The 65346-nt window shown below is 45.4% G+C and overlaps 2 protein-coding genes and 1 pseudogene across 2 annotated transcripts; 1 reads left to right on the plus strand and 2 right to left on the minus strand.

Annotated features, from left to right (window-relative positions):
* Positions 1-996: 996 nt before the first annotated feature.
* On the minus strand, positions 997-22410 carry LOC136465909 (wall-associated receptor kinase 5-like). The gene is made up of 5 exons (XM_066464463.1): positions 22387-22410; positions 3472-4273; positions 2859-3374; positions 2320-2472; positions 997-2237 (listed from the first exon to the last, which is right to left on the minus strand). Exons 1-5 carry the CDS (start codon positions 22408-22410, stop codon positions 997-999), a joined length of 2736 nt encoding a protein of 911 aa, XP_066320560.1.
* A 2332-nt stretch (positions 22411-24742) lies between these two features.
* LOC136465910 (cyclin-D2-2-like) lies at positions 24743-26815 on the plus strand. Its single transcript, XM_066464464.1, has 6 exons — positions 24743-24858; positions 25674-25755; positions 25861-25959; positions 26051-26252; positions 26384-26508; positions 26603-26815. The coding sequence occupies exons 1-6, from the start codon at positions 24758-24760 to the stop codon at positions 26813-26815; spliced, it is 822 nt and encodes a 273-aa protein (XP_066320561.1). The 5' UTR covers positions 24743-24757.
* A 29135-nt stretch (positions 26816-55950) lies between these two features.
* On the minus strand, positions 55951-59159 carry LOC136463888 (wall-associated receptor kinase 5-like; annotated as a pseudogene).
* Between the last annotated feature and the right edge of the window lie 6187 nt (positions 59160-65346).

Here is a 65346-nt window from a genome sequence, read left to right on the forward strand (position 1 = left end):
GTTCATAGGTCGCCGTAGGGTCAGTACTCGCCAGTCACTAGAGCAAGCGGAACAGCCTGAGCGGGGCATGCTTCACTGCTCCCCTCGGGCTCGGGATCCCATCCTCTCTCCTCCAAGGCTCGTAGCACAAGAAGACGGTTGAGGCGTTTTCTCCGTGGCCTTGGCTACTGTTGTCTCCTTGAATTGGTAGGCTCCCTTGCGCCATGGTCATTTTCAGTGGAATTTATTGCTTCATGTATGTAATACCGATAGTTGGTACAAAATATTCAAAATATAGGTACTGATGATCCACGCGCGCTCGCACTTATAGAAGTTTTATAAGTCTAATATGCGACAAGCTAATTCAGATTTTCCATATGCAGATCAGTTGCATCTGTAGGGTAGACTTGTACATACTTTCATATCTGCAAATGCGACTTTGAAGTTCTGTGTTGAATACACGTGATGGCCGTGCTATTGATAATGTCATGAAAGGACAACGAAGTTGGTACTGTCATGCAAGGACATTGAAGGGAAGAGTGAGTTTGCCATATCTTTCTATTCTCATATATGAGTGTCAATTCACATTAGTCTGATGCCTACTGGAATCATGTGCTAGCCTGATTATGACAAAAAGTGCAGCAACATGTTGTGGTTGAAATCATGTATTAGTCTGATGCCTACCGGAGCCACTGATTGAGCCATTGGCAATTGATATCAAATTATCAATAGACTTGTCGACAACCACAACTATGTTCTTATAGAACCTTATCTTTAATACAGGGACCTGATGCTATACCCTATATGCATCTATAGAAAATATAGAAGGGATACAAGCCATCATATAGAAGGATACAAGCCATCTGGTCTACAATACATTGTGCATATTACACATAAAATGAATCTGTGTGAAACAATCTCATCCAAAGATACGAAATTAAATGTAACTTCTAAATATATGATATCTCAGATGCAGCAGTATATAAGCAAACCCTCTATAATCTTAGCATAATGTAGTTAGCGTCGCCTAAACGAAGATACAAATTCTTGTTCCAAACTGTAGCATCTCGAGGTCTCTTGAGGTGGTGTATGTGCAACATTAATAAGATCGATATGTTTAAGTGAGTTCTTAGATTTTCCACATAGCAAAGGCTCAACATCTCCATCTTTTTCGGGTAAATGATGTCTTTTTCTCATCCTCATTGTTCTTAAGAATTGCAACCTCATCTCCACTTCTTTCATAGACGGTCGCTCTCCTCCTTTTACCCTTAAGCATGCTTCTGCAAGTGAGGCAATTTCACTAATCTCTTCCTGGTCTGCTTCTTCCACAACTTGAGTATCCATTATTTCAATAAGAGACCATTGGTGAAGTCCTTCAATGAAGAAATGGGACAAACTTTGCTTTGCACCTAAATCATTAATAAAAATTGGCTTCTTTCTTGTCAAGAGTTCCACAAGTATTACTCCAAAACTGTATACATCACTCTTCTCTGTTAGTTGACCGGTATGATAATACTCTGGATCCAAGTAACCAAATGTTCCTTGAACATTTGTCACCACATGGGTCTCATCAAGTGAAAGAGATCTTGAAGCACCAAAATCTGAAACCTTTGTGGTGAAGTTGTCATCCAAGAGTATATTTGAAGACTTCACATCTCTGTGAAAAATTGGTATTGTAGCTGCTGAGTGTAGATAAGCCAGAGCCCCTGCTGCTTCTGTTGCAATCCTAATGCGATCATCCCATGAAAGCAAGCATTTTAATGTAGTATCAGTGTGAAGAAGTTCATACAGAGTTCCATTTGAAATGAATTCATATACAAGCAAGGGCACCATATCTTCTAGGCAGCAACCAAACAGTTTCACCACATTACGATGACTGATTTGAGACAAAATGACAACCTCATTGATAAATTGGTCTATCTCTATTTGCTCCACTATTTTGGATTTTTTTATAGCCACCACACGTTGGTATGATAGAATCCCTTTATAAACTGTTCCATGCCCTCCACGACCAAGAACACGAGTAGCATCAAAGTTGTTAGTCGCCTCCTCTAGTTCCTCCAATGAGAATATCTTTGTTTTGCTTGTAGCGCTTTCATCTGAGATCAGTTGCTTTAAAAATAGCAAACCTTGATTTTTCTTGAAGTATGCTCGTCGGATTCTCTTTTGGATGCCTTTCTTCCACTTATTGACAAGTAGAATTGCACACAATGCAATAAATATGGAGCCAAGGCCACAACCAATTCCAATTGCAATACCTATATGCATTTGCTGTGGTTATAAGACCATGTTAATGTTACAAAATGTAATTGCAAGGGGATTTTGTTTGCTATGACTTACCCAAAAGAAGGTTCCGTTGCTTAGTCGATATGACACACTGCCCCTTAATAGAATCAAATGCTTTACTGTGAGGGCATGGCGTGCATTTATAGCTTCCAGGGATATTTTCACATGTACCATTGCGGTAGTTTGGCAGCGAGCATTCATCAATATCTGTAGACATCTAATTTGTTATTCAATATTTATATTGACCGTTACAAATATACTCTCCCCGTTACAAATTATAAGATGTTTTAGCTTTTCTGGATACATTAAATTTACTATGTATCTAGACATTAGTGTATAAGTAAGTACATAGGAAAGTCTATATATCTAGAAAAACCAAAATGTCTTGTAATTTGGAATTGTGAGAGTATCATATATTCTTGTATTATACTATGCTGAAAACAAATCCAATGTTTATATAATTTGATCCGATTGAACTTCGAATTACAGCTCTGTTAGAGCATGTGATCCGACTAATATGCATTCCATCTTGGGTATGAGTGATGTAATGCTCTGTAGACGTACTGAACTACTGATCGATGAGAGGGATGTACTTTTGCAGCCGCCCTGTATGTACGGATTTCCTTGGAAGCCGGAAGAATAATTGCAACGATACCCCATAAATATGACCCCATGGGTTACGTGTAGACAAGAACTGTTTGTGCTACGGCATGCATAGTTGCTATTATTCTGCTTAGCTTGCTGACAAGTTGAATTGGTTATTGCCCATCTTATAACAATGTCATATTCCATAGAAAAATCAAATTGATCTTCGACAGGGCCCTCGAAGTCAGTATTTCCTTGCTCGTTGGTATTAACCATTACCGTTTCTTTCATGGAGCTTGCATTGTTGTTTAGTGTATTGCTGACAATCAGAGTCCCATCTTCTACTGACACGTTAATCACGTGATATTGTGCACTTCCTGAGCTGAAAAGTGTAGTGTTACCTGCTGTACAATTAAGCTCGAACCTTTTGTTTCCATAACAATCTTCTTCGAGGCCGAAAGGGAAGGGAATGGTCATGTTTCCACATGACCTCCGGCAATGCTCTTTAGGCTTCGGGTTGTAATCTGCACCATAATAAATTGACAAGGAGTAAGAACAAGATGATTGAAATGATATGTTTGTGATATTTTCATTTTTTAGATAAAAGCAAGCAAGTAGAACCTTGTTTCAGCATGCATCCATCTGAAAGGTAAGCATTGGACGTGTAAAAATCATTGGAGCAGTCGCAGGTGTAACCTCCATTGTATGCATTTCTACAAATGCTGTCGGTGCCACCACAAGCATAGCTTGCCTTGTTCATCTGCGCGATTTCGCAGCTTGGTTGGTCCATGATGGCAACCTCAAGTGCAGCGCCAACAATCTTGCTTGCATTTGTCCAACTTGAGAAAAGATGAGTCGCATTTTCCCTGTAATAATCTCTAATCGACATGAAAGCCATGATGCCAGGGTGCAGAGGATCTGACTGTGCTGCCATATTACCAGCCCGAAAAATTGTTCCTTGAAAGCCTGAGATGTCGTTTTGTGGACGGATGGAACAGCAACCAAACCCATTGCAAGGCCCTTGATTTGGCAATACCTTGTCGTGGCACCTGCTCATGCAGGAGCCGATTGGGTTTCTCACAGAGTCAAACAAGTCAACATCAAAATCGCAGCCAAGGAAGAAGAAAGTGTTATAATAACTGGAGATAGTAATACCCTTGGCGGGGGAATTCCAAGATATATTGTGGGTGTTCATACCAGATTCTTCCAAGCTACTGTCGAAGAACATAGCTGGGATGAGTACCGCGGAACCATACATGCCAGTAATCTGAATTGTGCTGTTACCGAGAAACAACTTTGGAGGTTGGGTGGTGTGGTTGCAGGTAAGCTCGAAGCCTTGTCGGAAGCAGGCGGGCCCTATGCCGAAGGGGCAGTGATGAGCTAAGGAGGCAGCGGACGGGATTCTGGGTTTACGGGACTCGGACTACGCATATTTAAAGGCCACCGATACTCCTGTCCGGAGCAAAGATTGTAACGCGCGGTCATGGTTCACGCGCGGTCGCTAGCGTCTAGACTACGTATGACTGTCTGGTCTGGTAGACTTTGAATTGGCACACAGTATGGTCAGCACTCAGCAGAGTTTTTTTTTTTTTTTTTTTTTTTTTTTTTTTTTTTTTTTTTTTGCCTATCCGACTCTCTAGTACGCGTCACTGCTCCCCAACAGCAACTTAAGAGTTGGTTTGGGACTCTCTCTGCGGTCCAGACCTACTGGACACTTCTGGCCCCTATTCCATGGACTTCACAGTTCACAGGTCCACACGTTGAGTACGTGACTCCGAGTCGTGATCTGCACGTTCCAGGTCCCACCACACTGACACGAAACGATCTTCCTATTAAGAAACTTCCTAGAGCATTCCATCCTCTCCCAAATCGAAAGGCAAGGATCCAAGGTGAAGAGCTGTACTTGGAGCTGAACTCTCAACTCGGAGGGCAGCGCCAAATGAGCTCATCAACCACCCCTTGCCCCAAGTTTACTTCTGTTAGTCGATCCCAGAGCTTTAGTATGTACCAGCGCCTGGACTGAGACGCCTCCAGTGATCTCTCAAATCCACTGCCCGTTTGCAAGGGCTTGCGCAACCGATTGCGTTTTCTGCTTACACTTGCAGACCAGCTGCGAGAGGGCTGAGGCTACCTCCGAATCTGTCGGGTTTTGAAAGTTAAAAGGCTATTATGTTACCGGTATTCGAGTTTTAGAGTGTTTTTTAAAATTCAGTGAGAAATTCAGGAAAGCTTTGTGTTACACTCAACCGGCGTACATACGCTGGACGCTGGCGCAACGCCGAGACCAGGACAGACAGCTAGCCTTTGACAACGCGAACCTACATGTTTGTGCAGGTGGCTGAGTGGCTCCGTAACAAGCAGCTGTTCGTACTTGATAGGTTGGGCCATCTAGTTTTGCTTCATCTAGAACGAATTCGATTTCTACACCTGAAGACACTAATGCCTTTACATTAACAAGATATAACCTATCTAGCCTTTCACTTCGTTGTGCTGTAAATCCTCTGTTCTATTCCACGTGCCAAGATCTCTGGTTTGTACTAGAACAACTACAGGTTAATATGAAGTGTTACTTTGTCTGAATATATGCAGGTTTGAGTTCAAGCTGGCCAGCACGCGAGGACACTCGTCCGAGCATGAAATGGCAGGCATGTCAAAATCTCATTGCAGTGCAACTTCAAAGTACGTTTCTTTGTGTCTTTGCAATTGTATATCCGGTCAGACTCCGACCGTCGAATTCACTCTTATTCTATCCCGATTCCCAAGTCAATTTTAAAGTTCGGCATGGTTAGCGTCCAGATGTCCGGACAGAGGCCTATGTCCAGACGCCAACGCCTCTTGCTACATTTCACGCGCGTCTGGCGCATGTGGGAACCTCCGTGCCTCCCCGTCCGGATGCCCGCGCCCCTTCTGGTTCCTGCGCCCGCATGCACACGGGCCATGCACCCCTGCCTCCATCCCCCCTTCACTTCACACGTTCGTGACCCCGCACCCCTGCCTCTATTCCCCTCCGCTTCCTACGCGCATGCACGGCACCCCACCACCTACAGCAGGCGGGTCCCGTTGCAACATGTGCAACATAAGATCACTTCTGCAGCCGAAACACTTGCAACATATGTCTGAAACACTTGCAAAACACCTAAAAACACTTGAAAAACACGTGTGTAGCCATTGCAAAACATATGTAACATCTAGATGAAACACTTACAACATACGTATAAAACACCTGAAACACTTGAAACATACTCTTACAACATGCATGTATATGCAACACCCATATCTATTTTGCTACATCTAGATCAAACACTTGAAACATACGTCTAAAACACCTAAAATATTTGAAAATATACGCTTAACATGTGTATATTATCATTGCAACATATGCAACATCTCAGATATACTTTTACAACATCCAGATCAAACACTTGAAACATAAGTCTAGAACGCCTGAAACACTTGAAACATGACGTCGCCGCGCTGCCACGTCCTACCTAGTGGGGAGACGTCAGCCTAGTGTACACCTTAGCTGCAGGACGTCGGCCCGTCGCTCCTCCTATAGATTCTCTCGAGCCTACTCGTGGCCCAGGCTCATGCCCGTCGGTGCAGTCCGCTGCTGCTTCTCCAGCATCGATGTTGCTCGGTCATAGTCGTCCAAAGACGTCCGCTCGCGGGGGACGGGGCACGGCGCGACCGGCGATGGGGCACGGCGCGGTGTGGGACAGGTGCGCTGTTGGGGACGGGGGCGCGGCGGGGCGAAGTGCGGCGGGCGTATGTTTGGTGACACCGCGACACCAATGTGAGTGCGAGTGTGGAAATTTTCGGAGATGGAAAAGACGTAGAGGTGTTGTCGGTGTTTCGAGTTGCCACCGACTAGTAAATTTTTAATATTGCGCGTCTGGCTCGAATGGTGTGCTAAGAGGACACGAGGTTTATACCGGTTCAGGCAGAATGTCCCTACGTCCAGTTCGTTGCTGCTGCTCGTGTTACTAGCACTGAAAGTTCATAGTAGGGGTTACAAACGGTCGTGAGAGGGACGGGTCCCAAGTCCCTGATGAGAGGAGCGAACGGGTGCAGAGAGCTCGGTCGCTTCCTAGCTGTGTGCTTGTGTGTTTTGATCGGTTCGGGGTTCGATGGATTCGAGTCCCAATTGATGCGATGTGTTGCGATGCTTTGTGATGCCCTTTATAGGACACCCTGCTTTCCCTTTTACAGGACAAAGGAAAGCACGAGTTATAGTGGAGGGAAAAGAGGAGGATGAGAAGGAGAAGTCCTCCAGGATCGCTGGGCCCTTCTTTTCCTTCATGTGGGTCCCGCCGACCCTATAGACGTCAACAGGGATAGCTCCACGTCGTAGCCTTGTCCGTCACTGGAGCCATGTGCAGGCGTCGTCTCTCGGTCGTGGCGCTCCACTCCGTCCTGGCGGACGTCGTGGTGGGCTGACGCGCCTGTCAATGCTCGTACGAGGGTTAGGCAGAACAGCACTGGTACGCCCGATGCTGTTCCTGATGTGAATCCCTAGGTATGGCCCGTCACAACCACGGGTTATATCGGGGCATCCCGGTCACCTCCCTGGTGTCAGAGCTTTGACCCAGGCCCATTCGCATGGACCTGGAGTGGTTGGCGGCGGTATGGATCTTAGTCGGGCGAGACGGATCCTCCGACCTCAGGGTCGGTCGGGGCGGAGCCCGCCCCTAGAGACCAGGCGAGGCAGAGCTAGCCCTCAGAGGGTCAGGCAAGGTGGAGCCCCTGGCTTCGGTGTCGGGCGAGGCGGAGCCAACCCTCAGAGGCTGGGCGAGGCATAGCCACCCCTCAGAGGTCGAGCGAGGCGGAGCCTATGGCCTCGGTGTCGGGTGAGGCGGAGCCCGCCCTCAAAGGTCTGGCGAGGCGGAGCTAGCCCTCAGAGGCTGGGCGAGGCGGAGCTAGCCCTTAGAGGTCGGGCGAGGCGGAGCCTGCGGCCTCGGCGTCGAGCGAGGCGGAGCCCGTCCGCAGAGGCCGGGCGAGTCGTAGCCCACCCTCATAGGCCGGGCGAGGAGGAGCCACCCCTCAGAGGTCGGGCGAGGCGGATGAAAGCTCTAGTTTGGTTTTGGTGAATTGATGAAACCCTAAGTGCTAACCTAGTTTATCAAGTGATCATGAGATAGGTAGCACATTCCTAGTGGTGAAGCAAATGAAGATCATGACATGATGATGGTGATGCCATGGCGATGATCAAGTGCTTGGACTTGAAAATAAGAAAGAGAAAAACAAAAGGCTCAAGGCAAATGTATAAATGGTAGGAGCCATCTTGTTTTGGTGATCAAGACACTTAGCGAGTGTGATCACATTTAGGATCGATAGCCGTACTATTAAGAGGGGTGAAACTCGTATCAGAATGCAGTTATCAAAGTGCCACTAGATGCTCTAACTCATTGCATATGCATTTAGGATCTAGTGGAGTGCTAACACCCTTAAAAATGTTTGTGAAAATATGCTAACATATGTACACATGGTGATACACTTGGTGGTTGGCACATTTGAGCAAGGGTAAGAGATTTCACCAGCGGAGTGTCCGCCCATAGAGTGTGGATAGTCCGACGGTGCCACCGGTGCCCTAGATAAAAAAGACGGAGGTCACTGTAAGTGATCGGATGCTGGTCTCGGTAGGACCGGCGCGTCCGGTCAAGTGGAGCATGAAGACGCTGGCGTCGGTCTTCGACCAGACGCTGGGTGACTAAGCGACCGGACGCTGACAGGGTGCGTCTGGTCCAACTGACATGGCAGCGCACAGGAGAGTCGTCGTGTGACCGGACGCTGGGTGTGTTCGATCGTGAAAAGTCGTCTCTGGATGCTTACTGGAAATGACTGGATGCTGGGGTTCAGCATCCAGTCACTTTGAGCTGCTACGTCCGGTCATCACTTGACCGTTGAGATCGGGCGATCAACATTTGAAGAGAGGGGACACGTGGCAGGCATCGCGTGAACCGGACGCTGTGGTCCAGCGTCCGGTCAATATGACCGGAGCGTCCAGTCACCCCATGTTGTGCCCAGTGAAGGGGTACAACGGCTCTATTTTGTGGGGGCTTCTATTTAAGCCCCATGGCCGGCTCAAGCTCACTCTTTTGGCCATTTGCATTGACATAGCAACCTTGTGAGCTTAGCCAAAGCCCTCCCACTCATCTCCATCATTGATTCATCATCTTTGTGAGATTAAGAGTGAATCCAAGTGCATTGCTTGAGTGTTTGCATTTAGAGGCACTTGGTGTTCGTGTTTCACTGCGGGATTCGCTTGTTACTCTTGGTGGTTGCCGCCACCTAGACGGCTTAGAGCAGCGAGGATCGTCGTGCGGAGGTTGGTGATTGTGAGGGGTTCTTGACCTTTCCTCGGCGGATAGCCAAAAGGTACTCTAGTAAATTGCTCGTGGCTTGTGTGATCATCATCTTGTGTTGGTTGTGCGGCACCCTATTGAGGGTTTGGCGTGTGATGCCAATTAGCGCGTGAACCTCCAAGTGAGTGTATCGCCACAACGAGGAGTAGCTTGTCGGCAAGCAAGTGATCCTCGGTAAAAATCATTGTGTCATCATTTGATTCTGAGGTGATTGATCTACATTGGTATTCATCCTTGTGATTGATTGGTTCACTTCTCGACATGACGTGTTGTTGTAGAAATTCTTAATAGGCTATTCACCCCATCTAACCATTAGGACCTTTCAAGTGGTATCGGAGCGGAGGTCACCGTGATTTGAGGCTTAACAACCTTCGGTGTAAAAATAGCTCAAATCAACAATATCAAGAAGCCACCCCAATTTGATGGCACAAATTATCCGTATTGGAAATCAAAGATGACCACACATATGAAGTCAATCAATAGGAAAGTGTGGAAGGTGGTAGAACCCAAAATTGAGATTGGTGATCCGGAGAATCCCACCGCGGCCGAAGAAGTGCTTCTCCAAAACAATGACATTGCTCTAAGTGTCATTCATGATGCAATTGATGAGAGAACATTTGAGCAAATAAGAATATTCTTTCTGCTGCCCATAGGAAGCACCGATGCGACTGGGCTCCCCAAAATAATAGCCCTCCTAATATGTAAATAAGAGCCTAATTAAACTTCTTTCTGCTGCCCATAGGAAGCACCGATGCGACTGCATCGGTCGCAACCTTCCGACTTCTGACACCATCAGCACCTACACACTGCATCCGCAAGTCCGCGACTAGCCGACTACGATCTTGGCATCGGCTATGGCCTACGGAAGGAACAGATGAAGCGACCTTCTCCTGGCTGCTGCGGTGCTTCTGGTCGGTCGGCAGGTGAGTCCTTCCTTGCTCCTGCTAGCGTATGCTACTCTCCTTGTTAATTTAATTCTACATGCGTAGTACTATTAAAATCCTACAAGCTTAGTACTTGACACAAGAAAGGCTCAATGGAGTAGCGACAAGGGCAATTGAAAATGATATTCTGAAGAGGGTTCAATATGAAGATATAAATTATTTTTAGTTTGCACTCTGGAATTGGAAGTAGTGTTAATGCCTTAAAAATGTAGCTGAAGACTGAACTATTTCTCCCACATTGGTCAGCTCGCTCGCTGCAACAGTCGGAGGTGTTCAATGGAATAAATTGCTATAGTCCTGTACCTATAACTCCTAAATTTTAGGACAATTGTAGTTAAATGGTTACCACTTGCTAATTGCCTTTAATAATTGCTTTGGACATAGGCTATTGCTTACTATTAGCAACTTGCAGTTACTACCCTTCTTTATATTTTTCTATTTTTGTGATTTGTGATCTGGATAGATACCATTCTGATGGTGAGTTTAATGGGGATGTGTCTTTTGTCTATATCTGAGCGTGCATACTATTTACCACAAGCATGATCTGTCCTGCATCTGAACTTTTTGCACAGGCGGCCCTGGCAGTGGCAAGGGAACTTGGTGTTCCAAGATTTATACTGAAGTTTTGTTGCCTAGTGGCTAAATTAGAACCCTGTAATTTCAGTCAATTAGAACTCGGTTATTTTAAACAAATAACTTCTTTGTATTAGGGCAAGATGGGCAAGCAATCTATTGTGCAGGAGTTTTGTCATTGTTAGGCAGCTGGTCCTTCTCTATTAGTAGGATGAAAAACAAAGCTTAAAACATGGTTGTACACTATGCTGAACCTTGTATGTTTTTAGGAACTTCTAGTTCTGGTTGAGGCCATTGACAATGCTAGTTATCGCTCTGCATATCAACCAAAATATGATAGGGCTACAGGTTGCTGACATATTGTAGCCACTGTTTTAGGCTTGCATTTGTAGTACATAGTAGGCCACCTGTAATATTGCTTATTTATCTTCGACCCTTTTTCTATATACAGTGGTGTTGATAAGTGGATCTTTAATCCATATTGTCTATAAAGCAGGCCACCTGTAGACAACTGCTGTTAACACATTAGTCTTTTTTAATTTAGTCATGGTGTTGATAATTGGGTCTTAATTCCATGCTCATGAGATGTGAATGTGGATTTTAGAACAATGTCTACACTGCTTCCTGAATCTGCATGCCTGTATTTTTATTGGTCATTCTTCTAATTTCCTATATTTTATAAATGAACTTCTATTACCACATTAGTTGAATACATAACATTTTTTTTCTTCTCTTCTCTTCGTAGGAGATGATCATGATCAGGGGATTCGCTTGTCCGTTGGTTTGAGGGATGATGAGCCAATTGAAACATGCAAACGTGATAAGGTTAGTTTCGGTCAGTCTGTCACATACTTAATGGCCTAGTCTCTTTGTAGCACATTCTTATATGTGGATGCCTTCATTTTAATGTTTGGCTGATAGATGCCAGTAGCACATCTCTGTTCCATTTATTTCCTATTTTAGGAGTAAGCATACATGCCATGTATTCACATGGAGCTAATCATATATGCTCAACTCAGATGAAAATGAAGTGCTCAAACCCATTAGAAATTATTTAACTGGGTGCTCCACTACACTTTATAAGCAAAGCCCATACTACAGCTAGATAGGAGTACAATCAGAATACAACTAAGATCATGCAGGAAAATGAGTCGGTCACACTTAATTCCAATTGTTACTCTGCATTTTAGCATATTTGGCATCAGCATGGTGTCATCAGAACCTTGATATCACTCAGTGAAACTAAAGTTCTCTTGTTTTTAACTGGATCACCTGTCCTGATTTTGACTCAACCTGGCACTCCGTCTTTTAATTAGCCGATGTTTCTGATTTTCCATTCTACTGTTTGTTTTTTTGGCCCTGCTGTGTTCCATAACCTTCATGTGATTGAAAGTCTGGCTGTGTTCTTGTTGCAGCTGTGGAACTCAGAAAGAAGTCATTATATTTAGAAAGATCCAATGGGTAGCTCTATTCCATAACCAGTTACTTGCCCTTACTGTGCATTATATTTAGAAAGACTCAATGGGTAGCTAACAGAAATTTTTATTTCTGCAGAAGTGGGCACAACTCTAGTGCTCTCGATGATGATGGCTTGCTAGACATTGATGGGACGGTCAACGCCAAGCCAACCTTTGCTGCCATGGTAGACATAGCTCATTAAATTTTGATGAGTAGAAACAAGTGTGTGTCAGATACCTTATGTGTTTGAGCAATGCTTGTGTCTAAGCCGAGTTTGACGTTGAATGGTTTCATTGATGATATGTACAGACAAATAATATTTTGGTTTAATGCCTTTGTCTAAATGATTTATTGACCATATATTGTTGTTATGAAAATTAATGGCGTGTCAATATTGTTGATGCTAGTAAACAAAGTGTTGCAATATGGACTATTGGCATCATTTGGTGTGGCAATATATGCAACCACAGAGATAGTGTGGCAATAGAGGGTCCATCTATTGCAATGCTATTGATGCATAGCAATAAGGTCTATTGCAACACCCATTGTTGTTGCTAGTGCACCTATTGCTACTTTTTGGGTATGTGGCAACATGTATCTTTGGCAACACTGGGTGTGTTGCAATAGTTACACAGTGGTTGCTTTATACTATGGCTTGCAACACTACATGATGTTGCAATAGGAGAAACCAAAATGAACCGTGGCGTAAACTTTAGACCACGGTTACTGTGGCAACGCCTCCCAACCAATTTTTTCTATTAAAATTTTGTCTATTGCAACCATTTTTGGCATATTGTAACACTTTTAGGACATTGCATCGGGGGTAAAACCTTGTAGTGAGTGTTACTAGAACTTAAAAAGTGTTACATCAGACAATCACTGTAACACTAGGCAAATGTTCTGATAGATAAATAAATGTGTTACAAACTATGCATTCTACAATAATGTGAAGTGTTACTAGAGCAAAAAAAAAGTGTTACAGCAAAAATTATTGTAACACGAGACAAATGTTCCTGTAGACAAGTAAACGTGTTACAACAAACCAGTCTATAGTAACATGGCCAATTGGAACACAACAAAAAATGTGTTACTAAGAGAGCTAGTAACACTTTTTTCAACCTATTGTAATACAAGTTGGTGTTACTATATCCCTGCATTGTAGTAGTGAATATTGAGATGGCTCATGAGGCTTGGAAGAAGGTGGAAGAATCATTTGTGGGCATTCAAGCCGTGAAGGGTGCAAAGGCATATATTCTCAAAGAGAAGTTTGCAAGCTTTAAGATGAAGGAGGATGAGAGTGTGCCGGAGATGTTCCATAGGCTTCAAGTGCTTGTCAATGATCTCAAAGCACTTGGAGAAGAGGTGAAGGACAAGGACTTCTCCCACAAGTTCTTGAGATGCTTACCTTCAAGATTTGGCACATTGGTCACTATTCTAGTGAGAAGTGGTTTGGACACCATGACACCAAACCAAGTGTTGGGAGATATAATGACCGATGATAAATATAGAAATGATGATGAGAAGGAAGAAAAGAAGGAGAAGAAAGATGAGAAGAAAGATGAGAAGAAGAAGAGTGTGGCATTCAAGGCCACATCATCCAAGGGCAAGGCAAAGCAAGAAACATCAAGTGAAGATGATGGTTCATGGGATGGTGATGATGATGAGAAGATGGCTCTTTTTGTCAAGAAATTTGGTAAATTCATGATGAAGAAAGGGTACCGTGCTAGAAGAAAGAAATCTTCATCCAAGAACAAGGAAGAGTCAAGAAGGTGCTTCAAATGTGGAGGCAAAGATCATCTTGTTGCTCAATGTCCATACAATAGCGACAATGATGATGACAACAAGAAGAACAAGAAGAAGGAGAAGAGGGAAAAGAAAGAGAAGAAGGACACGATGACCTTCAAGAAGAAGAAGGGTGGTTCATATGTAGTCACTTGGGATAGTGATGCTTCCTCAAGTGATGATGATGATAGTGATGATGAAAAGACCACCAAGAAGAAGGCACTTGCAAGCATTGCTATCAATGAGAAGTCTTCTCTCTTCGACACTCCATCATGCTTCATGGCTAAGGCCACTAAGGTACAAACTTGTGATGATGGAAGTGATGAGGAACATGAAAATGAAAATGATAGTGATAGTGATGATGATGAACCTACTAAAGATGAATTATTTGACATGCTAGAAGATGCTAAAGAACACTTTGACATCAAGAGAAGGGAATACAAAAGCTTGCATAAGAAACTAAAAGCCCTTAAGCAAGCCTTTGATGAGCTCAATGCATCTCATGAGAGGCTAGAGGATGCCCATGAGAAGCTTAGCAAGGCTCACAAGAAGCTTGAAAAAGCTCATTCCTCTTTGCTTGATGAGCAAAATAAAAAGAAGCATGTTGAGACTAGTGATGTAGGCTTAACTTGTGATATAATTGATGAATCATTATCTATGCCTATCATTGTTGCTCCCGCTAACCCTTCTTGTAGCATTTCTACTTCCACCTCATCTAGTAGTGATGGTTTCACTTGTGATACCTCACTAATGGTTGAGAATGAGAACCTCAAGAAGGAGGTCAACAAGCTCACTCACACCTTGGCTAAGGCCTATAGAGGTGAGGACCGCATGCTTATGTGCTTGGGTAGCCAAAGAGCTTCTCTCTACAAAGAGGGATTGGGCTATACCGCCAAGAAAGGCAAGATGGCCTTTGCTCCTCACAAGACTAGTTTTGTGAAGAACAATGGTTAGCTTTGCACTAGTTGCAAGCAAGTTGGTCATGTAGAGCAAAAGTGCATGAACAAGAAGTCACAAGCTAATGTATCCTCCATTAAGTTTAATTCTTTCTATGTGCTTACCAAGGGTGCAAATGGTGTAATGGCTAAGTTCATTGGTAAACCATGGATGGGCTCAAAGAAGAAAGCCATTTGGGTACCAAAGAGCTTAGTGACTAACCTTCAAGGACCCAAGCAAGTTTGGGTACCTAAAAGGAATTGATCTTCTTTTATAGGTCAATTACAAAGCCAGAGGAAGGCATTGGGTTCTTGATAGTGGGTGCACTCAACACATGACCGGTGATGCAAGAATGTTCAACTCAATCAACACCAATGGCAATGATGGTTATGATAGTATCACATTTGGTGACAATGGCAAAGGCAAGGTTAAAGGGCTTGGTAAGATTGCAATATCCAATGACATGAGCATATCCAATGTGTTGCTAGTAGAGAGCTTGAACTTCAATTTGCTATCCGTGGCTCAATTGTGTGATCTTGGATTCAAATGCATATTTGGGGTAGATGATGTAGAGATCATCAGTGTAGATGGCTCTAACTTGATCTTCAAAGGCTTTAGATATGAGAATCTATACTTGGTTGATTTCAATGCTAGTGAAGCTAAATTATCTACATGCTTGTTCACTAAGTCTAGCATGGGTTGGTTATGGCATAGAAGGCTTGGTCATGTTGGAATGAAACAATTAAATAGATTGGTTAAGCATGACTTGGTTAGAGGTTTGAAAGATGTTGTGTTTGAGAAAGATAAGCTTTGTAGCTCTTGTCAAACCAGAAAACAAGTTGAAAACACCCATCCTAAGAAAAGCATGATGAGCACTAGTAAAGCATTTGAGTTGTTGCACATGGATTTGTTTGGGCCAACACAATACAATAGCATTGGTGGTAACAAATATGGCTTTGTGATAGTGGATGATTATACTAGATACACTTGGGTATTCTTTCTAGTGGACAAAAGTGATGTGTTTGCAACATTCAAATCATTTGTTAAAGGCATTCACAATGAGTTTGAAACAACCATCAAGAGAGTTAGAAGTGGCAAGGGTAGTGTGTTCAAGAATACTAGAATTGATGAGTTGTGTGATGAATTTAGAATTAGACATCAATTCTCGGCCAAGTACACTCCACAATCAAATGGCCTTGTTGAGAGGAAGAATAGAACACTCATTGATATGGCAAGGTCTATGCTTAGTGAGTACAATGTGAGTCAATCCTTTTGGGCCGAAGCTATCAATATGGCGTGCTATTGTAGCAACCACCTCTATTGTCACCCATTGAAAGAGAAGACACCATATGAGCTCTTGAATAGTAAAAAGCCCAACATTGCATATTTTTGGGTCTTTGGTTGCAAATGCTATATCTTGAAGAAAGGAACTAGATTGGGCAAGTTTGACAAGAAATGTGATGAAGGATTCCTACTTGGATATTCAACTACAAGCAAAGCATATAGAGTTTGGAATTTGGATAGTGGTACTCTTGAGGAAGTTCATGATGTTGAATTTGATGAAACCAAGAGTTCACAAGAAGAGAATGAGAACTTGGAAGATGTTAGAGGCATTCAATTTTCAAATAACATGAAGAACATGGATGTTGGTGAATTAAGGCCTAGGCAAGTGAATGATGATGAAGATGAGCAAGTGCAAGTGCTCTCTAACTCAAATGTGGAAGATAATACAAATCAATCTAGTACAAGTGGCTCTCATGACAGTGAACAAAATCAAGTGGCTAGTACATCATCTCAACCCAATAATCAAGCAAGTGCAAGCAATCAAGTTCCAATCCTCCAACCAACAAATATTGCAAGGGATCATCCATTGGACACTATCATTGGTGATATTTCAAGAGGTGTGCAAATTAGATCAAGATTGGCTTCATTTTGCGAGCATTTCTCATTTGTGTCATCCATTGAACCAAAGAAAATAGATGAAGCATTGAAGGATGTTGATTGGGTGAATGCTATGCATGAAGAATTGAATAACTTCACAAGAAATCAAGTATGTGAATTAGTAGAGAGACCAAAGGGACACAATGTGATTGGAACCAAATGGGTCTTTAGAAACAAGCAAGATCAAGATGGGATAGTAGTAAGGAACAAAGCAAGATTGGTAGCACAAGGATATACACAAGTTGAAGGTCTTGACTTTGGAGAAACATATGCCCCGGTTGCTAGATTGGAAGCAATTAGAATCTTGCTAGCCTATGCTTGTGCCCACAACATCAAGCTCTACCAAATGGATGTTAAGAGTGCATTTCTCAATGGTTACATCAATGAAGAAGTATATGTTGAGCAACCTCCCGGTTTTGAAGATGACAAGAAGCCCGACCATGTGTACAAGTTGAAGAAGGCATTGTATGGCTTGAAGCAAGCACCTAGAGCATGGTATGAGAGATTGAGGGACTTCCTACTCTCTAAGGGGTTCATGATGGGCAAGGTTGACACCACTCTTTTCATCAAGAAGATTGGCGAAGACTTGTTTGTGTTGCAAATCTATGTAGATGACATCATATTTGGTTGAACCAATCAAGACTTTTGTGATGAGTTTGGAAAAATGATGGCTAATGAGTTTGAAATGTCCATGATTGGAGAGTTTGAGTTACTTCCTTGGTCTTCAAATCAAGCAATTGAAAAATGGTACATTTATGAGTCAAGGCAAGTATATCAAGGACATGATCAAGAAGTTTGGCATGAGTGATAGCAAAGTCATTAGTACACCGATGGGAACAAATGGCAACTTGGATAGTGATGCAAGTGGCAATATGGTGGATCAAAAATTGTATTGGTCTATGATTGGAAGCCTACTCTATGTGACCGCATCAAGGCCGGATGTCATGTTTAGTGTATGCATGTGTGCAAGATTTCAAGCCTCACCAAGAGAAAGCCATTTGAAGGCTACAAAGAGAATATTGAGGTACTTGAAGCATACACAAAATGTTGGTTTGTGGTATACCAAAGGAGCAAAGTTTGAGCTAGTTGGTTACTCCGACTCGGATTATGCGGGATGCAAGGTTCAAAGGAAGAGCACCTCGGGCACATGTCAATTGTTGGGAAGATCACTTGTTTCATGGTCATCAAAGAAGCAAAATAGTGTTGCATTATCAACCGCCGAAGCCGAATACATATCCGCTGGTAGTTGTTGTGCACAAATACTTTAGATGAAGGCCACTTTGATTTATTTTGGAATCAAGTTCAAAAAGTGCCATTGCTATGTGACAATGAGAGTGCAATTAAGTTAACAAACAATCCAATTCAACATGCAAGAACAAAGCACATTGATGTCCGCCACCATTTCATAAGAGATCACCAACAAAAAGGGGACATTTGCATTGAGAGTGTGGGCACCGAAGATCAACTTGCCGATATATTCACCAAGCCATTGGATGAGAAAAGGTTTTGCAAGCTAGGGAATGAGTTGAACATATTGGATTTCTCAAATATGTGTTGATGTACCCCCCACTTATATGACATGCCTCTCCTTCAAGCAATCAAAGGTAAAAGTTGATTGGCATGGCATACATCCTTGCTAAGGACTTGTTTAGTGCATTTAGACATCTTTCACATTTAATAGGCTCATTCAAGAAAATCAAATGAATTTGATGATTATATGGTACCACTATTGCTTCTATGCTTCATTTGGTCTAGTGGTAGCATATGACATGTTTATGGGCTTGTAAACCTAGTGTTTGATCTAGAAAATGAGCTCTAAGTGTTTAACTCAACATGGTACAAGATAACCCTTATTTGGAGGTGTGAAGAAGCTTGTGCTTGGACCAAACCGAGTTAAATGTCTTTGGCAAGTATTCTAGATTGAACCAAATTTGGGAAAATGATCCTCACCCCATTGATTGACATTGATAATCTCAACCTATCTACATTTTGAACCTTTGTGGTCATTGATGACAAAGGAGGAGAAAAACAAAGATATTAGTACATGGGGAGAAAAGCAAAGATATTAGTGTACTAAGATAGTGAAAAGACAACAAAGGGGGAAGAAATAAAGATATAAGTGATAGAGGGATAATTTGACATAGGGGGAGAGATATGACAAAGGAAGGGGATCAATTAAAATTTTGAGCACACAAGTAGGGGGAGCAAGCTCATGAACTTGTATGATGCATTTGAATGTGCATTTCATATGTTTGCTTGCATGGCACAAGTTTTAAATTTCAATATTCATGCTTGTGTGGTGTATGCTAGTTATAGGTTTGAATGATGAAATGAAAATCTAGCATGCATATGTTATCTAGTGATTTCACTTCCAAAGTGTTTCCAAGTGGTATAGAGCTAACCATGATGCTAAGGATGGTATATTGGTGCACTCCGATTGGTATCACGCTTCAAAGGTCCATCTTTTATACCTTAGCATCATTTGGTAGACATTGTCTCCAATATTTCCTATCTAAGCATATGTGCAAGCTTCAATCCAAACTCTTAGCACATATGTAGGGGGAGCAATTGCTACCATATGGGATTCATGAAACTTGTCCATATCCTTTACACATGGTAAATATGCTTGGGCAAGCAACATGGATTCAATTAAAATTCAATTCATATCTTTGTATAAGGGTTGTCATCAATTACCAAAAAGGGGGAGACTTAAAGCTCTAGTTTGGTTTTGGTGAATTGATGAAACCCTAAGTGCTAACCTAGTTTATCAAGTGATCATGAGATAGGTAGCACATTCTTAGTGGTGGAGCAAATGAAGATCATGACATGATGATGGTGATGCCATGGTGATGATCAAGTGCTTGGACTTGAAAATAAGAAAGAGAAAAGCAAAAGGCTCAAGGCAAAGGTATAAATGGTAGGAGCCATCTTGTTTTGGTGATCAAGACACTTAGCAAGTGTGATCACATTTAGGATCGATAGACGTACTATTAAGAGGGGTGAAACTTGTATCGGAATGCGGTTATCAAAGTGCCACTAGATGCTCTAACTCATTGCATATGCATTTAGGATCCAGTGGAGTGCTAACACCCTTGAAAATGTTTGTGAAAATATGCTAACACATGTGCACAAGGTGATACACTTGGTGGTTGGCACATTTGAGCAAGGGTAAGAGATTTCACCAGCGGAGTGTCCGCCCATAGAGTGCGGACAGTCCGACGGTGCCTCCGGTGCCCTAGATAGAAAAGACGGAGGTCACTGTAAGTGACCGGACGCTGGTCTCGGTAGGACCGGCGCGTCCGGTCAAGTGGAGCATGAAGACGCTGGCGTCGGTCTTCGACCGGACGCTGGGTCACTAAGCGACCAGACGCTGACAGGGTGCGTCTGGTCCAACTGACGTGGCAGCGCACAGGGGAGTCATCGTGTGACCAGACGCTGGGTGTGTCTGGTCGAACATGACCGGACGCGTCCGGTCGTGAAAAGTTGTTTCTGGATGCTTACTGGAAATGACCGGATGCTGGGGTTCAGCGTCCGGTCACTTTGAGCTGCTGCGTCCGGTCATCACTTGACCGTTGAGATCGGGCGATCAACATTTGAAGAGAGGGGACACGTGGCAGGCATCGTGTGACCAGACGCTGAGGTCCAGCGTCCGGTCAATATGATCGGAGCGTCCAGTCACCCCATGTTGTGCCCAGTGAAGGGGTACAACGGCTCTATTTCGTGGGAGCTTCTATTTAAGCCCCATGGCCGGCTCAAGCTCACTCTCTTGGCCATTTGCATTGACATAGCAACCTTGTGAGCTTAGCCAAAGCCCTCCCACTCATCTCCATCATTGATTCATCATCTTTGTGAGATTGGGAGTGAATCCAAGTGCATTGCTTGAGTGTTTGCATTTAGAGGCACTTGGTGTTCGTGTTTCGCTGCGGGGTTCGCTTGTTACTCTTGGTGGTTGCTGCCACCTAGATGGCTTGGAGCAGCGAGGATCATCGAGCGGAGGATGGTGATTGTGAGGGGTTCTTGACCTTTCCTCGGCGGAGTAGCTTGGGGGCAAGCAAGTGAACCTCGGTAAAAATCATTGTGTTATCATTTGATTCCAAGGTGATTGGTCTACATTGGTATGCATCCTTGTGATTGATTGGTTCCCTTCTCGACACGACGTGTTGTTGTAGAAATTCATAATAGGCTATTCACCCCCCTCTAGCCATTAGGACCTTTCAGCGGAGCCCGCGGCCTTGGTGTCGGGCGAGGAAGAGCCTGCGGCCTCGGTGTCGGGCGAGGCAGAGCCCACTCTCAAAGGTCGGGTGAGGTGGAGCCAGCCCTCGGAGGCCGGGCGAGACGGAGCCAGCCCTCAGAGGTCGGGCGAGGCGAAGCCCACGGCCTCGGTGTCGGGCGAGGCGTAGCCCGCCCTCAGAGGTCGGGTGAGGCGGAGCTAGCCCTCAGAGGTCGGGCGAGGCGGAGCTCGCCCCTAGAGGCCGGGCGAGGCAGAGCTTATACACCTGGGGTTGGCTAGAGCTGTAGTCACGCTCTTGACTACTCGAATGAATCAATATTGATGGTTATTAGCTCCTCCTCTTTGAGTACCCTAGTATTGGTCCCCGACAGTAGCCCCCGAGCCTACAGAGGAGTAGAATACTCCTTCGGAGGTTTTCCGATTAGGAGGACTATGAAGGCCTCAGCCTTCTTTTGTTGCCCACAGCGTGACTTGGGGGTGGTGATTCACGCACTGCCCATGCCGAAGAGATCGAGCAAGAACAAGAAAATGAGATACCGGGAGAGAAAGAACTGCAAAACGTGAATCAAAACACAAACTCAAATCTTGAAGCCACGAGGACAACCGGAGGTTAAGGCATCCATTCCCACTTAGATCAGGTTCAGAATTTGATTTACACAGATGAACGATTTGCTAAATCATCTGTGTATCACTAAAGAAGTCTAGAGGAAGAAGCCCTAATTAACAAGGATGAAAGAGAGACTGTCTAAAGAGATGAGGCTGATTGGGACAACCCTACTTTTATTATAGAGGCTATTACACATTTCTAATATACCCCTCGGTAATTAGAGCAAACCACCTAGCCCGAAAGGTATTATGGCCCAACTCAGAGATCCGCTGATTCGATGGCCACGCCCCTTCATGACTTAGCTTCGCCTTGAGGCAAGCTCGTGATGACACCACATGTCGCCACCGATTCTTGCCGGAACCACACCCAGGTTTGAGGCCAAAACCCGAAAATCGTCCACCGGTGGTTTTGAGGCCCAAACCAACAAACCACTCGCGGGTAGCGTACTCCATACGCTTGCCCCACGAACTCGACATGTGTCACCATTGTCCTTGACCACCCGGCCGTCAAGTCCTCCTGCGCCTCCGCTTGACTTGCCCGACCATCATCTTGACTTGGTCAACATGGGCCACTTCCCATGTACTCTTGCACTTGTCGATGACCCTAAGTGTTAGCCACCACGGTCAGTCACCCGGCTTCTTTGGTCCCTCGATCTAAGCCCCGACATCCGTCCTTCACCGCTCCTAGTCCATCGGCACGAACCTGCTTGACCTTCACCTTCGCCATTGACCATCGTCTTCGAGCTCCACACCTACGCATCACAAGCCAAGAGACATGTTGCACAACCCAAACTCATGCCTTGGTTAGTTTAACAACTTAACCCAAAGCGCTACTCATGTTGAAAATCACTCATCACAAATCGAACCACATGGGTACATTGACTATGTGTTCGCATGTTGCTTTATTGCATTGTTCAATCTAGATTTTTTAATATAATCGGCAACTCTTCTGCTTATTCGTTTTCAAAAGGTGATGCATCAAGAGACTATTCCTCAAATTTAGTGGAATGACTCCATTCCTTACACTAGTATTAATTATTAGCTTGTAAGGAATGAGGTGATGATACGTCAACTCATTTCATTCTACAAACCAAACAAAAAAATGAGGAGTAAGATGATGATGGACTAACCCATTCTTCAAACTAAATACCCTAGTAATTAGTTTATTTTTCACTCTAATCTATATGGATGGGAGAGATTGAGTATCCAAACAATAATGAGGATTCTTAACCTCTTTGGTGATGCTATTTTGAATTTAATCTTTGTTAATTAGTTTGTCAGACTTTTAACATAATTATTTATTCGGAGAGGCTAGCGCTCGGACGTCTGGACGGACGCCCATGCCTGCTCTGCCTCGTCTGCTCGGATTCACGCACTGCCCATGCCGACACCATTTCGCGCGTGCATGCAGGACCGCTCCACACCACTCGGATGACTCGCCTCCACCCCCTACTCAATCCCTGTGTAGACATGTCGTGCGTCGTTCACCTCTATGGCCTCAGACTCCTCTGCTGAGGAATCGCACGCCTCTTCCACACTGGCGCCGTGCGGTCTACGCCTCCTCGAGTCGGTGGCCACGGCCTGGCCCTGCCGCCCTCGTCAACACCAGTGCCGGTGGTTTGCACTTGCTAATGATTGAAAAAGATGAAACATTTGGAATATACGCCTGCAACATGTGTATAGCCACTGCAACATATGCAACATCCAGATAAAACACTTGCAACATACGTCTGAAATAGATGAAACATCGAATAGACAATTACGACATACCTCTGAAACACTTGCAACATCCCGATCTACTTTTGCAATATCCATATGAAACACTTGCAATATATCTTTAAAACATCTGAAACCCTTGAAACATACATTTGCAACATAAGATTTCAGCACAACATCTCCTTGCCGTCGCGCGTCGCGGTGGCCACAACCTTCTGGTGGGGAACTGTAGTAGCGGAAACACAGAGTGGGCGCAGCGGGGGATGGGGTGCGGCGTAGGATGGGGCAGCCGTGCGGCGCGCGATGAGGCGCGCGGCGGGGGAAGGTGGCCGCAGCGAGGTGGAGTGGGACGGGCGGCGTCAGGTGGATGGACGCTGGCTTTCTAGCATTACCGTTATTTATTGTACTAACGAGTTATTGTCACTACGTGAAAAATAGTTTGTAGCAAAGGGACAAATTTTTTTTAGGTGCGGCTGGTGATGGAGCCGCCCCTACAGTGACGTGATCGGGATCCACAAGACCAGCCGCCCCTACAAATGGAACAGCAGGGGCGGCTGGTGATACGAGCCGCCCCTACAAATGGGTAGGATTTGTAGGGGCGGCTCACTCACCAGCCGCCTCTGGTGTTTCTATTTGTAGGGGCGGCTGGTGATTGAGCCGCCCCTATAGATGCCCCACGTACAGTAACTAAGTCGCCCATCCAAAATATCTACTGCCATCCCTCCTCTCTCTCTCTCTCTCCGTCTCGATGTCCGCCAGCCCCTCCCTCTCCTCGCCCGCCCGCGCGGCACACCCTCCCTCCCTCTCCCCGCGCCGCACCCTCCCTCTCCTCCAAGCCCCTCCGTCTCTCCCCCACGCCGCCCCTCCCTCTCCCCCACGCGGTGACGGGACCTCCCTCTCCAGCGGAGGCGCACGACGTCGCACCCCCCTCTTCTCCGCGCGGCGGCACTCGGCGGCGCACCCTAGGGTGGCGGGGGTTCTGGGGCGCGGCCTCCCGGCGGTCGCGTGGGGCTCGGTGCCCTCCTCCAGCGTCGGCAGTCACGCGGGGGCCCGTCCCCCTCCTCCTGCCCCAGCAGCGCGTGGGACCCTGTGGTGGCGGCCACCACCAGATCCGGCGAGGATGAGCTCGATCCGGCGAGGACCAGCCCAGATCCGAGTGGCCACCACCAGATCCGGCGAGGAGAAGCCTGATCCGGCGAGGACGAGCCTGGATCTGGCAAGCGGGTGCGGCGGCGAGGATCAGCTGCTGCGATGAGCTGCTGGAGGTGGGGAGCGGCCTTGATGGCTTGGACTCCGCCGCTGGCGCCGTGTTCCCCGTTGACACCGATGAGGCCGTGTCAGCGTGGGTGGAGAAGGAGATGGACCACCAACCTCAAGAGGGCTATGCGGAGAGGCTGGAGCGAGGCGGATTGGAGTCCTCTTGGAGGAGAGACGTCATGGATTGGATTTGCAAGGTGAAATAAAAAAAATCTCTTGAATTTATTGGTTCTTGCATTTCATTCCTTTTTTCTAGTGGACAAAATCGAGTTATTTTAGGAAGGTAGTTGCATTTCATTGATTTTACGGCTGTGCTCTCTAAACTTAGTACAATTGGTTCTTGCATTTCATTGATTTTACGGCTGTGCTCTCTAAACTTAGTACACTGGCGTATAGGTATTTGCAGCTTCAAAGCTGTGTTATATTTGCAACAAGTTTAGTAGGCCGTGAATTTTGTTGCTCCATTCTTTCAACGGACACGGTCTTGCTGCGAAGTTCGATAACAAGCTAAAGTTATGTGTTGTCTTCAGGGTAATTAATATAGAGGTGAATCGGTTTGATGCACTTCTTGAGTACGTATTTCATGAAGTTATCTGGTCCCATGTTCATGGTTGAAGGCAAAGGAGAAGCAAAAAGCAGTGTACGACAAATATGGAAACTCAAGTTCTAACAACTACCAACTTAGTCAAAGTTCCCATTTAATGGTTCAGTTGTGTATTTTGATTAATCGATTGTAAAGTGCAAATTAAATATCTTCACTTGTGTTCTAGTATTATACAATAGACGAATAGCAATGGAATGGTGGTATTTGAGTGCCCATATGCGGAATCGTCGTTAATTCGGCTGTGTGGCATCCCAATTCCCAAGGCTAGCATTGCATATTGAGAAAAATTCTGTACTCCCTCTATAGTGTAGTCTAGGGAAAGGCGGCCATGCTAAAAGAAAAAAAAAAATGATGCCAAAACAATTCTGTATTCCCTCTGTACTCCAGGGCAGGGAAATGCAAGAACCAATTGTTAAAATTTCTAATGGACCACCACTCAGTTTTTACCTTGCTGTGAATTACCTGGATAGATTCCTCTCCTTGTATGAGCTCCCAGTAAGAATCTGAGCATGTACATTGGTTGTCTGCTTGCTGTGTCCAGTTAATCTCTAACTAATGGATGTTTTTTTTTTCCTATTTTGTTTGTTCTTGTTGTTGTAGCACGATAACCCTTGGATGCAACAGTTGTTGTCAGTTGCTTGCCTATCTCTTGCTGCCAAGATGGAGGAGACCGTGGTCCCTCTTCCTGTGGACCTTCAGGTGGGTGAAGGAGAAATTACAGCATTGTGGTATCGAATAATTGTTCACTGATTGGTTGATGAAATTGTTAAAATTTGATGCTGCATGATAGGTCTGCGATGTGAAATTTGAGTTTGAAGGAAAGACTATTGGGAGGATGGAGGGTCTTGTGATGAAAACCCTGAAATGGAGAATGCAGGCTGTGACCCCGTTCACTTTCATCAGCTACTTCCTGGACAAGTTCAGTGATGGGAAGCCACCAAGTTTTGCACTAGCCTCACGGTGCGCCGAGATCATAATTGGCACAATCAAAGGTTCGATTGACCTTACCCATGATGCTTCATCGTCTGTTCAATTCACTTACCTGCATTGCCGATAGCACTATGTTGAGCCTCCACTATGTTTGTGTGTACCAGCTAAACATCTGTATCCTATGGATTTACAGGCTCTACATTCTTGTCATTCGGACCATCTGAGATTGCTGCGGCCTCGGCCCTAGCAGCGGTTTCTGAGAATCAGATTGTTGGCTTTGCGAGTGTTCTTTCAGCATCTGAAGTCCCTGTAAATAAGGTGAGTGTCTTTTAGCTTGCGCAAAAACTGATCAATGCAACATTGCCATTTACACAATTTCTCAAAGTGTGAAGCTTGCATCTTCCATTTCTAGGAGATGATTGCTAGATGCTATGAGCTGTTGCAAGAGCAGGCGCTGGTGAAGAAGAGAAGGCACATCAATGGAAGCCCTTCAATGCCAGAAAGCCCGATTGGTGTGTTGGATGCAACATGCTTCAGCTTTACGAGTGAAGATGCAACACTAGGACCATCACAATCAAACAACATCAGTAGTAGTAACAATCTGATTCTTTGCATTGTTGTTTAGCTGTTAACATCTTTAGCTATCTAGGCAGCATGATAGCATTTTATGGTCAGTCGGACCAATACTCATGTTGTAGAGTTCCTCATCTAACAAGTCAGCATTAAGTAATATGTTCATTGTAGTTGGACCAATACTCATGTTGTAGAGATTTGAGTTTCAGTACAATCGCAGAAGAAGATAAGTTATGATGGAGTTGTGCATGAAAAATATATGTTCCAGTCGAATTTGAATTGTAAATTTATTTTTTTTTAGCGAAAAAATGTACTGTAGGGGCGGTTAGTAACACCAGCCGCCCCTACAAATCGATTTGTAAGGGCGGTCTGGGAACCGCCCCTACAAATGCATGATTTATAGAGACGGTATGGTAGGGGCGGCTGACTGAGCCGCCTCTACAAACGATCTACAGCTGCCCCTACAAAGCGTTTTTCACGTAGTGTGTGCCAAGGTTCGCTTCAGGGAAACGGGACACAAGTCAAGTTCAAAGACTCAGCGGCTGCAATGCTTATCACACTAGCAACACGTACTTGCTTCGATGTCACCTACGGCGATACTGCTAGGCCCTGGAGGCAATGTCACTTCAGCTTGGACACGGCCAAAGCGATGATCCAGTTCTGTAAGCACAACGATAGCTCCTCAGGGGAGGGAAACGTTTAAGCTATACGTACCATTATGCACTCACGACTCTGAAATCTGAATCAAGAACAAAGTTCATACCCTCTTGGCTCTTATAACTGGAATGTGCATCTGCTCATTGAATTTGCAGATCGTAGCGCTTTAAACATCTGGAATTCTGGATGGTTCTTCTCTAGGGCCATGCTTGAAACAGGCACTGCAGTGTTGTCAGAGCCATTACTTGGATCATTTTAGGTGATCCTGTGACTTTCTTAAGGAAAAACCTGCTGGCAGATCAAGGCAAAGAACCACCAACACTGAATTGGAGAAGTAGGGTTCTCCGGCGACATGAGGCCCCAGCGCGGTAAGCATGCTGCTGACTGGATGCTTGTGCCGTGTTAAGTCCTTTGACTTGACCCACGCTGCTGACAGCACTTCTTGGGCCACATTTACGAAAGCACCGCCCGGCCCATCGATGAAAATCCTTTCAGGCCCAACTTCTGCGCTAATGCTATTCCGTCCTCGACTCCTCGCACCTCGCCGACGCTGCCAACTCTGCCGAGCGTCGCACTTTGCTGTTGATAGGTCGCTGCAGTGTCAGTAGTCGGTGGAGCAAGAGCAAGCGGAACAGGCTGAGCGGGGCGTGCTCCCATCGGGGTCGGGATCTTCTCCTCTCTCTCCTCCAACTCCAAGGCTCCCAGCAGGCCAGCATGAGTAGCCGGTTGATGCGTCCCCCGTGGCCTTGGCTACTGTTGTCTCTTCGAATTGGTAGGCTCCCTTGCCACATGGTCATTTTCAATGGAATGTATTGCTTCAACTCTTAGTCTATTACGGATAGTTGGTTGAAGATAGGTACTAGTCCACGTGCGCTCACAATGTTACAGAATTATTAGAAGTCTAAAATCCGTGAAGCTAATTCGGATTTTCCATATGCAGATCAGTTGCATCTGTAGGATAGAGACATGGAGTCGTATTTCATATCTGCAAATACAGTTACGAAGTTCTGTGTTGAATGCATATCGACCGTGCTATTGATACTGTCCTGAAAGGACATTGAAGGGAAGACTGAGTTCCTGTTGTCCGGAGTGTCAATTAACATTGTTGGGGGAGCCCATACGGAGTATGGGTCAACTCCCCCTCGAAGAGGCCTGATGAAGGAATAATGGCGGAGGCCTAGCCGGCGGAGGCTCTCCCCAAGACGGCGGAGGCCTAGCAGGCGGAGGCTCTCCCCAAGACGGCGGAGGCCTAACCGGCGGAGGCTTCCCCCCAAGACGGCGGAGGCTTAGCAGGCAGAGGCTCTCCCCAAGATGGCGGAGGCCCGGCCGGCGGAGGCCCAGCCGGCGGAGGCTCTCCCCAGGACGGCGGAGGCCTAACCGGCGGAGGCTTCCCCCCAAGACGGCGGAGGCCCGGCCGGCGGAGGCTCTCCCCAAGACGGAGAAGGCCTAGCCAGCGGATGCTCTTCCCAAGATGGCGGAGGCCTAGTACAAGAATGACGGTGGAGTTTCTCCCCAGGACAGCGGAGGCCAAGCGCAGTAATCATGACGAAGGTGTTCCCCAGGGCGGCGGAGGCCCATCAAGGAACGATCAGGTCAGCAAGGCATACGTGAGGACAGTTGATGGGCCTCTAGTGGGCGTCGGCTTAGGCCCAAGATGAAGACATCGCGAGGCGGTGTGATGAGAACACCCCTGAGGTTAGACACTAGGGCTGGAATATTCCTGGAATGTACCGTAGCAGTTGAGGGGCACTGTTGTAAACTCTGTAAAGTGGTAGTTGAGCCCTATAAATAGGGAACACTTGTAACTGTGAGGGAGAGGTTGGTGAAGCAATTATGAAACCCTAGTTCTTGTGAGTCGGTACTTTATCCTCACTCTCTCCTTCAGGCAGAGCCTGAGCCAAAGCCCGAGTCCGGAGCATCGGCCAAAGCCGAGGGCTTCCGCCCCTTTCTCTTACTCCTACTTGGCCAAAGCCTACTGAATCCCTCGTTTAGCGACCTTCTGTCTGGAGCCTCCGACAGAGGATTTTGTCCGACAGGAGTGCGCTGCGTTCAGGGACCTCCGCCCGTCTTAGGCGGAGGCCGGCCTCCGCCCATCTCGGGCGGAGACCCCGACCTAAGACGAAGGCCTCCGCCACTTCTCACCCTTGTTAGAAACCGATGTTTCAACAGTGATGCCCACCGTGCTCGGCACGATTTTTTTTTGAGAGTTGAGAGTTGGAACCTTCACGTCAGTTTCATAAAAAGATCCCAAAGACCTCCAGGTGCCCAACCTTGGCACCAAGCTTTCGGCCTCCATGCAATGGAGATTCAACTACGCGGGACGTCATTCTGACAGCCTTCGCACCTCAACTACGGTTCAGATAAGTCAGCTTTAATTCATCAAAAACCCAAAAATAGTGCCACGGCTAAGTTTTGAGCCCGTGACTTTCATATTTGTCATGGAAGTCGAGCATATTTGTTATAGCAATCGTAGATCTGAGCCACTCACCTGCTCCCTTGCTACCTCCGACAATCCAATAAGCCACGTCCTGGTTTACAGGACCTCTGGGTCTCCGAGCTCCGAAGTCTAGTTTGCACCATTGCATGCAACATCAACTTCTTAGCGTTAGCCTCCTCTCATTTTCTTAACAAATGCATTGCTACTTTCATTTCTAGTGTTTGTTGCTAACAGCAAATGTGCGGAAACAAAGTCACAAGCTAACAGGCCAGGTCTAGGCAACCTCCGCCATAGGAAACGTCCTACGTGCGAGCGCACGATACTCAGTTTCCGCAAGCCGCGGCATCCACTCCACCGTCTCCACACTCGCCTTCGACACCCGGGCGCCCGTGTCCCGGAACACCTAGACGCCCACGACGACGGCGCCCCCAACCTCGACGACGCCAATGGTTCTGCGGTGCTCATGACCTTTTGCGTGCCACACCGCCGTGCTCGCTGTGCACCCATCAGGCAGCGTTGCACTCGCCGTAGGCCGTGGCCTAGGCTCGCCAACGCTCAACCTCCTTCAAGTTGCGCGGCGTCGACTGCTAAAGTCGGACAGCCCAAACGCCAAAGCAAAGGCTCTACCTGCTACGACAGTTCACCTCCGGCCAGCAAACACATACTGTACCATCGTACCAAGGCCAGATAAGTAACGTATACTCATATACTCTCTTTCCAATTCAGCAGTAATTATTGCCTCACCATTAATCCCACACGATACCAATTCGTACACCTAGTTTGCTTACAGTCATGATGCACCTATATGCAGTAACTGTGCAATGCTTCACTAAGCTTTGTCTACAGTACAAAGATGTGCAGAGTCTATATAAGCCTTCGGAGATTTGGATCACACAGGGCAGTCCAGCACATACATCCATGAGTTTTCTTTGTTACAAAACATACATCATCTACGAGTCCCAGACCTTTTGACAAAAATATATAGCCTCCGGCTAACCAATAGAGCACGCATAGCGTTCCCATTGTTTGCCTGCAGCATCTACGCCGGCTAGAATGCAAGCCCAAAGGAGCCTCCGACTAGAGTGGCGGAGGTCCGGGCCAAGCTTGGAATTCCTACAACCTCCGACCAAAGATTTGAGAGTTGAAACCTTTCGGACGTTAAGTAAAAAAAAACACAAAACAACAACAACAAACAGAAGATCTTCAGCCTTCGCCAGAATTCGCACGTCTTCATACAAGGGACCTTCGCGTCTCCGGGCTCCGAGTGTGGAGTAAACCATTTCAATATCAACTTCTTAGTATCAGCATCCCCCCACTTACATGTCAAACATGCATGTTCTATTTTTTTTGCTTCTTCTATTTTTGCTTAACAACCAGCGAAGGTGCCAGGAGAAACTACAACAAGCAACGTACAAAACTCAAGGCCTCTGGCTAGAACACAAGCACGTACCTGGTCCAACCTCCGACGACCGCGCAGGCCAGCAAGCCATGCAGAACACCCTTGGCTGGTTGCAGATTCAGATGCACAACGTGGACCGAACCACCGACTTGAGGCATCATTCAGACCACCGCCTCGGCCGGGCGTTGTCCTCCAGCGTTCGGCCTCCGCCTCGGACAACACTCAGGATCTAGATGCCAAAGACCTCCGCCCTCTATGGTCGGAGGCCCACGGAACGGATCGGTGACAAGAGCCGCATCGTGGCATGGCTGTAGTTTGATTGACTGCTAACGACTAATCTGGAGAAGGCTCTAACTGCTGCAAGATACCACTGCTATCTAACTTAGCGTAACACGAAGGCCCAGATAAGTTATCAGTTCAGTTCTCAGAAATTGCCAACTGATTTTATCTGCAGCTGCCGGCCCAGCATGATGGCAACGAAGGATGACCTCCGATGCAAAACCGCAGCTAAGTAACTCGGCCACCCATCTAAAAATTTCGGCAAAAGTTGTACGTTACATTTACGTGGGACTCAAGCCCTTTACCTTCCGATCTCATAACATAATCTAGTATGCATGCAAATGTAAATAAAATAATCATTATTGCTGTTTATCGAAACCACCTGGCGAAGGCCAAAGATTTTTTCAAACACCTGTACCTTCGTATATAATATATTTCATCCATTTATCTATACGCTAACCTCCGGCATGGTTTAGGTTGCTTATCTTTTCACAACTTCGAATTCTTGAACTACAACACCACAGGTATCAAAATAGCATAAGAGAATACCTTTCATCAGCTTATAATCCTAACAAATTTCGCCCTTGTCATTTATTTTTACACATTCTTGTCTAACCTTTGCTTTCAAGACAAATTTCGTAAACCAACCTTGGTGTACAACTTGTCACCAATGTGACCAAAAAACTTGTTGTGGCCTTCGCCGCATCAAAAGCATGGCCTGAGTGGCTATACATGCTTGGCCCAGGCCCGACTAAACTTAAAATATTTTTTAACTTTTGTCGAATCTTTTTTTTACTAACATGCAGGTCACCAGCACTGTAAGTATCTCTTACCATCCCAACCCATCAGTCAGTGGGCAGCCTTCGATCAGTCAGCAGCCTCCGTCATCAGTCAGTGGGCAGTCTTCGATCAGAGCAGCCTCCATCATCAGTCAGTGGGCAGCCTTCGATCAGAGCAGCCTCCGTCATCAGTCAGTGGGCAGCCTTCGATCAGTGCAGCCTCCGTCATCAGTCAGTGGGCAGCCTTCGATCAGTCAGCAGCCTCCGTCATTAGTCAGTGATCAGCCTTCGATCAGTTAACAACCTTCGTCAGTCTTTGGCCTTCGTCAGTTTGGGTCTTCGACAGTCATGGTCTTCATGAGTTAGTGGACTTCACCTATTATTGGTTTTTAGCAACCTCCATCAGTCATAGGCCTTCGACAGTTAGCAAACTTTGTTAGTTACTGGCCTTCATCAGTCAGTTGGTTTCCATCAGCAATAGACCTTCGGCAGTGACTAAACCTTTGAGCCGTCTAACGCTAACACTTTCTCTCATTTTTGCAGGTTGTGTTATTCAATCTCTTTCTCAAGTATTTATAATATGCATCAACACAATGTTATTGTGTGTAACCTTCGTAGGGAACTGATTACTTATATATTCAATACTAGTTACATCCATACCCGTGCAGGTCCTCAAATGACAGCCTTCGCAAGCTATCTGAACTATAACCCTCTCATATAATGCAGAGCTTATCTTTTATTTAAACTTTACCATCATTTTTGCAGGATGCATAATAACTTTACACCTTTTAAATATTTTTGCGCAAATGCTATCATTCTCATCATCGCATACATATATTGCGTAAGTACATTGCAATGCATGGCCCGGGCCACCCGGAAGAAGTCCTGAGAATACACGGGCGCCATGACTCTATGCATCAAAATCCTGGAAGAAGTCCCGAAACAACACGGGCACCAGGTCACGAAGCTAAGGCTGTCGTGCCCAGAATACACGGGTGCCATGACTCTATGCATCAAATCCTAGAAGAAGTCCTGAACCAACACGGGCACCAGGTCACGAAGCTAAGGCTCTCGTGCTAACTTCATGTATCATATAAATGACTAACCATCTTTTGCAGCTAGTGGGAAAGCTAGTGCCTTTCCGGGTGTCGAAAGACTTGCAAAGCAAGTCGATATTCGACGAAGCTATAATGCCCAACCTAAGTCCCTAAAAATGCAGGAGATCAACTCAGTTGCATTTTTATGACTTCTCCGGCCTTCGACACGCGGCGTCGGCGTCTATGTCGGCATTGCCTTCGCCTTCGGTAACTTCAACAATATCGCCTCCGCCAAAACACCTTTTTCTTAGGAGGGCCTTCGCCAAGCAGCTTTGCAGGAGGGCCTTCGGCAAAACCATGATAACTAGCCTCCGCCAATGCGACGGCATGAGGGGCTTCATCAACACCTTCATCCTGTACAACAACATCGCCTCTGTCAAACAACTTTTGCAATATGGCTCAAGAACCTCCGTCGACACCTTCGACACCAAGTTCTACAACACCTTCGTCGACGTCTACATCGGCAAACTTGGTTCTGAACACCTACTTCCACTACTACGACTACGTCGACTACACCAATCGTGGCTAAAAACTCGGCCACAAACGCTAGCCAAGAGGGGCTAGGGGAGTGCACCGGAGGACCAACCACTCAGGAGCGGGAGGTCTTTTGTCTGGCGCTCGTGAGCGAAGATTTAGTCGAAGACCTCCGCCCAAAGAAGGATCAGAGATGAAGACCTCCGCCCGAAGAAAAGTCGAAGACCTCCGCCTAAAGAAGGATCGAAGATGAAGACCTCTGCCCGAAGAAGGATCGGAGATGAAGACCTCCGCCCAAAGAAGGATCAGAGATGAAGACCTCCACCCGAAGAAAAGTCAAAGGCCTACGGAGGCCAGCACGCCAAGACGATACCAGACTCGGAGGTGAAGACCTCAGAGATGAACACATGCGAAGGCTTTGGAAGCAAAGGCCTCAAGGATACAGACCTACGCATCGTGAAGGTCCTAGAAATGAAGATCAGAGCACCGAGCGAAGCCGATGAACCATGCCATAGAAGCAGCAGAAGGAGCCGAAGGCCATAGATGAAGAAATCTGGAAGATAAAGGCACCTAGAGCTGAAAGCCTAAGGAATTAGTGCATGTATAGGTTAGAGTCATGCGCGTGCTCTTTTCTCCATGCCCTTTTTTCCCACAGGGTTTTTGGGATGGAGTTTTTAGCGAGGCGTGCATGAACGGGTTGCGGAGGGCAATCCTGGCAACCAAGATCTGGGTTGTATAGTGCCTCTTCTTGTATGAACATCTACCAGGTCATGTAGTACCATCCATAACCTAGTAGCTGAGGGGCTACTGTTGGGGGAGCCCATACGGAGTATGGGTCAACTCCCCCTCGAAGAGGCCTGATGAAGGAATAATGGCGGAGGCCTAGCCGGCGGAGGCTCTCCCCAAGACGGCGGAGGCCTAGCAGGCGGAGGCTCTCCCCAAGATGGCGGAGGCCCGGCCGGCGGAGGCTCTCCCCAAGACGGCGGAGGCCTAACCGGCGGAGGCTTCCCCCCAAGATGGTGGAGGCTTAGCAGGCGGAGGCTCTCCCCAAGACGGCAGAGGCCCGGCCGGCGGAGGCTCTCCCCAAGACGGCGAAGGCCCAGCCGGCGGAGGCTCTCCCCAGGACGGTGGAGGCCTAACCGGCGGAGGCTTCCCCCCAAGACGGCGGAGGCCCGGCCGACGGAGGCTCTCCCCAAGATAGAGAAGGCCTAGCCAGCGGATGCTCTTCCCAAGACGGCGGAGGCCTAGTACAAGAATGACGGTGGAGTTTCTCCCCGGGACAGCGGAGGCCAAGCGCAGTAATCATGACGAAGGTGTTCCCCAGGGCGGCGGAGGCCCATCAAGGAATGATCAGGTCAGCAAGGCATACGTGAGGACAGTTGATGGGCCTCTAGTGGGCGTCGGCTTAGGCCCAAGATGAAGACATCGCGAGGCGGTGTGATGAGAACACCCCTGAGGTTAGACACTAGGGCTGGAATATTCCTGGAATGTACCGTAGCAGTTGAGGGGCACTGTTGTAAACTCTGTAAAGTGGTAGTTGAGCCCTATAAATAGGGAACACTTGTAACTGTGAGGGAGAGGTTGGTGAAGCAATTATGAAACCCTAGTTCTTGTGAGTCGATACTTTATCCTCACTCTCTCCTTCAGGCAGAGCCTGAGCCAAAGCCCGAGTCCGGAGCATCGGCCAAAGCCGAGGGCTTCCGCCCCTTTCTCTTACTCCTACTTGGCCAAAGCCTACTGAATCCCTCGTTTAGCGACCTTCTGTCTGGAGCCTCCGACAAAGGATTTTGTCCGACAGGAGTGCGCTGCATTCAGGGACCTCTGCCCGTCTTAGGCGGAGGCCGGCCTCCGCCCATCTCGGGCGGAGACCCCGACCTAAGACGAAGGCCTCCGCCCACTTCTCACCCTTGTTAGAAACCGATGTTTCAACAAACATTAGTCATGCTAATAATTGGCAAAAAGAAGAAGAAGAAGTGCAGCAGCATGTTGCAGTTGAAATCATGCATTAGTTAGATGGCTACGGGAACCACTGATTAAGCCATTGGCAACTGATCAAATTATCATTGGACTCATCGACAACCATGACTATTTTGTATTTTCTGAAACAACCTTATCTTTAATACAGTGACTTGATGTTATATGCATCTAAATAAATACGGAGGTATACAAGCGATGTGGTCTACAATATCTTGTGCATACACATAAAACACATCTATGAGATACAATCTCATCCAAATATGCAAAATATAACATAGCTTCCCCGAAATATATTATATCTCAAATGCATTAGTATCTAAGCAAAGCCCTTTATTATCTAGCGCAAATGTAGTTAGCGTGGCCTAAATGAAGACACATATTCTTGCTCCTAACTGTAGCACCTAGAGGTCTCTTGAGGTATTATATGGGTAGCATTAACTAGGTTGATATGTTCGAGTGAATTCTTAGCTTCTGCACATAGAAAAGGCTCAATATCTCCATCTTTTTCGGGTAAATGATGTCTTTTTTCAGCCTCATTGTTCTTAAGGATTGCAACCTCATCTCCACTTCTTTCATAGACGGTCGCTCTCCTCCTTTTACCCTTAAGCATGCTTCTGCAAGTAAGGCAATTTCACTAATCTCTTCACTAATAGAGAACAGACCTTTGATCCTCGGCTAAAATGGGCTCTAGTCCCGACATTTTTTGCGCCCGGGACTAGAGAGACCTTTAGTCCCGGTTGGTGGCTCCAACCGGGACTAAAGGTCCCTGCCCAATGGCTACTGCGCCAGACAGAGGTGGCAGGGACCTTTAGTCCCGGTTGGAACCACCAACCAGGACTAAAGGTAGACTTTTGCTCCCGGTTAGTGCCTCCAACCGGGAGTAAAGGTCTACTCCCGGGCCGTGGCTGCGCCGGGGGTTGGAAAGTTACCTTTAGTCCCAGTTGGAGCCACCAACTGGGACTAAAGGTCCCCCCTTTATATCCCGTCCGTCTCCTTCTTCCTCCCCAAGCCCGAGCTCAGCACATTTTCAAGCTCACTACACTAGTGTTCTTGCTTCCTCCCTCCATTGTTCCTCCATCCATTCTTCAATTTCTCCGTCGATTTCTTCGATTCCTCCGTCGATTCTTTAGTTGTAATGGTTTCCAATCTCATACTCTCATTTTTCATCATTGGCTTATCTCATATTGTTCACTATATATATATTCTTTTTATGGAGTTTTTTTTATTTGTAAACAATTTGAGCTCAAAATAACTTATAGTTTGCATATTTGGATGAAGAAAGGTTAAAGTAGGTATTTAAAATTAGTATTCACTTTTTATTTCTAGCATGCATAGCACACTTCATTGTTTAGAGATATAGATAATTTTATAGTCTTTTAATTTTATTTGTTTATAAAATGAGAAATTTATAGTGTATTAAAAATGAGTATAGAGAGTAGATGGCAACTGCTTCTGGGTCCTCGGCCTCTCATGGGTTTCCAAAGCGACTTAGGCCGGGCCTCCCTCTCATTCCATGCAGCAAGTGTCGTGATGAGACGAAGATTGTGATGGAGTACCGAGTGAAGAAGGAGGGTCCCAACAATGGTCGTATCTTCTACAAGTGTCCGGATCGCAATGTGAGTTATTTTATCGTATTTTATGATTATGGTTAGTTTATACCTATTTTCATGATGGTTGTGATTAAAGTTCTAATTTTTTGTTTTAATTTCAGTGGGATGGCAGTGGACGATGTTCATGCTTCTACTAGGAGGAAGAGTATGTTGAACTCATGCAAAAATATCTTTCACAACAGGCAGATACGGCGGCTAATGAGACAGTGATCCAGCCGAAGAAGCCCAAAGATGTTGCACAATCGGGGGATCTGTCTGTTTTAGTTGAGATTGGTCGCAAAATCCTTGTGCTCCTGAAATGTATTTTAGCTTTAGTTCTTTTAGTGGTAGTTGGGATTGTCTACATTGTAGCGATGCTTTCATAAATTTGTACCTTTTGTGGTGGCACGCATGTTGTATAAATAATTAATTATGATCTAGGTTTTAATATGGTATTTATGTCATGTAATGCAGATGAGCCGGCATTGGATGTACAATGCTGATCGCCGCTCCCAAGAGTTCATTGACGGCGTGCATTCTTTGTTACATGCGGCCGAGGCAAACAAACGCGACGGTTTCATGTGCTGCCCATGTGCCATATGTAAGAATACGGTGGAATATCCTTGCTCAAGGACTCTTCATTCACACTTGTTCAAGTCGGGTTTCATGCCAAACTATATTTGTTGGACGAAGCATGGAGAAACCGGCGTTGTAATGGAAGAAGGTGAAGAAGAACAATGGGACGACAATGATATTATTCCCGATGGTGCGTGCTTCAATGATACTGCAATGGGAGAAGCTAAAGAAGAGGTAGCCGCAGAAGATGAGCCTGCTGATGATCTTTGTCAGGTCATTCGTGATGCACAAAGAGAATGTGAAAGTGAAAAGGAGAAGATCAAGTTCGAGTGGATGCTAGAAGATCACAAGAAATTGTTGTACCCAACTTGTGATGCAGGGCAGAAAAAGTTGGGAACCACACTAGAATTGCTGCAATGGAAGGCAAAGAATGGTGTATCTGACAAGGGATTTGGAGAGTTACTAAAAATCCAAAAGAAGATGCTTCCGAAGGACAATGAATTGCCCACCACTACCTACGAAGCAAAACAAGTTGTCTATCCTATGGGGCTAGAAATCAAGAAGATACATGCATGTCCTAATGACTGCATCATGTACCATGGCAAAGAGTACGAGAAATTGGATGCATGCCCGGTATGCCATGCATCGTGGTATAAGATCAGGCGAGATGACCCTGGTGATGTTGAGGGCAAACGTCCGCGGAAGAAAATCCCTGCCAAGGTTATGTGGTATGCTCCTATAATACCACGCTTGAAACGTCTGTTCAGAAACAAAGAACATGCAAAATTATTGCGATGGCACAAAGAAGACCGTAAGGTAGACAATATGTTGAGACACCCTGCTGATGGGTCCCAGTGGAGAGCAATCGACAGAGAATTTCTGGAGTTTGCAAATGACGCAAAAAACTTAAGGTTTGCTTTAAGTACAGATGGTATCAATCCTTTTGGAGAGCAGAACAGTAGTCATAGCACTTGGCCTGTTACTCTAAGTATCTACAACCTTCCTCCTTGGTTATGCATGAAGCGGAAGTTCATTATGATGCCTATGCTCATCCAAGGCCCGAAGCAACCTGGCAATGACATCGATGTGTACCTGAGACCACTTATTGACAAACTTCTCATTTTGTGGAATAAAGAAGGTGTACGTGTGTGGGATGAGTACAAACAGGAACACTTTGATCTGCGAGCATTGTTGTTCGTAACAATCAATGATTGGCCTGCTCTAAGTAATCTTTCAGGATAGTCAAACAAGGGATATAATGCATGCACACACTACTTTGGTGATATTAGAGGTGTATTCTTGAAAAAATGTCGAAAGGTCGTGTACCTTGGCCATCGTCGATTTCTTCCTACAAATCACCCCGTAAGAAAGAAAGGCAAGCATTTTAAAGGGAAGGCAGACCACCTGACCAAGCCTCGCAACCGAACCGGTGAGGATGTACTCGATATGGTTAGTGATGTGAAAGTCGTCTTTGGAAAAGGACATGGCAGCCAACCTGTTCTGAACGACGCTAACGGTCACGCACCCATGTGGAAGAAGAAGTCTATATTTTGGGACCTACCCTATTGGGAAGTCCTAGAGGTCCGCAGCTCGATCAATGTGATGCACCTGACGAAGAATCTTTGTGTGAACCTGCTAGGCTTCATGGGTGTGTATGGAAAGCCTAAGGACACATTTGAAGCACGACAGGACCTGCGTTGTTTGAGAGAAAGAGACAACCTACATCCAGAGAAGACAGATGATGGACGCCATTACTTACGTCCTGCCAGCTACACTCTAAGCAAAGAGGAGAAGGAAATCATGTTTGAATGCTTAAACAACATCAAGGTACCATCTGGATTCTCCTCGAATATAAAGGGTATTATAAATGTGCTAGAGAAGAAATTCTATAACTTAAAGTCCCATGACTGTCACGTTCTCATGATGCAATTACTTCCAGTTGCATTAAGAGGAATTCTACCTCCAAATGTACGTCTAGCCACCATGAAGCTATGTGCATTCCTTAATGCAATTTCTCAGAAGGCAATTAATCCAACTGATCTAGCTAAACTACAGAATGATGTGGTTCAATATCTCGTCAGCTTTGAGTTGGTGTTCCCTCCTTCCTTCTTTGATATCATGACACACCTCATAGTTCACCTAGTCAAGGAGATTTTCATTCTCGGTCCTGTGTTCCTACACAACATGTTCCCCTTAGAGAGATTCATGGGAGTCCTAAAGAAATATGTTCACAACCGTGCTCGCCCAGAAGGAAGCATCGCCAAGGGCTATGGAACAGAAGAGGTCATTGAGTTCTGTGTTGACTTTATTCCTGACCTTGACTCGATTGGTGTTCCTGAATCGAGACATGAGGGGAGACTAAGCGGAATGGGGACACTAGGGAGGAAAACATATATTGGTACGGAGGATGATTATTTCAATAAAGCGCACTACACAGTTCTACAGAACTCCTCTTTGGTAGATCCGTATATTGAGACACACAAGGATCTCTTACAATCCAAGTTTCCAGGGAAGACTGAAGCTTGGATTACGCGTAAGCACATAGAAACTTTCGGTGGTTGGTTGCAAAAAAAATGTCAAGTTGATGAGAGCATCCATAAGCAACTATATTTATTGGCTATGCAACCATCATGGCATATCGTCACATACAAAGGGTACGAGATAAATGGGAACATATTCTACACAGTAGCCCAAGATAAAAGGAGTACCAACCAAAACAGCGGTGTCCGCATAGATGCCACAGACCCGAATGGGAATAAGCAGACATATTATGGCCGCATAGATGAAATATGGGAATTAGAATATGCACCTACTTTGAAGATCCCATTGTTCAAGTGCCAATGGGTCAAGGTGACCGGAGGCGGGGTAACAGTAGACAACGAGTATGGAATGACAACAGTAGACCTTAGTAATATTGGGTACAAAGATGAACCATTCGTCCTTGCCAAGGATGTGAATCAGGTGTTCTATGTCAATGATATGTCTACCAAACCAAAAAGAGGGAAAAACGATAATGACTCAACCAAAGAGCCAAAGCGCCACATAGTTCTTTCAGGGAAAAGAGTCATCGTGGGAATTGAAGACAAGTCGGACATGTCAGAAGATTATGAAAAGGATGACCGAATTCCGCCCTTCAAAGTGAACAAAGACCCTAGCATCTTGGTAAATGATGAGGACACTCCATGGTTACGACGCGATCATAACCAAGGGACACACGTAAAGAAGAAGTTCACTGTTGTGCCCACTTGATGATATAGTGATTTAATGTAGTGTGTGTTTGAGATATTATGTAATAATTGTGAATTCAGATGTTTATTATGTTGTGTTTCAAATTAAATCAATGTTTGATTTGGTGGAATTTCTCTCTCGAAAAGTTAAATTAGGATATTGAGTGATGAAAAATTAAAATATTAACGTTAAAATGATGTGAAAACAAATTTCCTGTCCAAAACCAATAGTTTTAATAATTTTAATTAAACACTACATTTTTACATTAACGAAATAATAAATATTAGTTACATTATGTTTTATAATTATAACAAAAAATAAAAAAAGTTAGGTTATAGATTTTTCCTATGTGCAATAAAGAAAAAAAATCCATATTTTTAACAAAATAATTTTATGCCTTTTATTTAATTTACTATGTATTTAACAAGACTATTGCATTTTATTAAAAAAAATTGCTCAAAACATGCGGGAAACGAAACTGCAGCCCACCTTTACTCCCGGGTGGGAAGCCCACCCGGGAGTAAAGGTGGGCTGCAGTTTCATGGCCCGCAAAAAAAAAACCTTTACTCCCGGTGCGTGTTACCAACCGGGAGTAAAGATCCTTTACTCCCGGTTTACTCCCGGTTGGTAACACGCACCGGGAGTAAAGGACCTTTACTCCCGGCTGGTGGCTGGCACCAGGAGTAAATCTCCCTGGTATATAAGCGTCAGTGCCTGGCGTAGATCGATCCCCTCCTCTTCTTCCTCATCGAACAGCCACCCTTTCTCCTCTTCTTCCTCACGCCGCCGCCGGTCGCCACCCCACCTCGCGCCGATGACCTCGTGTGGCCCTCCACCGTGCGTGCCTCCGCATTCGTGAGGTGAGTTCTCTCGGCTTTCTCTCTCCTCCAGCGCGTGCCGCTGCTCATCCCACGCCGATCCCCGCGCCGATGATCTCCGCGGCGGACGGCAAATAGCCAGGCGAGTCCTCGGACGTACGTTCGCCATGACTCTCTACACACCTTGTTCACATGTATAGCTGCGGCTGATGACCATCCTGCTCTCCCGCGTCATCGTCGTGTTCCCGAGCGGCGACCGCAGTCCCAGATCGGCATGCCTAGCCGGCTGGCCGGGGTCAACTTTTGGCACGCATGGCCTGTCGAGAGCGCAGAACCCAGCCACGCCGTTGATTGGTCACCACAGCGACGGTGGTGTGAGCTGCAGGCCGGGATCGGCCGGCCGCGCGCACGTCCGCGTCGGTCGCGCTGCTGGGTCACAGCGCCGCGCGGCATGTCCCCCTGACCGATCGGATGAACGGCTGGCTTGCTCCCCTACATGACGACGCGATATGATCGATCGCTAGCTCGCTGTCACATCTGCTCTCGATCGAAATGCTAGCACACCCGCGTGTATTGCTCCGTGCTGCCATCGGCGAATTCGGCAAAGATTTCACGCGCACTGGGTCGTTAGTCGTCACACTCGATCGATCACATCGTGCTTGCTTTGGTGCGGTTTTGGTGATTGTTTTCTTGCAACTTTGTAGCTATTTACCGGATTCAAGGAAGGAAGACTGACCGGATGAGGACTAGCTGCTATGCCCGACTGCCACCAACCCCTAGCTAGCTCTAGCTGCGGGAAACTCCTCCTGCCGAACAGCGCAGTTTAGTGACTCAGCAGAATCCAAGTTGAAAAGGGCTACCAAAAGCCACAAGACTCCTCCTGCCGGCACAGCAGCACCTGTGTCCGGTCCGTACGTCCGCAGTTGCTTCACTTGCGACCTCGATCGTGACATGGCAGCATTGTATTACCAACTCGCTTTGTCGCTTTGCTTCTTTGAGTCACCAGGTTCAGACGTGAGCACAAGGAAACACAAGAAACATGTTGCTTCGATCATATATGGTGGAGCAACGCCGCCCTCGTTCGCCCTAGGGTTTAGTGTTTATACGGCGGAGCACCGCCGCCCTCGTTAGGGTTTATACGGCAGAGCACCGCCACCCTCGTTCGCCCTAGGGTTTAGGGTTTATACGACAGAGCACCGCCGCCCTTGTTCCTCCTAGGGTTTAGGGTTTATACGGCGGAGCACCGCCGCCCTCGTTCACCCATGTGTACAAACATATATACAACGGAGCGGAGCACCGCCACTCTCGTCACACCACCCTCTCTCGCGGCCTAGTCGATCAACATTCGTATTATCGTTATCGTTAACGCTAAACAATCACACTAGGGCGAATTGCGTCGGTGACTAGGGCGAACCGCGTTGTTGATGTCACCGACATGGTTCGCCCTAGTCATCGACACAATTCGCCCTTGGCCATTTATGTATAGCCCTAATTCGCCCTAGTACCGACGCAGTTCGCCCTAGTGTGGCGAATTGCGTCCGTGACCGAGGGGCAAGATTTAATAATGCATATTGTTGGTAGATTTTACGCATGTAAGCAAAGATTTGACGTACTATATATTGGTTTTGTTTTTTGAAGCTAGATGGCTGACCCGAGAAACATGGATGAGGAGGAGTTGATGATGAATTTGATCAACACTGGCACTCAAGTTGCCGGCGATGATGGTGCTAAAAATAACGTGCAAGAGGATGCAGATGACGGGAGTCAGTACTTAGCTCTTGAACAAAATGAGCAACAACATATTGGCCAAGTATATATTTTTTATTATTAGCTATTTATATTATCATATGTCTTATGTGTGCTCATGACATTAAAAATAATGTTTATGTTTTGTAGCCCTCTGGATCGACATCAACAACTACAACGAAGAGTAAAAATGTTCGAGGTCCCAAAAAGCCATTGGAGGGCCGCTTCATCATCTCGGAGTTCAATGTGGATACAGGCGAACCGGGGGGGGCCAAATAAAATGAAATTCGTGCACCACTGTGGTTACCTTGTACGAGACCGACTCCCGATCAGTACTCGCGAATGGAAGAAGAAGACCAATGCTCCTCATATCAGTTTTGTCTCCGATCATGACAAGACATTAATTTGGAATGATGTCTTGGAACATTTCATGCTCCAAACAGATGGTTATGATGATATAATAGATGGTGATGAATTGAAGGAGCGAGTTAGGGATTGGGCAATGAAGAAGATGGCCACCCAGTTTCAGACTTGGAAGAAACACCTATACACGACGTATGTCAAGAAGAACATAGCACCAGATTTCACTGTCCTAGGCCCAATCTCAAAGCAGAGGCCCTATTAGGATGAGTTTGTACAGTACAAGAGTCGGAAGAGGGTGTGAGTCGGGTGATAAAGAACCAACGTAATGCCCAACAGAAGACATACCACCATAACTTGGGATCAGGTGGCTACCCGACTACCATTAAGAAGTGGAACAAAATGGAAGCAGACCTTCTTGCCAAGGGTATCACACCAGAATCACTTTAGTGGAGAGAGCGTGCAAAGAATTGGTTTTTCGCTCATGGGGGAACACTGGACCAGGAGACAGGGAAGTGCGTTTATGGCGCAAGACTGCAAGAAGCAGTAGAAAGATTGTTTTATGCTCAGAGAGCTACTACTAGTGGTGTGTTCAGGCCCAACAGAGAGAAGGATGAACTAACATACGCCATTAGGACTATTGAACACGGTGGCCGAACTAGAGGCAAAGGAAGTGTCTCATGGGAGCATGGATTCCCTTAGGACAGACCTTCCTATAGAAGCCGCCAGAGAAAGAAGGAAGAAGAGGCACAGCGGCTCCAGAGGTTGGAGGAAGCGGTGCGTGAAGCACAGGAGCGGGAAAGAAACCTTGAAGCGAGAATGCAGGAGGAAATCAGAAGGCAAGTGCAAATAGCAGTGAGTGCAAGCAAGCAGGCATCAGAGCCAGGAATCAACATTAGCCAATCTATTCAGTTGAAAAGCAGCTGCGCTTCCACGGAGATACCAAATCAAGAGGACACAGGACTGCGCTTCCCTGTGGATGACGTCACTGAACCTTGTACATCGTGTGAGCTACACATTCCGAAGGGGAATTCCACAATCAAGGTGGCTATCGGTCTTGTTAATCCTATCGACCGAACTAAGACACCAAGGATTCATGGGAATATAATCCAAGAAGGATATGCTACCATCTCGGTAGATAAAGCTGAAAAAGGTTTTAATGATTTGTCTCTTGACATTCCTGGAGGTGATGGCGAGAAGACTCTCGGAGAAGCAGAGAAGACATTCATTCTATGGCGCAAGCGCTACATCATCATTCCTGGGATGTCGCCTCCACCTCCTCCTGAACTACCTCACCATAGGTGCGGATGAAAACACTACATCATTAATTTATATTGGCTTAAATAATTAACAATCTGCTCATAATAATATGTCATTCCTTTTTTTTGTAGCAGATCCTCCCCCAACCTAAGTCCAATTGTTCAATCGCCAGATCATCATAGTGCTCTATACGATGACAATGTGTTGGAAGGCGAGGCTGCATCCACACCATCTCCAAGGAGGTCTCCAACGCCGCAGCCGCCACCTCCAAGGAGGTCTCCAACGCCGCTGCCACCACCTCCAAGGAGGTCTCCAACGCCTCCCCCGCCCCCACCTACCAAGAAGCCAAGTACTAGCAAGAGGCTAGCCCCACAAACGAAGAACCAGCCCCTGCCGGCAAAGAAAGCCACCGTGAAACCAAGGGCTATTCCCAAAATAATATCTGAAGAGAAGGAAGAAGTAACTGATGCATATAAAAAAGATATGTCCAGATTCTATGACAAACTTAAAAAGGATCAAGAAGCAAGGAGTAACCCGGAGAAACCGTACTTCTTCGTAGCTCCAGATATTCTAAGAAAAAAGGTGGCTTCTTACCAGCAACAACAGCGGGAATCTCGTAAGCCGTCCAAAGCAACGTTAACGGACTATGACCGCACTCTCACCAAGTCAATTGAGGCGGCACAGAAAAAGAAGCGGGCAGGGAAAGGAGTTGCACAACTTGGACAACAATCGCACCAATCAGTCCCCCCGCTAGTTGTTGGTAATGAATATGGTTCGAATTTAGGATTAATGCATCAGACAAACATACCTCCGGATATCGATTTGGATCACCTTGGTGAATTTATTGAAGAGACTGGTCTCGACCTTTACCATATGTTTGGTGATGGAAACATTGAGAGTGCAGCGGAGGTTGATATTTGGAAGAAAAAATTTGTACTAGGCCAGAGTCTATACAACCCTCAAGCCTTAGGTGATCTGGGGACGCAAATGTACCTGCTAAATAAGTGGTACATGCAGGCGTCTACCGGTGGATACTTCTGCGTTGGTGTCAGAATTAGAGACGAACATTGGTTCCATAGCGATGATGTTATGTATGTTGACTTTGCAGAATTTCATCAACTATGCCACCTGACCTCTCTGGATAAAGTTATCATTAGCTACTATTGCCTGTAAGTAATAATTCTTTCGATCTATTATTAAACTCATCATATGTGTGTATATGCATATAAATTATCCTAACAAGTACTATATATATGTAGATTTACAATGACAGAGTGCAGAAAGAAAGGCTGCAATGAAATTGGTTTTGTTGATCCCCATATAGTATTCAAAGACCCAGTTACTCCAAAGCCTAATTGGAAGTCTGAGTCAGAGAGTAACCTCATGAACTTCTTAGTGAACCAACGCTACAAGAAGGATATACTCTTTCCCTACAACTTCAAGTGAGTGTTAATAATGTCGATCATCCTTAATGGCTCATATGTTGATTCTAGTTAATTAATGAGTGTTATGCGTTATATCCTATAAACACATGCAGCAATCACTGGATATTGATGGACATTGATCTGGTGAAAAGTCACTTGATAATCTATGACTCGATGAGAAAACCACAACAAGACTACCAAGATATGATAGATATTATCCAGAGGTAATTTCGGTATCTCTAGCAACTATATATACACACAAACATAATGATTAACTATATCTGATGACGTGGCAAATTTTTTATTGGGCAGTGTTTGGAAAACCTTTATTGAGAAGCAACACATGGGAAAATGCAAAGCGCCACTGAATGTAATCCCTTCGAAAGTAAGTCCCCTAAATCGCATCATCTTTATTAATTAAACATATAGCTTTCACCGGATCACCAGATTGGATGACAAATCTTTTTCTCGTAAAGTGGTGTCTGAGGCAGGAACATGGGAACAACTACTGTGGTTACTATGTTTGCAAGTTTATCAAGGAGCTCTCCCAAAAAACTCCTACAGAGAGACTCAAAGTATATTAAAAATACACTATATATTCATTTAATTATTATTATTGATTGTGTTACTATGTCTTTATATATATATATATGTATGTACATATATTAATTTATTTTCCTTTAATTCAAACCTATAGGCTCGATGGTTGGAGGAAAAGGTCATACAACAAGACCAGATCAAAACAATTCAAGAGTCTATAGCCGGATTTTTTAATGACCAGGTCATCGATTCCAAAGGCGAGTTCTACTTCGACCCAACACTGCCATGGAAGCCAAGCTAGAGGATTAGAGGAAAATTGTTATATCACAACAACTGTAAAATACACATATGCATGCATGCATGTAAATATATATATGATGCATGCATATATATATATATATATATATATATATAAATAGTTCTATGCTTGAATTGTGTTATTTAATACGTTCATTGTGCTTGAACCGAAACATACTAATACGACTTCGAAAACCTATTTTGAAAAGAAAACAAAAAAATGAAAAGAAAAGAAAAAAGAAAAAAATAACCTTTAGTCCCGGTTGGTATTACCAACCGGGACTAAAGGGTGCCGGCCTCGTGGCATGTCAGGAGGCACCTTTAGTCCCGATTGGTGTTACCCACCGGGACTAAAGGTCCCTCTTTAGTCCCGGTTCCTGACCCGGGACTAAAGGACCCCCCTTTAGTCCCGGATGCTTGCTCCCGGGTGGGGAACCAGGACTAGAGGGGGTTCCCTACCGGGAGTAAAAGCCGTCTCTGTACCAGTGCTTCCTAGTCTGCTTCTTCCACAACTTGAGTATCCATTATTTCAATAAGAGACCCTTGGTGAAGTCCTTCAATGAAGAAATGGGACAAACTTTGCTTTGCACCTAAATCATTAATAAAAATTGGCTTCTTTCTTGTCAAGAGTTCCACAAGTATTACTCCAAAACTGTATACATCACTCTTCTCCATTAGTTGACCGGTATGATAATACTCTGGATCCAAGTAACCAAATGTTCCTTGAACAATTGTCACCACATGGGTCTCATCAAGTGAAAGAGATCTTGAAGCACCAAAATCGGAAACCTTTGTGGTGAAGTTGTCATCCAAGAGTATATTTGAAGACTTGACATCTCTGTGAAAAATTGGCATTGTAGCTGCTGAGTGTAGATAAGCCAGAGCCCCGGATGCTTCCACTGCAATCCTCAGGCGATCATCCCATGAAAGCAAGCATTTTACTGTAGTATCCGTGTGAAGAAGTTCATACAGAGTGCCATTTGAAATGAACTCATAGACAAGCAAGGGAACTTCATCTTCTAGGCAGCAACCAAACAGTTTCACCACATTACGATGGATGATTTGGGACAAAATGACAACTTCATTGATAAATTGGTCTATCTCTGTTTGCTCCACTATTTTGGATTTTTTTATGGCCACCACACTTTGGTTTGATAGAATCCCTTTATAAACTGTTCCATGTCCTCCACGACCAAGAACATGAGTAGCATCAAAGTTGTTAGTTGCCTCCTCTTGTTCCTCCAATGAGAATATCTTTGTTTTGCTAGCAGCGCTTTCATCTGAGATCAGTTGCTCCAATAGCAAACCTTATTTTTCTTGAAGTATGCTCGCCGAAGTCTCTTTTGGATGCCTTTCTTCCACTTATTGGCAAGTAGAATTACGCCCAATCCAATAAATATGGAGCCAAGGCCACAACCAGTTCCAATTGCAATACCTATATGCATTTGTTGTTGTTATGAAATCATGTTAACGTTTACAAATTATAATTTCAAGGGAGTTTTGTATGCTATGGCTTACCTAAAAGAAGATTTCGTTGCTTGGGTTTGTAATCTGCTTCATAACAATAGATTAATAACGCTTGGGTGTGCCTCAGCCAAAGCGCGAGACTCTCTAGATGCCTTGTCCGGTGCGATCGATCCGGTCACCTCGGTGCAAAATGAAAGCAAAGGCTGCGAGCGAGGGTCTGCTCTGCGCCATGCAGTGCGCACCAGACACCTCCGGTGTCGTATCCGGTGCAACCAACCGGTGCACACCGGTTACGCTGGTGCTGGACCAAAACAAACAGCAAGCACCAGTCGTATCCGGTGGGCCGACCGGTGCCCCCGACGGAGATCCGGTGCTCTCGAACAGCAGTGGCCTCAGATCAACTCCAACTTTCACGAAATTTAAACCAAATGGACACGAGTAAGTTGGGAGGCTATCTCTAGGAAACCATCGCCCAAGACTTAGACAAACATCGGGAATTTCAAATCATGAGCAAGAACATAGTTTTCTCCTAAAAACGAAATCCGACCCGATTCTTTGTGCTCGTGTGAAGCCGATTCACTCAGAAAGTAGTGTAAACACACATCCTTGCACGATTTAAATGGATCAAAAGCACCGCAAACACTCAAATCGAAGAGATCGAGCAAGAACAAGAAAATGAGATACCAGGAGAGAAAGAACTGCAAAACGTGAATCAAAACACAAACTCAAATCTTGAAGCCACGAGGACAACCGGAGGTTAAGGCCTCCATTCCCACTTAGATCAGGTTCAGAATTTGATTTACACAGATGAACGATTTGCTAAATCATCTGCAGATCACAAAAAAAAGTCTAGAGGAAGAAACCCTAATTAACAAGGATGAAAGAGAGACTGGCTGGAGAGATGAGGCTGATTGAGGTAGCCCTCCTCTTATTTATAGAGGCTATTACACATTTCCAATATACCCCACGGTAATTAGAGCAAACCACCTAACCCGAAAGGTATTATGGCCCAACTCAGAGATCCGCTGATTCGACGGCCACGCGCCTTCATGACTTAGCTTCGCCTTGAGGCAAGCTCGTGATGATGCCACATGTCGCCACCGATTCTTGCCGGAACCACACCTGGGTTTGAGGCCAAAACCCAAAAATCGTCCACCGGTGGTTTTGAGGCCCAAACCACCAAACCACTCGCGGGTAGCGTACTCCATACGCTTGCCCCACGAACTCGACATGTGTCACCGTCGTCCTTGACCGCCCGGCCGTCAAGTCCTCATGCGCCTCCACTTGACTTGCCCGACCGCCGTCTTGACTTGGTCAACACGGGCCACTTCCCATGTACTCTTGCACTTGTCGATGACCCTAAGTGTTAGCCACCATGGTCAGTCACCCGGCTTCTTCGTCCCTCGGTCTAAGCCCCGACATCCGTCCTTCACCGCTTCTAGTCCATCGGCACGAACCCGCTTGACCTTCACCTTTGCCATTGACCATCGTCTCCGAGCTCCACACCTGCGCATCACAAGCCAAGAGACATGTTGCACAACCCAAACTCATGCCTCGGTTAGTTTAACAACTCAACCCAAAGCGCTACTCATGTTGAAAATCACTCATCACAAAAGCGAACCACATGGGTACATCGACTATGTGTTCGCATGTTGCTTTACTGCATTGTTCAATCTAGATTTTTTAATATAATCGGCAACTCTTCTGCTTATTCGTTTTCAAAAGGTGATGCATCAAGAGACTATTCCTCAAATTTAGTGGAATGACTCCGTTCCTTACACTAGTATTAATTATTAGCTTGTAAGGAATGGGGTGATGATACGTCAACTCATTTCATTCTACAAACCAAACAAAAAAATGAGGAGTAAGAAGATGATGGACTAACCCATTCTTCAAACTAAATACCGTAGCAATTAGTTTATTTTTCACTCCAATCTTATATGGATGGGAGAGATTGAGTATCCAAACAATAATGAGGATTCTTAACCTCTTTGGTGATGCTATTTTGAATTTAATCTTTGTTAATTAGTTTGTTAGACTTTTACCATAATTATTTATTCGGAGAGGCTATCGCTCAGACGTCCGGACGGACGCCCGCACCTGCTCCGTCTCGTTTGCTCGGATTCACGCACTGCCCGTGCCGACACCATTTCGCGCGTGCATGCAGGACCGCTCCACACCGCTCGGATGACTCGCCTCCACCCCCTGCTCAATCCCTGTGCGGACGCGTCAGGCGTCGTTCACCTCTATGGCCTCATACTCCTCTGCTGAGGAATCGCGCGCCTCTTCCACACCACGTCGCCAACTCTGCCGAGCGCCGCACTTTACTGTTGATAGGTCGCTGCAGTGTCGGTAGTCGGTGGAGCAAGAGCAAGCGGAACAGGCTGAGCGGGGAGTGCTCCCATCGGGGTCGGGATCTTCTCCTCTCTCCTCCAACTCCAAGGCTCCCAGCAGGCCAGCACAAGCAGCCGGTTGATGCGTCCCCTGTGGCCTTGGCTACTGTTGTCTCTTCGAATTGGTAGGCTCCCTTGCCACATGGTCATTTTCAATGGAATGTATTGCTTCAACTCTTAGTCTATTACGGATAGTTGGTTGAAGATAGGTACTAGTCCACGTGCGCTCACAGTGTTACAGAATTATTAGTAGTCTAAAATGCGTGAAGCTAATTCGGATTTTCCATATGCAGATCAGTTGCATCTGTAGGATAGAGACATGGAGTTGTATTTCATATCTGCAAATACAGTTACGAAGTTCTGTGTTGAATGCATATCGACCGTGCTATTGATACTGTCCTGAAAGGACATTGAAGGGAAGAGTGAGTTCCTGTTGTCCGGAGTGTCAATTAACATTTATCATGCTAATAATTGGCAAAAAAAAAAGAAAGAAGTGCAGCAGCATGTTGCAGTTGAAATCATGCATTAGTCAGATGGCTACTGGAACCACTGATTAAGCCATTGGCAACTGATCAAATTATCATTGGACTCATCGACAGCCAAGACTATTTTGTATTTTCTGAAACAACCTTATCTTTAATACAGTGACTTGATGTTATATACATCTAAATAAATACGGAGGTATACAAGCGATGTGGTCTACAATATCTTGTGCATACACCACTAGTAGAGAACAGACCTTTGATCCTCGGCCAAAATGGGCTCTAGTCCCGGAATTTTTTGCCCCCGGGACTAGAAATACCTTTAGTCCCGGTTGGTGGCTCCAACCGGGACTAAAGGTTCCTGCCCAACGGCTACTGCGCCAGACAGAGGTGGCAGGGACCTTTAGTCCCGGTTGGAGCCACCAACCGGGACTAAAGGTATACTTTTACTCCCGGTTGGTGGCTCCAACCGGGAGTAAAGGTCTACTCCCGGGCCGTGGCTGCGCCCGGGGTTGGAAAGTTACCTTTAGTCCCGATTGGATCTATCAACCGGGACTAAATGTTCTCCCTTTATAAATCGGCCGTCTCCTCCTTCCTCCCCGAGCCCGAGCTCAGCACATTTTGAAGCTCACTGCAGTAGTACTGTTCTTGCTTCCTCCCTCCCTCCATTGTTCCTCCATCCATTCTTCGATTCCTCCGTCGATTCTTCAGTTGTAAAGGTTACCAATCTCATACTCTCATTTTTTACCATTTTCTTATACCATTTTATTCACTATATATATTTATGGTTCTTTATTGTGGTTTTTTTTCATTTGTAAGCAATTTGAGCTCAAAATCACTTTAAGCTTGCATATTTACATGAAAGAAGGTTAAAGTATATATAAATATAAAGTTAGAAAATAGTTAGAAAATTATAGCAAATCCTTACTAGTTGAACTTGCGGACCGTGTTCAGGTCGGCGAGGATGTTCTCTGCCGAGCGGTAACGGACGTCAAGGAGGAGCTTTGATTCTACGAGGGAGAGCGATAACGGTCGTGGAAGACCGTGTTCCCTTCCTCGTAGAATCGGAGCTCTTCCTTGACCAAGTACGGTGCCGTCCGGTGGAGAAATCCTCGCCGAGCTGATCACGTAAGCAAGGTCAACTAGTACGGATGGTTATTTATTCACATGTCCCGATATCGTCGTAGTAGTCTGTCAATCACCGTACCTAAACGTAGTATATATAAATAAAAACTTAGAAAATAGTTAGAAAATTATAGAAAATCCGTACTAGTTGAACTTGCGGACCGTGTTCAGCTCGGCAAGCATGTTCTCTGTCGAGCGGTAACGGACATCAAGTAGTAGTTGTACATTCCCATTCTTCTGTTAATTTGCGGAAATATCATATGAATTACTTACCTGCCGCAGTAAAAGACGAGAACACAATGACCATTAAAAATATCATTGTTTAGAGATCTAGATAATTTTATAGTTTGTTAATTTTATTTGTTTATAAAAGAAGAAATTTATAGTGTATTAAAAAATGAGTATAGAGAGTAGATGGCAACTGCTTCCGGGTCCTCGGCCTCTCATGGGTTTCCAAAGCGACTTAGGCCGGGCCTTCCTCTCATTCCATGCGGCAAGTGTCGTGATGAGATGAAGATTGTGATGGAGTACCGAGTGAAGAAGGAGGGTCCCAACAAGGATCGTATCTTCTACAAGTGTCCGGATCGCAATGTGAGTTATTTTATCGTATTTAATGATTATGGTTAGTTTATACCTATTTTCATGATGGTTGTGATTAAAGTTCTAGTTTTTTGTTTTAATTTCAGTGGGATGGCAGTGGACGATGTTCAGGCTTCTACTGGGAGGAAGAGTATGTTGAACTCGTGCAAAAATATCTTGCACAACAGGCAGATACGGCGGCTAATGAGGCAGTGATCCAGTCGAAGAAGCCCAAAGATGTTGCACAATCGGGGGATCTGTCTGTTTTAGTTGAGATTGGTCGCGAAATCCTTGTGCTCCTGAAATGTATTTTAGCTTTAGTTCTTTTAGTGGTAGTTGGGATTGTCTACATTGTAGCGATGCTTTCATAAATTTGTATCTTTTGTGGTGGCACGCATGTTGTATAAATAATTAATTATGATCTAGGTTTTAATATGATATTTATGTCATGTAATGCAGATGAGCCGTCATTGGATGTATAATGCTGATCGCCGCTCACAAGAGTTCATTGACGGCGTGCATTCTTTATTACGTGCGGCCGAGACAAACAAACGCGACGGTTTCATGTGCTGCCCATGTGCCATATGTAAGAATACGGTGGAATATCCTTGCTCAAGGACTCTTCATTCACACTTGTTCAAGTCGGGTTTCATGCCAAACTATATTTGTTGGACAAAGCACGGAGAAACCGGTGTTGTAATGGAAGAAGATGAAGAAGAACAATGGGACGACAATGATATTATTCCTGATGGTGCGTGCTTCAATGATACTGCAATGGGAGAAGCTGAAGAAGAGGTAGCCGTAGAAGATGAGCCGGCTGATGATCTTTGTCAGGTCATTCGTGATGCACAAAGAGAATGTGAAAGTGAAAAGGAGAAGATCAAGTTCGAGCGGATGCTAGAAGATCACAAGAAATTGTTGTACCCAACTTGTGATGCAGGGCAGAAAAAGTTGGGAACCACACTAGAATTGCTGCAATGGAAGGCAAAGAATGGTGTATCTGACAAGGGATTTGGAGAGTTACTAAAAATCCAAAAGAAGATGCTTCCGAAGTACAATGAATTGCCCGCCACTACCTACGAAGCAAAACAAGTTGTCTGTCCTATGGGGCTAGAAATAGAGAAGATACATGCATGTCCTAATGACTGCATCCTATACCGTGGCAAAGAGTACGAGAAATTGGATGCATGCCCGGTATGCCATGCGTCGCGGTATAAGATCAGGCGAGATGACCCTGGTGATGTTGAGGGCGAACGTCCACGTAAGAAAATCCCTGCCAAGGTTATGTGGTATGCTCCTATAATACCACGCTTGAAACGTCTGTTCAGAAACAAAGAACATGCAAAATTGTTACGATGGCACAAAGAAGACCGTAAGGTAGACAATATGTTGAGACACCCTGCTGATGGGTCCCAGTGAAGAGCAATCGATAGAGAACAGTAGTCATAGCACTTGGCTACTGTTGTCTCTTCGAATTGGTAGGCTCCCTTGCCACATGGTTATTTTCAATGGAATGTATTGCTTCAACTCTTAGTCTATTACGGATAGTTGGTTGAAGATAGGTACTAGTCCACGTGCGCTCACAATGTTACAGAATTATTAGAAGTCTAAAATGCGTGAAGCTAATTCGGATTTTCCATATGCAGATCAGTTGCATCTGTAGGATAGAGACATGGAGTTGTATTTCATATCTGCAAATACAGTTACGAAGTTCTGTGTTGAATGCATATCGACCGTGCTATTGATACTGTCCTGAAAGGACATTGAAGGGAAGAGTGAGTTCCTGTTGTCCGGAGTGTCAATTAACATTAGTCATGCTAATAATTGGCAAAAAAAAAAAAAAAAGAAGTGCAGTAGCATGTTGCAGTTGAAATCATGCATTAGTCAGATGGCTACTGGAACCACTGATTAAGCCATTGGCAACTGATCAAATTATCATTGGACTCATCGACAGCCATGACTATTTTGTATTTTCTTACACAACCTTATCTTTAATACAGTGACTTGATGTTATATGCATCTAAATAAATACGGAGGTATACAAGCGATGTGGTCTACAATATCTTGTGCATACACATAAAACACATCTATGAGATACAATCTCATCCAAATATGCTAAATATAACATAGCTTCCCCGAAATATATTATATCTCAAATGCATTAGTATCTAAGCAAAGCCCTTTATTATCTAGTGCAAATGTAGTTAGCGTGGCCTAAATGAAGACACATATTCTTGCTCCAAATTGTAGCACCTAGAGGTCTCTTGAGGTATTATATGGGTAGCATTAACTAGGTTGATATGTTCGAGTGAATTCTTAGCTTCTGCACATAGAAAAGGCTCAATATCTCCTTCTTTTCCATGTAAATGTTGCCTTTTTCTCGGTCTCTTTGTTCTTAGGAATTGTAACCTCATCTCTACTTCTTTCATAGTCGGTTGCTCTCCTCCTTTGACCCTTAAGCATGCTTCTGTAAGTAAGGCAATTTCACTAATCTCTTCCTGGTCTGCTTCTTCCGCAACTTGAGTATCCATTGTTTCAATAAGAGACCCTTGGTGAAGTCCTTCAATGAAGAAATGCGACAAGCTTTGCTTTGCACCTAAATCATTAATAAAAATTAGCTTCTTTCTTGTCAAAAGTTCCACAAGTATTACTCCAAAACTATATACATCACTCTTCTCCGTTAGTTGACCGGTATGATAATACTCTGGATCCAAGTAACCAAATGGTCCTTGAACAATTGTCACCACATGGGTCTCATCAAGTTAAAGAGATCTTGAAGCACCAAAATCTGAAACCTTTGTGGTGAAGTTGTCATCCAAGAGTATATTTGAAGACTTTATATCTCTATGAAAAATTGGTATTGTAGCTACTGAGTGTAGATAAGCCAGAGCTCTGGATGCTTCCACTACAATCCTTATGCGATCATCCCATGAAAGTAAGCATTTTACTGTAGTATTCGTGTGAAGAAGTTCATACAGAGTGCCATTTGAAATGAACTCATAGACAAGCAAGGGCACTTCATCTTCTAGGCAGCAACCAAATAGTTTCACCACATTACGATGGATGATTTGAGACAAAATGACAACTTCGTTTATAACTTGGTCTATCTCTGTTTGCTCCACTATTTTGGATTTTTTAATGGCTACCACACGTTGGTCTGATAGAATCCCTTTATAAACTGTACCATGTCCTCCACGACCAAGAACACGGGTAGCATCAAAATTATTGGTCGCCTCCTTTAGTTCCTCGAATGAGAATATCTTTGTTTTGCTTGTAGCACTTTCTTCTGAGATTAGTTGCTCCAATAACAGACCTTGATTTTTCTTGAAGTATGCTCGTCGGATTCTACTTTGGATGCCTTTTTTCCACTTATTGGCAATTATAATTATACCCAAGGCAATAAATATGGATCCAATGCCACAGCTAGTTCCAATTGCAATACCTATATGCACTTGCTATTGTCATGAAATCATGTTAATGTTTACAAACTATAATTTCAAGGGAGTTTTGTTTGCTATGGCTTACCCAAAAGAAGATTCCGTTGTTTAGCTGATGTAACACACCTCCTCTTGATGAAATCAAATTCTTGGGTATGAGAGCACGGTGTGCACCTATAGCTTCCAGGAATGTTTTGACATGTACCTTTGCAGTAGTTTGGCAGTGAGCATTCATCAATATCTGTAGACAATCAATTCTCGTTATTCATTATATATGTTGATCATCATAATATGTGGTTGCATACTTGCATAACAAGCTGATGAAAAGGAATCTCCTATCTAAATCTGCCTAGTCTAATTTAGCTACAAATTACAACTTTGTTGTAGTATGTGAATTTGTTAATTTTCTTTCCATTTTCAGGTGTGAACTATGGTACTGCTGTAGCACATACTGAAGGAGGAAAGGTATATACCTGTGCAGCCATCCTGTATATACGGATTTCCTGAGTAGCCAGAAGAACACTTGCAACGATATCCCATAAATATTTTCCCGTGGGTCACGTTTTGGCAATCACTGTTTACACTACGGCATGCATAGTTACTACTTCTCCTATGCATAGCTTGTTCACAAGATGAATTTGTAACTGCCCATCGTATAACAATGTCGTATTCCATAGAAAAATCAAATTGGTCTTCCACAGGGCCGTAGAGGTACACTCCTCCCCTTTCGTTGGCCTGAGCTATTATTACTTCTTTCCCGGAGCTAGCATTGTTTAGCACGTTGCTAACCATCAGAGTCCCATCTTCTACTGACAGACCAGTCACGTGATACTGTGTATCTTCTTTCCCGGAGCTAGCATTGTTTAGCACGTTGCTAACCATCATAACAAGCTGATGTTGTGCTAAAAAACGTCTCATTTGTGGTGGTACAGTTAAGTGGAACCTTTGGTTTCCGAAACAATCTTCTTCGAGCCCGAAAGGGAAGGGAATGGAAATGTTCCCACATGACCTCTGGTAGTGTTCTTTAGGCTTGGGGTTGTAATCTGCTTCATAATAGTAGATTGATAGAGTTAGGACATAAGATAAAACATTAATATTTCAATTTTTTTACATAAAGCAAGCAGGGAGAACCTTGCATGCATCCTTCAGAAAGGTAAGCATTATAATTATAATAATAATTATTGTTGTAGCAGTAGCAGCTGTAACCTCCATAAAACCCATTTTCACAAGAGCTGCCCGTGGCACAGGCATAACTTGTGTTGTTCATTTGCGCACTTTCGCAGCTTGGTTGGTCCATGATGGCAACCTCAAGTTCAGCATCAGAAATCTTGCTTGCATTTGTCCAACTTGAGAAAAGAACAGTCGCATCTTGCATGTAATGTTCTTTTGACATGAAAGCCATAATGCCAGGGTACAGAGGATCTGACTGTGCTGACATATTGGCAGTCCGAACTATTGTTCCCTGAAAGCCTGAGGTCAAGTTAACCCATTGCAAGGCCCTTGATTTGGCAATACCTTGCCGTGGCACCTGCTCATGCAGGAGCCGATTGGGTTCCTTACATAATCGAACAATTCAACATCGAAATCGCAGCCAAGGAAGAAGAAAATGTCATAACTGTAGATAGTAATCCCCTTAGTGGGAGCATCCCAAGATATATTGTAGGTGTTCATACTAGATTCTTCCAAGTTAGGAGTATAGTTTAAGAACACAGCATGGGTGTAAATTGTGGTACTGGTACCATAAATGTGATTAACCTGAGTTGTGCTGTTGCCCAGAAATAACTTTGGAGGTTGAGTGGTGTAGTTGCAGGTAAGCTCGAAGCCTTGTCGGAAGCAGCCGGCTCCTATGCCGAAGGGGTAGGTGATGTCGATGTTCCCATAGCTGGAGGGGCAGTGATGAGCTAAGGAGGCATGGCCGCCAAGCACGCCAGAGCGAACGCCATGGCACAAACCATTACTCTACTTGAGCTCATCATTAAGCCAATCAGCTTGTCTTCGTGGTGTTATTAGTGTCGCGGTTCTCGGTTACGGGACTACGCATATTTAAAGGCCATCGATACAGTTTCGTGCACGCGTAGATACTCCTGTCAGGAGCAAATTAACACGCCAACGCCATTATAATACTCCTGTCCCAGCAGATGTTATGGTCGTCGCCTGCCAGGTACTTCACGCGCGGTCGCTTTGGCTAGCGTCTATATGACTGTGTGTGGTCTGGTAGTTATGAGGCATATCACAGTGCGTGATTGAGAGTTTACCAGGGTTCAGGCCCGAAATGATCGAATTTCTGTGAAATTTATCTATTTTGGTGAGGTCCGAAAAAATACTATACCGGTCAAAGATTTTGATTAAATTCGAATTTTAGTTTACTCTAGAGTTGAAAAACAAATCTACGAGTTCTTCATTTCTATTAAATGCATACCTATCAAGCTATAATTCAGTCGTCGCTGGGACCAAAAACGACTCGCCAAGTGCGTTGCTCACTAGCTAGCTCCCAAAGCTCATTGCTAATGGGCCATGGCAAAACCAAATAAACGAGTTAACGGCTCGCCAAGTGCGTTCATTTGGCAACACTGTCATGCTGGATGATTAAGGATTACACGTCTGGTCCGCATCTCATGCTATGTATCTTTTTTCTTTTTTTTAAAAAAGAGAGAGAACTGAAATCAATTCCTCACGCTATCTATCTTCTTTGAGAAGCTAACCTGCAAAGTTAATATGTGTATGCGAGTCTCTTTATATCTTGCATGCATGGTTATTTTTAGCCAAACAAGAAAAGAAGTGAGATCTCCTTATCTTGTTCACCAGTCTTGCATGTGAAAGTGGGAATCAGCAACTTAAGAAATACGAAACCTTAATACTAGGTCAAGCGTTGTTTTGGTCATATATAGGCAGAATAGTCATTGTAGTCTTTGAACTACAAGGTACTAAAAAGTGTATAGCGCGAGTTGGTAGTAAATTAGTGTCGAGATAGGAGGCGCTATTGCGGATGCTAAGTTCCACTAGCGGCATATGGTAATCACATTAAATTTAAGCATATATATGATGAATAATGGGTATAAATATGCATTCAATTATATAATTATTCTCAAAGAACTTATCTCTAGCATACTTAAATTAAGAAAAAAAAACATGGCAAAAATTGCTAGCGGACACTGAAAGTGAGGTCGCTTTGCTAGCGGACACCGAAAAAGATTGATTTGCTGACGAACACTTCAGTTTGTGCCAAATTTGCTGAAGGACACCGGACGTATTAAAATATTTATTTCTGGCTTAGGAGGTGAGAGAACAGCAGTGAAATGACGTCTTTGCCCTTTGTCTCTTTCTTCTTCCTCTCTCTCCATTTCTTCTCGCCGTGACTGGCCGTCCCCACTGGCCGTCTCTCTCGCCATGGTTAGCTGTCGCCGCTGCCACCCACGCTATCGTGGCCCATTGCCGGTGTGCCCTGTGGCCCCCACGCGCTGCCACAGCCTGCTACCGCCCACGCCCTGCCTCCTCACGCGCCGCCACAGCCTCCTCATACCCTGGTGAAAGGTCCTTGTTTGGTTTTGGTAATTGAGTGACAACTTAGGTGGACTAATTGTGTTTATGTGAGATACACAGGTGATTAGTCCACAGGTACATGTGTATGAGCAACATATGCCATGGAGGTGAAAATGGCTTGGAGATGTTGCAAAGCTCACACATGTGATGATGAAGGAGCTTAAATGCACATGAGACATGACATTGAGTCATATGATCAAGGTGGAGAAGATCAAGACAAGACTTGGCTTGATGGACCGGTTGCAAGCGTGAAGGGCAAGTCGAAGGCTTTGGAGTGATGGACCGCGTGGCGGTGAAGCTTGAGCGAGACTTGGCGCCGATGGATGATGGCAACGGTGAAGAGCAAGTAGAGTCAAGATCGATGAACCAATATGATCATGTGATGATATGGAGTGGATCATATCATTGTTGATCGTGTTGGTGCATGTGTTGCATCAACATTGGAGGAGATGGAATGGAATGCGCAAGGCAAAGGTATAACCTAGGGCATTTCATTTCACCGGTCATAGGTGTGTAGAGAAGTTTATGACCGGGTTTAGGATAGATGGCCGTACTATCAAGAGGGGCAAACTTGTTTGCATATCGGTCATCTAGTGCCACTCGAGTGATCTAACTTTGCATTGTCGCTAGGATCGAGTGGCGTGGCAAGTTGAGTGGCTAACATCCTTTGGGGAATGATTGTGAAAATGCTAACACACATACACATGTTGGTGTACACTTGGTGGTGTTGGCACATTTACAAAGGCAGTGGTGTTGGCACATTTGGCGCTTTCGGGAAAATGGAATGTCTATTTTCTATTGCGCCGGATGCAAATTCTGGTGGTTAGCACATTGGAGCAAGGGTGAAGAAGTTAGAAGTGAAAACGAGTTGGTCATGAAGATGCCGGCGTCGGTCAACTGACCGGACGCTGGATCTGAATGCACCGGACGCTGGAAGGCTGCGTCCGGTCAGGCTGACGTACGGTGACGCAGTAGCTGGAGAGTGACCGGACGCTGGCTGCGTCCGATCGCGTTCGACCAGACGCGTCCGGTCATACTCGGGAGCTTACTGGAAACGACCGGACGCTGGGGGTTCTGCGTCCGGTCAGTTGAAAGCTACTGCGTCCGGTCAGGTCAAGTGACCGTTGGAACCGGGACACGTGGTCGTCTGTGGGCGACCGGACGCTGAGGTCCAGCGTCCGGTCAACACGACCAGAGCGTCCGGTCGGCCCGACCGTTGCCCAGTGAAGGGGTAACGGCTAGTTTAGCCCTTGGGGCTATAAATAGAAGTGGCCCTCGGCCATGGATGGTGTGGAGCACCTCAACGGACTTAGTGTCCATGCTTGTGAGTGCTTGGGAGCCCTCCATCACACACATACTTGATAGTGATCATTCGATTGTGTGAGTGAGCGATTCTAGTGCGATTGCATCGTGAGGTTGCATCGAGTGGCACTAGGTGATCGAGTTGCAAGCCGGTGGTGCTTGTTACTCTTGGAGGTTGCCACCTCCTAGACGGCTTGGTGGTGGTCTCCGTCGAAGCGCGCAAGAAGCTTGTGCGGCGCTCCGGAGAAGTGCTTGTGAGGGGCATTGTGCTCGCCCCGCGGGAGCCACGAAGAGCAACTCTAGTAAAGCATGTCATTGAGCTACCCTCACTCAAGGGGTAGGTTCTTGCGGTGCCCGAAGTGCGGGCTTAGCGGGTGATGCTAATTAGCCGCCGAACCACCAAGTGAGCGGTCGACACAACGGGGACTAGCGTGTTGGCAAACACATGAACCTCAGGAGAAAAATCATCGTGTCAACCTTGTTCTTCCCGTTGGTTTGCATCCCCATTACACAAGCTTGCAATTACTTTTATACATATTAAGCTTGTGTAGTTGCTCTTGTAATTAGATAGCTTGTGTAGCTTGCTAATTACCTTCTTGCTTGTGTAGCATAGAAGTAGCTCCCTTGCGTGGCTAATTTGGTTTTAGTAACCTTGTTAGTCACATTGCTTAGTTTGTGTAACTAAGTATTTGCGCTCTCTAATTAGGCATTGGTTGCCTTGTTATTGAGCATTGCTAGTGAGCTTAGTTAGCTTTGTGCTTTTGCTTACTAGCATGTGTAGGAGCTCCCTTGTTGTTTAAAGTACTAGTGGCATAGGTTTGTGTGACCTTGCTCCTAGAATTGTTTAGGAGAGCTCTAGCTAGCCCGGCACCTTAGTTGCATAATTGTTATCTTTGCAAGGTGCTAGTGAACATATATAGTGGGGTATAGTCTTGGCTAGACCGATAGTTTTAATTCTGTATTTGTATCGGTTAGCCGACGAGATTAAGTTTTAGAAAAGACTATTCACCCCCCCTCTAGTCGCCATCTCGACCCTTCACCTGGAGCTGCCACCACCTGTGGCCCCATGCAGCGCCGAAGATTGGTCGCGCCTAGGCTACCGCCCACACATGCCCGGTCTAGCTCGCATGCCCTTTCCCCGGCCGCCGACCCATGCCCCGCGCAACCGGCTGTCGGCTTCCCCTGCACACCCGGCCCACGCATCGCGTTGGCTTCCAACCGCACCGCCGGTGAGGAGGCTATGGCGGCACGTGAGGCAGCAGGGGCAAAACGGTCTTTTACATTAGATTTTAACACCGTTTGAAAGCTATAGTTTGGTTTTGATTAATTGATGAAACCCTATGTGCTAACCTATTTGCTCTAAGTGATCATGAGATAGGTAGCACTATTCCAAGTGGTGGAGCAAATGAAGATCTTGTTGATGGTAGTGATGGCCATGGTGATCAAGTGCTCGACTTGAAAAGGAGAAAGAGAAAAACAAAATGGGCTCAAGGCAAAGGTGAATTTGATATGGCCCTTTTGTTTTAGTGATCAAGACACCTAGTGGGTGTGATCACATTTAGGATAGATAGCCGTACTATTAAGAAGGGTGAAACTCATATCGAAATGCGGTTATTAAAGTGCCACTAGATGCTCTAACTCATTGCATATGCATTTAGATCTAGTAGAGTGTTAACACCCTTGAAATTGTCTGTGAAAAAATGCTAACACACATGTACAAGGTGATACACTTGGTGGTCGGCATATTTGTTCAAGGGTGGAGAAGTTGGTGAAGTGGAGGAGCTGTTTTCCTCAGACCGGATGCAGGTCACGCAGTGACCGGACTTGGGGTTCGGCGCGTCTGGTCATCGGTGCAGTGAAGAGCGTGGCGTCAGTCCCTGACCGGACACTAGCGCAAGTAGTGACCTAATGCGACGGTGGTGTGTCCGGTCGTGTATGACGTACGCTGACGCAAGCAACAGAGCGAGGCAGAGTTGACCTAACTCACCGACGCGTCCGATCATGTGTGATCTAACACGTCCGGTCGCGAAATTTTGCCTCTAGATGCTTACTGGTAGTGACCTAACGCTGAGAAGCCACGAGGAGCAGCGCGTCCGGTCACTGCGTGGCTGGCTCGGGCGTAGGAGCGATCGGATGCCACGTTGGCGCGTCAGGTCGTGTTGCCACGAGTCTAGTCTTAAATTAACACGCGAGGGTTTGAATTTGACCATTGGAATCATATGCGCGTGGTTGAACGGAGGTGACACGTGGATGGCGATGGTTGACCGGATGCTGAGGCGTGCGTCCAATCATACCTGATCGGTGCGTCCGGTCGCCCCGAGTTGGGCTGCAGTGAGAGCCCAATGGCTCTATTTCGTGGGGGGCTTCTATTTAAGCCTCATGGCCGGCTCTAGCTCACTCTCTTGGATATTTGTATTGACATAACAACCTTGTGAGCTTAGCCAAAGCCCTTTCACTCATCTCCATCATTGATTCATCATCTTTGTGAGATTGAGAGTGAATCCAAGTGCATTGTTTGAGTGATTGCATCTAGAGGCACTTGGTGATTGTGTTTCGCTACGGATTTCGCTTGTTTCTCTTGGTGGTTGCCGCCACCTAGATGGCTTGGTGTAGCGAGGATCGTCGAGCGGAGGAAGGTGATTGTCTCTGGCTTCGATTGTGGTGATTATGAGGGGTTCTTGACCTTTCTCTGGCGAAGAGGCAAAAGGTACTTTAGTGGATTTCTTGTAGCCTGTGGATCCCCATCTTATGTTGGTTGTGTGGCACCCGATTGCGGGTTAGGCATGTGATGCCTATTAGCGCGTGAACCTCCAAGTGGGTGAATCGCTACAACGAGGACGTAGATTGCCAGTAAGCAAGTGAACCTCGGCGATAAATCATTGTGTCATCTTGTTCCGAGGATTTCATTGGTTTTCTTGTGATAGATTGATTGATCATCGCTTGCCACGTCGGTATATCTTCACTACCCTCACTTGTATTTACATTCTCTAGTGTGGCTAAGCTCTTTAGTGTAGTTAGTTTTGAGAGCTACCTTTCTTGTTTGTGTAGTGGTTAGTGAGGCTCTTTAGTTAGTCTTTGAGAGATCACTAACTTATTAGTAGTGACTTAGCCCCTTGTGTGAATTAGAACTATAGTAACTAGAATTATGGTAGGTGGCTTGTATTTTTTAGTAGGCTAGCGCAACACCCGCTCTGCTTCATAATTGTCTAACCACCTTGTTAAGTGTTGTTATAGAAATTTTTATAGGCAATTCAGCCCACTTTAGCCATTAGGACCTTTCACCGTTACACCTTGAAACTGATGGAAGTATCAGATAGGTAA

Source organism: Miscanthus floridulus, chromosome 7, assembly GCF_019320115.1.
Source record: "Miscanthus floridulus cultivar M001 chromosome 7, ASM1932011v1, whole genome shotgun sequence".
Taxonomy (NCBI): Eukaryota; Viridiplantae; Streptophyta; class Magnoliopsida; order Poales; family Poaceae; genus Miscanthus; species Miscanthus floridulus.

What these genes read in the sequence shown, in the direction of transcription:
- LOC136465909 (XM_066464463.1), bottom strand. Translation starts at nt 22,410, where the DNA reads ATGGCGAAGGTGAAGGTCAAGCAG. An exon ending in TGGATGCATGCTGAAACAAG is followed by an intron (nt 3,375 to 3,471) that starts GTTCTACTTGCT and finishes ATTATGGTGCAG; the next exon opens with ATTACAACCCGAAGCCTAAA. An exon ending in CATACAGGGCGGCTGCAAAA is followed by an intron (nt 2,473 to 2,858) that starts GTACATCCCTCT and finishes AGATGTCTACAG; the next exon opens with ATATTGATGAATGCTCGCTG.
- LOC136465910 (XM_066464464.1), top strand. Translation starts at nt 24,758, where the DNA reads ATGGACCACCAACCTCAAGAGGGCTATGCGGAGAGGCTGGAGCGAGGC. An exon ending in TCTCCTTGTATGAGCTCCCA is followed by an intron (nt 25,756 to 25,860) that starts GTAAGAATCTGA and finishes TTGTTGTTGTAG; the next exon opens with CACGATAACCCTTGGATGCA. An exon ending in CTCTTCCTGTGGACCTTCAG is followed by an intron (nt 25,960 to 26,050) that starts GTGGGTGAAGGA and finishes GCTGCATGATAG; the next exon opens with GTCTGCGATGTGAAATTTGA.